This window comes from Chlorocebus sabaeus, chromosome 13, assembly GCF_047675955.1.
Source record: "Chlorocebus sabaeus isolate Y175 chromosome 13, mChlSab1.0.hap1, whole genome shotgun sequence".
Classification (NCBI taxonomy): Eukaryota; Metazoa; Chordata; class Mammalia; order Primates; family Cercopithecidae; genus Chlorocebus; species Chlorocebus sabaeus.
Window position 1 is genome coordinate 32,375,546 of NC_132916.1, and position 71,762 is coordinate 32,447,307.

General features: G+C 45.5%; 1 protein-coding gene across 1 annotated transcript; it reads left to right on the forward strand.

The window, feature by feature from the left end:
* The first annotated feature begins 34,586 nt into the window (after window positions 1-34,586).
* NR2E1 (nuclear receptor subfamily 2 group E member 1) lies at window positions 34,587-57,674 on the forward strand. The gene is made up of 9 exons (XM_008007413.3): window positions 34,587-35,355; window positions 40,031-40,176; window positions 43,393-43,480; window positions 45,049-45,284; window positions 46,640-46,786; window positions 48,874-48,970; window positions 49,358-49,507; window positions 50,095-50,200; window positions 56,185-57,674. The coding sequence occupies exons 1-9, from the start codon at window positions 35,331-35,333 to the stop codon at window positions 56,345-56,347; spliced, it is 1,158 nt and encodes a 385-aa protein (XP_008005604.1). The 5' UTR covers window positions 34,587-35,330; the 3' UTR covers window positions 56,348-57,674.
* Window positions 57,675-71,762: the final 14,088 nt, after the last annotated feature.

Genomic DNA, 71,762 nt, shown 5'->3' on the forward strand with positions numbered 1-71,762 from the left:
GGGCGGGTGGTGCACACCTATAGTCCCAGCTACTCAGGAGGCTGAGGCAAGAGAATTGCTTGAACCTGGGAGGCAGAGGTTGCAGTGAGCTGAGATCGTGCCACTGCACTCCAGCCTGGGCAACAGAGCAAGACTCTATCTCAAAAAATAAATAAATAAAGTCCATATTTCTATCAACAACCCCTCCTCAGCAATCTAGACATTTTCTAGCATGCACCTCAAAACTTCTTTAGCCTTGGCAGGGCACAGTGGCTCATACCCAGTAATCCCAGCATTTTGGGAGGTAAGGTGGCAGATCAGTTGAGGGCAGGAGTTGGAGACCAGCCTAGCCAACATGGTGAAACCCTGTCTCTACTAAAAATACAAAAATTAGCTGGGCGCGGTGGTGTGTGCCTGGAGTCCCAGCTACTCAGGAGGCTGAGATGGGAGGATGGCTTGAACCTGGGAGGCAGAAGTTGCAGTGAGCTGAGATCCTCCAGCCTGGGTGATGGAGTGAGACCCTCTCTAAAAAATAAAAAGAAATTAACTAGCACAGTTCTCAACTTCATAAATCTCAACTACACAAATCACCTTAGATTTAGATTTATAAGTGCACATTGGAATCCCCCGAGGAAGCTTTAATAAACATACTATACTCTAGTTTCCCCCACCAGAAATTACTATGTAATTGGTCTGATGTGCAGCTCAGGTCTTGGGAGTTTTTTAAAGCCCATCAGGTAATTCTAATATGCTGTTTAGGGGGCAGACATGGTACATCAGCAAGCAAAGTTAGAGGGGCAGAGGAGCTAGATGGGGCCACTTTATGTAGCTCAGCCCCAGAGCTACACCAATTGACTACTAACAGTCTCTTAGTTCAATTGGTTGAGGGCTTTTATACTCTTCTAGCTGTACCTGCAAAGGAATATCAAGCAATTTAACAACATAGGTGTGCTAAGTACACGTGCAATAAAACTAAAATCAAAGGCACAGAGCTTTCCGGGGAAATAGAGATTCTTTGAATATGGGAATGGTGGGGTTTTGTTTAAACTATGGTGTTGGTGACAAATAGAGCTCCAGCTTATGTTTCATAATGTATGTAGTTGATTCCATGCACTTATCATCATTTAGCTGATTTTTTGTTTGTTTGTTTGTTTTTTGTTTTGGGGATGGAGTTTCACTTTTGTTGCCCAGGCTGTAGTGCAATGGCTCGATCTCAGCTTACTGCAACCTCCGCCTCCCAGGTTCAAGTGATTCTCCTGCTCAGCCTCCCAAGTAGCTGGGATTACAGGCATGTGCCACCACACCTGGCTAATTTTTGTATTTCTAGTAGAGATGGGGTTTCACCATGTTGGCCAGGCTGGTCTCGAACTCCTGACTTCAGGTGATCCACTCATCTCCGCCTTCCGAAGTGCTAGGATTACAGGCATGAGCCACCGTGCCCTCACCCAGCCCATTTGGCTGATTTTTGACAATTACTACTTTTTCTTCCAGGAAGTTGGGAGCACACCACCCTCCCTCATTTTCCCCACTTTTCCCAGCTCGCAGCCAGGAAAGGAGGGATGGTCCCACTAAAGGGGCAACTGGGTCTGGCCACAGAGTTTGGCCTCCTGCAGGGTGGGGAGGAGATGGGGCTGGAAGACGACAGGGAGAGAAGCTCCTCTCCATCCTAGCTGAGGAAGCCACTGGGCCTGGGTGTAGGTGGTGCCACCAGATATGACTTTGTCGGCCGTTCTTTCCTCTGTGCTGCTAGGAGCGGACAGTGACACTTCCCTCTTTGCTGAGGGGCAGCGTCTCTTATCCACTCTGCCATGAGGGAAATAAGGCAAAGCAAAATGGCAATTTACTGTCCAGGCGAGGTTTTGTACAATATTCATTCAATATCAATCTGGTGAGAGGCCAAAAGTACATTGACATTTTTTGCGTGGTAAACAAGGGCCATGTGACATTGTTCCAGCTTTTGCCATAGAGAACTATGCAAAAACTCCAATCCATTAAAAGATACTAATTCCTTAAAGAGAATCCATTGATGATAACTTGAAAAACATGGAACCAACCCTGCCATGTAGTTACAAAAATAAGTTCCACCGTGCACATAGAGTTGCCATTCGGGAAGATGAAAAAGTTCTGGAGAGGATTGTGGTGATGGTCGCACAACCATATAAACGTACTTAGTGCCACTAAACTGTACACTTTCAAATGGTTAACGTAATAAGAAGGAAAAAAATCCACATTGAAAACTAAAGGCATCCCATACGCAGAGTTAACACCATCTTTAAATACATGATATTCAAACTGAAAGCCTTTAAATACACGATATTCAAACTGAAAGGTACAGTCTTGTATGTGCAGGAGAGGAGGCGAGCGAGGGCATGGCAGGCAGGGCGTGTCTGTGCCACCACCAACAAACACCAGACTTTCCATTCGCAAACAGCTTGTCAGACTGGAGCTCTTCCTTCGTTCAGCTGGTGTTTCGGTGCCAGACAATCAAAGCAAAAGGAGAGACAACCCAGGGAAGCCCTAGAGAGACGGGGAGAAAGCCTCAAAGCAACTGAGACAGAGCCGGGCCCCACCGCACGGCCGGAGGGCCGCCCCCACACGGAGCTGTCCCAGCCCGGGGCCTGCGGGGCCGAGTCGCCTCCCGGCAACTGAGTGGCAGCCTCGGCTGCGGACCCGGGCGCAGCTTCCCCCAGAGGCCGGCGCTATTAACTCCCCGGGCCTCCTGCGGCGGCGAGGCGGTGGCACGGCTCCTCCCGCTCCCTCGGCCTCCAGGTTCAATAAGGATTACATCATGGAGCAAGTATGCGGGGCAGCCTGAGAATCAAAGCCGTCAGCACCGGCGGCTGGTTAACTGTACTGTTGCTGAAACACATCCTTCCCACCCCCTCCCTGCGCGCCTCTCCCCGCCCCGGCCCTCTGCTTTTCGTACCATTAAGGATAGCATTATTGGGGAGAGGAAAATCTGATCAAAACTGTCGACCGCCAACGACAGATTTTCTATGGATTCTATAAAGGCCACCTTAACGATTTCCCTAATTAATGGATGACATCTTTGGCTGAAGGAGAGGCGATGGATTCGACTCTGTCTTCGTCTTTGTTAACCTTCTAATTAACTTTCGTAGGTCACCCAGGTCTCCCAAACCTGAAAAGTGAAGAGGCCCATTGTGCGAGGAGCAGTAAACTTACTTTTTCTGCTGGGGTACTTAAAAGGGAGAGCGGCTATGGGCCGAGAAAAATAACTCCATTTAAAAGCTTTGTGGCTGCAGAGAATACATAGGTCCCTCCCTTAGAAAATAATTGAAACACCTTTTATACCAATATTTCTATGCATAATAAAAACAAATTAGCAAAATGCATCTAAATTCAGCAGCACTTTCAAATTACCTTTTTTGGAATGTAAGCCTCTGCAAGTCAACAAAAGGAGTTAGGTTTAGAGAGAAAATTGCAACTGCAACAGCTATCAGCCTTTATGCTGAGAGAGCAAGAAACTCGGATCCCTCGGAGTCAGGGCCAGGAACTCGTATACCTCAGAGTCACCTCCCTGAGGAAATGCTCCAGAATATCCTGCCCTTGCAGAAGCTGAGCTATAAACTGCCTGAGGGACCTAAAGACTACTCACAAATGAGCAGGACTTTTTCTGGATAGAGTGATCTTTTGGGGTTCAGAAATATTTTAATGGTGTCAGTGAAAAGCAAACTGCAGTGGAAAAGCCAGAAAACAAGATAAAGCTCCACTGTGATCATAACATTGATAGAGCAGAGCAATTTGTTTTAAAAAGTTAAAAAAAAAAATGGAGTTTTACTTTTGGTAGATTTGCCAAACTATGCAGATGAGTGGTAGACACTGCTCTAGTTCCTTGGCATCTTTGAGGGCAATGTGAAGGAGATACTGAGGGAACAAACAGCAGGTGCCCAGCCTAAAGTGGAACTAAATGGAGAATCCTTTAAAAGAATTTTGCTAAAGGAGCACTCCTCTGAGGTAACTTTCAAGGGAGTGAGATTCCTAGCCCAAGGACAACAGCAGCTATTTGATCATTGCTTTCTGGTTGTAAACAAAATCAGAGCTAATTATTGAAAAGCACAAACCTTTAAATACTGTCATTATTGTAATTTTATAAATTAAATTATAATTTGATAAATTTAATTGCTATTAATATTTAATATTTTAATGCAATATTTTAATTGTGTCGATTCCTTTTTCTATGTCCCCCCAAATTTTTACATAGTTCAGATTATATTCTTCTTTTTGTTACTTTAATACCTTAATACCATATCATTAGCATCTTTCTTTCTTTCTTTTTTTTTGTATTTTTAGTAGAGATGGTGTTTTACCATGGTGGCCAGGCTGATCTCAAACTCCTGTCCTTAAATGATCCACTCACCTCAGCCTCCCAAAGTGCTGGGATTACAGCCATGAGCCACCGCGCCCAGACCGTTTTTCTTTTTCATTTTTTAACATTAAAAAATTGTTTTTCAATTTAGAGATAGGATCTGCCTGGTTATGTTGAGCAGTCTGGTCTCAAACTCCTGGCCTCAAGCAATCCTTCAGTTGCAATCCTGCTGCCTCAGCCTTCCAAATCCCTAGGATTACAGGTGTGGGCCACCATGCTTGTCCATCATTAGCATCTTCTGTTCCCTTTTTTCTTAAAAATGGGAACAAGATCCCTTTTGGGTCCACATACGCAGATTAAAGGTGGGGGCAACTTGATATCATCTCTTTCTGGAAAGCTCTCTGTCACTTATTGGGAAACAAGTGATCTCATGCACTGCTGTGGGCATTTAAATTGCTATAACCGCTCTGGGCAATTTGACATTATCTATCTTGGTGATTTTTGTAAATTTTGTAATCTTGCTTTGATGTAGCAATTCCTTTCTAGGAATTTTCCCTAGAAGTATATACTTGCACATGTAGAAAATAATATATGTAGAAGGTTATTCTTTGCAGCATTGTTCATAATAGTGAAAGATTGAAAATAATCTAACTGTTCGACAGTAGGGAACTCGTTAAAGAAATACACTACATCCTAGACAGGACTATTATGCTGTCATAAAAAATAGATGAAGGTGCTCACTATGTACCAATTTGGAATAGTCTCCAAAATAGCCTGTTAGGTAACAAAACGAGCACACAAACAACAGCAACAAGGAGCAGAACATTGTGTAAAGTATGTCACTATTGGTAGGGAAAGGTGGGATTTGACGTAGAAATTTCCTAGTAGTAGTTGTTTTCAAGAAGAGAATGGAGTGGCTGAGGAATAGCTGTGGGAGGGACATTTCACTATAACTTTCGTATCTTTTGAATTTCGTACTGTGTTAATACTGGTTAAGCATCCCTAATCCAAAAATCTTAAATCTGAAATGTTCCAATGGGCATTTTTTTTGAGGATCATGTCAGTGCTCGGAAAGTTTTGGATTTTGGAGTATTTCAGATTTTGGATTTTCAGATCAGAAATATTTAATGTGTATATTATCTATTCAAAAAATAAGTTAACTCTTGAGCCCAGGAGTTTGAGACCAGCCTGGGCAACATAGCAAGACCCCATCTCTAGAAAACAAACAAACAAAAAAATAAGTTAAAACATACATCTTCATTTTTAAAAGAGAATGGGTTGCTATTTTCCAATGTACTGTCTGCATAGCTCTGTACAATTCAAGGGTGGCCCAGTCTTAGAAGTGTCTTGTTCATTTTCATATACTAAATAGCTCATTTTGGACTTCTCAAAGTCTACCTGGATTAAAAGACCCCTAAAATGGAAGGTACACAGTCACTCTCTCTTTGAAATTTTTAAATGTTTTATAACAAAAACAGAATAATGCATTCTGTGATTTAATTGTTCAAAATTAAAATTCAACAAACTGTTAATTCTGTATAAATAAAACATTCACAGGCTTCATCAGCACGTGCATCGGGACAAATGCTTTGGGCCTTGGAATTGTGAAAATATTTCCTAACATTTGAGATGTGCCAAGAAAGAGATAAAGAAATCAAATAAGATCTTGTATTATGCAAATTCTTCTTGCTCACAGGAGTCTGATTTACTTGTATCAATCAATGTAAGTGATTCACACTTCATGAGCTATATTAAGTGATTGAACTAAAACCTAGGGCCAATATTATTCTCTCCCCACCCCTCAACCCAGGCTGTCTGTATAAATAGGATTGGAAATTACTAGGTTGAAGATATGAAATTAGTGTTGTGTCAGTGGTTCAATACCCGCACTTTTTTTTTCTTAGAGAGAGGGTCTTGCTTCGTCAGCCTGGAATGCAGTGGTGTGATTACAGGTCCCTGTAACCTCAAACTCCCAGGCTCAAAAATCTTCCCCTCTTAGCCTCCCTAGTAGCTAGGACTACAGGCACATGCCCCCATGCCTGGCTAATTGTTTTACTTTTCTTTTCTTTTCTTTTTTTTTTTTTTTTTTTTTTGAGATGGAGTCTCGTTCTGTCGCCAGGCTGGAGTGCAGTGGCGTGATCTTGGCTCACTGCAACCTCCGCCTCCTGGATTCAAGTGATTCTCATGCCTCAGCCTCCCGACTAGCTGGGATTACAGGCATGCGCCACTATACCCAGCTAATTTTTGTATTTTTAGTAGAGATGGGGTTTCACTGTGTTGGCCAGGATAGTCTCGATCTCCTGACCTCGTGATTCACCCACTTTAGCCTCCCAAAGTGCTGAGATTACAGGCGTGAGGCACTGGCCTGGTCTACTTTTTTTAAAAGATGGAGTATTGATATGTTGCCCAGGCTGGTCTCAAATTCCTGGCCTCAAGTGAGTCTTTCCCTTCAGCTCCCAAACAGATGGGATTACAGGTGTGAGCCACTAGCCCCAGTCCCAATAGCAGCAATTTTAAGATTCAACCTAATATTTCATATCATCATGATGTTGTAGCCTGTAGCAGAGACACTGTTAGTTGCCTGTCCAACATCTATTTGTCCCTTTTTCCCTGTTCGTACTCCCATTTAGTTCCCATTTAGGAAGGCAGTAAACCTCACTTCAGCTAAATCATAGAAATGGAATTCCGACTTCTTTTGCCTGTGATGGGTTTAGATTTGGATATGTAATAAAGTTCTAGGCCCTTGAGGTGTCATAAAAGACAGCCAGAGGTTTCTGGGAAAGGTTTTCTTCCACTGGATATTTTCAGGTCTAGATAGACCGCCCAGGATTCCAGCAGCCACCTTACCACTACAAAGGCAGTAAGCATACAGACAAAATGAGTATGCTAAGGAGACACAGAAGAAAGGAAGGAAGTTGGGTCGCGATGATAGTATTTTTTTACAAAAAAATTTTTTTACAAAAAATTTTTAAAAAGTTAGCCAGGCATAGTGGTATGCACCTGTAGTCCCAGCTACTCAGGAGGCTGAGGTGGGAGGATTGCTGAAGCCTGGGAGGTGGAGGTTGTAGTGAACCAAGATGGCACCACTGCACTCCAGCTTGGGAGACAGAGTGAGACCCTGTCACAAAATAAACAAATAAATAAAATAAAACAAAAAAGGAAGTAACAAAAAAACAAACAAGGCCATTATATTAAACAACTCTGTAATCCCCCACACTTGCACTTTTGCTGTGTGAAATAATAATTTTCCTTATGATTTAAGCCATTTCGAGTTGGTGTTCTATTACACATTTTCACCACATAAAGTAGTGTGAGGCTCAGGTAGTATTTTGTAAAAGCTCTTCAGATGATTCTATTGTGCTCCTCTGGTTGAGATTATTGTATTATTTTATTTTATTTTGAGACAGAGTCTTGCTCTGTCACCCAGGCTAGAGTGTAGCAGTGCCATCATGGCTCACTGCAGGCTCAATCTCCCTGGCTCAAGCCATCCTCCCACCTCAACCTACTGAAGAGCTGAGACCACAGGGCTGCATCACCACACACAGCTAATTTTTTTTGTTTTTTGTTTTTGTAGAGACAGGGCTTCTCTATGTTGTCCAGGCTGGTTGCTGGGATTATAGGTGTGAGCCAACACCCCCAGCCAAAATTATTTTAAATCATAAAAATAAATGCCTCCTCAACATCATTAGTCACTAGGAAAATGCAAATTAAAACCCCAATGAGATACCACTTTACACCCACTAGGATAGCTATAATAAAAAAAAAAATGGACAATAGCAAATGTTGTCAATAATATAGAGAAATTAGAACCTTCATACGTTGTTGGTGAGAATGGAAAATGGTGCAGCCACATTGGAAAATAGTTTGGCAGTTCCTCAAGAAGTTAAACATAGAGTTACTGTATGATCCAGTGGTTCTACTCCTAGCTATATACCCTAGAGAACTGAAGACATACATCCATATGAAAACTTACACACAAATGTCGTATTAGCATTACCCATAATAGCCAAAGAGTAGAAACAACTCAAATATCTATCAACTTATGAAGAGATCAATAAAATGTGGCATATTCACACAATGGAATATTATTTGACAAAAAAAAAAAAGAAATGAAGTTCTGACACATGATACAAGATGAACTTTGAAACATTATCCTAAGTGAAACAAGCCAGATGCAAAAGGCTATATAGTGTATAGTTTTATTTATATGAAATGTCCAAAATAGGCGAATCCATAGAGATAGGAAGTAAATTAGGCAGGGTGCAGTGGCTCATACCTGCAATCCCAGCACTTTGAGAGACCAAGGTGAGTGGATTGCTAGAGCTCTGGAGTTTGAGACCAGTCTGGGCAACATGGTAAAAGCCTATCTCTACAAAAAAGTTTTTAAAAATTAGCCAGGCATAGTGGTATGCACATATAGTCACAGCTACTCATGAGGCTGAGGTGGGAGGATTGCTGAAGCCTGGGAGGTGGAGGTTGCAGTGAACCAAGATGGCACCACTGCACTCCAGCTTGAGAGACAGAGTGAGACCCTGTCGCAAAATAAATAAATAAATAAAATAAAACAGAAAAGGAAGTAAATTAGTAGTAGTTGCCAGGGGCTGGTATGGGGAAATGGGAAGTGACTGCTAATGAGTATGGGGTTTCTGTTTTGAGTGATAAAAATTCTGGAATTTGAGAGTAGTGATGGATATGCAACCTTGAATGCATGAAAAACTACAGAATTTATACTTTATAAGGATGAACTTTATAGTATGTGAATTATATCTCAATAAAACTGTTATAAGCCGGGCGTGGTGGCTTGCCTGTAATCACTGCACTTTGGGAGGCCGAGGCAGGCAGATCACGAGGTCAGGAGTTCAAGACCAGCCTGGCCAACATGGCAAAACCCCGTCTCTATTAAAAATACAAAAATTAGCCAGGCATAGTGATGCATTCCTGTAATCCCAACTACCCGGGAGGCTGAGGCAGGAGAGTTGCTTGAATCCGGGAGGCGGAGTCTGCAGTGAACCAAGATCGTGCCACTGCATTTTAGCCTGGGTGACAGAGCAAGACTCTGTCTCAAATAACAACAACAACAACGACAACAAACTGTTATAAAGAATTAAGAAAATAAATGCCTCTTATAATGATTTAAAAGATCCCAAAATTACCATACAACTAAGAGCCAACTTTCAAAATTAAATATAACCAGTTTAATAGAAAGATTACTTTTTCTCTAATTAGATTTGGATTTTTGTAGTCATTTAAGCAAAATGAGTGAAGATTCTATCTCCCAGCAGACTATAAGCTTCACGAAGACAGGATCCACCTATGTGTCTTTGTGCCAGCATGTCCAAATGGATTACACATACAAATGAGTGGATCTTCTTGTATCTTCTTTTTTTTTTTTTTTTTTTTTTTTTTTGAGAAGGAGTCTCACTCTGTCGCCCAGGCTGGAGTGCGGTGGCCGGATCTCGGCTCACTGCAAGCTCCGCCTCCCGGGTTTATGCCATTCTTCTGCCTCAGCCTCCCGAGTAACTGGGACTACAGGCGCCCACCGCCTCGCCCGGCTAGTTTTTTTGTATTTTTTAGTAGAGACGGGGTTTCACCGTGTTAGCCAGGATGGTCTCGATCTCCTGACCTCGTGGTCCGCCCGCCTCGGCCTCCCAAAGTGCTGGGATTACAGGCTTGAGCCACCGCACCCGGCCTCTTGTATCTTCTTAATGAACACTTGTGGGCTTAGCCTCTAAAATTTAGGCCTCTATTTAGTTATCTGTAAAATGGAGTTAAAGCAGTAACCACCTTACAGGATGGATGTGAGAATTAAATAAGATAATGGAGCTAAAGCTTACATAGTTCCTGGCATAGTAAGAGTCAGTAAGAGGTAGTTATTGCGGTTTATTATATAGTTATTATGATGATTGTATTTTGGGATTTTGTGTCAACTCATCACAAGAGATAAGAAATTTCCTATTTATTTATTATTCCTAAAAATAATCTTGAGTGATTATTTTTAGAATATATAGTCATTATTATTACAAAATGGAAGAAAAAGGAATTAGCAATTTTCAGATTTTGAAACAAAATCATGGAAATTGGACTTCAACAATCATAAGATTTTACAAGTCTATGAGTATGTGAAAAAAATCTAAAATATAGATTTGAATTCCCATAAATGATTTAGTCTGAAACAGCTTTCTAAATTTCTACTGTTTTTTTCAGTTACTTCATGAAGTTTAAATACCAAAGGCCTTTCTGTTAAATGGTGAGCTTTCGGCCTGTGCTGCTTACAAGTGTTTGAGGGATGTCCTTCCTTCTCCCCAATCCTTGTATCCCTCATTCATCAGGCTATAAGATGTGCCTTATTTGAGTGCAATGCTTTTCACTTTGCATGAAGTTTAACACATACTGATAGGACACAAATTGAGTTGACAACTGTTTGGGGTAGGTAGGGGTGTGCTAGAGGCCAGACTTTGGTCCTTCCATCTCATACAGAGAAAAGCAAGCATAGGTAAGTGATTTACCCAAAATCATATAACTTAGTAAAGGGACTTTGAAAGGAAAACTCAGGACAAGCCACTTTTTTTTTCCTGCTACTACAACACGTAAACCTCCTCTATCACACGGACAAACAAGGGACAACAAGCACCCCCCGCAAACCATCTCCCAGCAGCCATGACGGCAAGTATTAGGAGAAGGGACAAGCACAATGGGGAAAAGCACAAGATTTTCAAGGAAATTCTTCCAAGTTTCAATGCAGGTTTTGATCATTTATCTGGTCACAAGTTTTCATTAGATCAATATGCTTCAATTAGCCTTCTTGTTTGCTTTTGTGAGGAAAATACAACTGCTAGGGAAAAGCAGGGGAATGATGAGCAAGGAAGTGTTTTGCTGGAGAGATTAGATATCTCTGTGAGAATCAATTCCATGTATTCACACCATAGCCATCCCACCTACCCGACAAAAATAGAGAGAGCAGAGGGCAGGACAGAAAGAAGAGTCTTCCTACCTGAGGTCAGGAGTTAGAGACCAGCCTGGCTAATATGGTGAAATCCTGTCTCTACTGAAAAAATATATGTGTGTGTGTGTGTGTGTGTGTGTGTGTGTGTGTGTGTATAGAAGAGTCTTCTAATCCCAGGCATGAACGGGGTAAGATATCACCAAACTGGGCCAAAAATAATGGATGGCAACCCCACCATTGCACAGCATCCCTGGTATCAGTTCCTTTTTCTTTGTTCTCAGTATCAGTAAGACCCACTGACAAGGGGCAAGATTTCCTCCCAGTGTGAAGAAACTTCCTAACAACTGAGAAAGTTGGATGTTTTTTCTGCTGAAAGGTTACATCTTGTTTATGGGTTGGAGTCTCTATTTTAAAAGTTCATGGGAAGAAGGACCCTGTGGAGAAGTATTATTCTCCATTCCCCCCAATTTAATCCTTTCATTCAATTCACATTTTTTCTTCCTCCTTTACCCTTTCTGGTTTCTCTCTTCTTTTCTCCCCTCCTTCCTCCTATTTTGCACCTCTATTTTTATTTCTCTTATCCATTCTTCCCTTCTCTTTTATCACATCAATCTTTAGTCGTATATTTAATGTTTCTCACCAAAGTGAGGAAGTCCTGCTTCTGAAACCCTAACTGCTCTGCTGGACATAAGATGGGTTTAACATTAAGAACTGCAAGTGGTCCAACATTCCTTCTCATATCCACCAAACAAGGAAGCCGTCTATCTAGAGCTATTTTGTGGAGCTTAATTCAGAATACATGTAATTTACGTACACATACATATTAAAAAATTTTCTGGATGTGGTAGAAACCTTTGAAGTCTTTTCTGCATGTTAATTTCTCTGCTAATCCAGATGCCGCTGCTCTTTGTGACATTAGAGAGGTCACTGAGCACCATCCCGATAACCCTCCAGAAAACAATGGCATGCCAGTGCAGAACCTTTTTTTTTTTTTTTTTTTTTTTTTTTTTAACTACTAACCATTTAGTATTCTTTTTTCTTTTCAAGAAAAGCCAGTCAAGTCCTAGGAGGTCTTATCACTAATACTAATTTCTCCCAGCTCGGTCAATAGTTACCCTCTGCAGAGAAACTTACAAGTGTATCTGGGTTCACAGATTTACAAATTTCCTAACTATGTAATTACTCTCCAGAAGGAACTACCTTGAGCTTCTGTGCCCCTAAACTGATCTTCCTGGTCTTTCCGTAATTATGTAGTTCAAAGAATCACAGCTTTTACAGATGAATTTGCCTCCTGATGTGGAATTCTAAGAGCTCTAACTACGGCTAAACTGTGTATAGATGATAGGGGTTTGAAAGAAGACTGCAGCCTTTTAAGCTACATCGTCGACAAGCAAAATACCAGCTTGAATTGGAAGCTGGGTGTGTGTGTGTGTGTGTGTGTGTGTGTGTGTGTGTGAAAGAGAGAGTCTGTTGCCCAGGCTGGAGTGCAGTGGTGTGATCCTGGCTCACTGCAGCGTTGACCTCCCAGGCTCAAGCAACCCACCAACCTCAGCCTCCCAAGTAGCTGGGATCACAGGTGCGTGCCATCATATCCAGCTAATTTTTTTTTTTTTTTTTGGTAGAGACTGGGTCTTGCTCTGTTGCCCAGGCTGGTCTCAAACTCCTGGGCTCAAGCAGTCCTCCTGCCCCAGCCTCCCAAAATGCTGGGATTACAGGCATGAACCATCATGGCCAGCTGGAAAAAATATTTTTGTTTTAGCAAAAATATAAATGTAAAATTAATAAATTCTAGAGAAGAGCTAAAATATTAAAACTTTCCACAAGTTTATAAAATTATGTTAATTTGTTACTATTTGGTAAGTTTTAATTTTGCTGGCATGAAAATAAGTTTTTTGAAACTAAAATATCTTATTTGTATATGATTTTATAGCAAACAAAAGCTCAGTTTCATATACTGTGCATGTGGCCAGGTATGGTGGTTCACTCTTGTAATCCCAACACTTTGGAAGGCCAAAGTGGGAGGATCGAGTGAGGCCAGGAGTTCAACTTAGTGAGACCCCTGTCTCTACAAAAAAAATTTTAAATTAAATTAGCCGGGCCTTGTGCCAATGCACTCAGCCTGGGCGACACAGCAAGACGCTGTGTCTCAAAAAAAATAAAAATAAAAATAAATTTTACTGTGCATGAGAAAAACCCTTTTTGTTTTGTTTTATTTTTTTGAGATGGAGTCTTCCTCTGTTTCCCCAGCTGGATTTCAGTAACATGATCTCAGCTCACTACAACCTCCATCTCCCAGGATCAAGCGATTCTTCTGCCTCAGCCTCCCAAGTAGCTGGGATTATAGGCATGTGCCACCAGGCCCAACTAATTTTTGTATTTTTAGTAGAGATAGGGTTTTTCCATGCCACCCAGGCTGGTCTCAAACTCCTGACCTCAGGTGAGCCTCCCGCCTCAGCCTGGAATTTTCATTTTAAACACAAATGGGGCTGGGCACAGTGGCTCACAACTGTAATCCCAGCACTCTGGGAGGCCTGGATGGGTGGATCACGAGGTCAGGAAGTTCCAGACCAGCCTGGCCAAGATGGTGAAACCCTGTCCGTACTAAAAATACAAAAATTAGCCAGGCATGATGGCAGATGTGGCGGCAGGTGCCTGTAATACCAGCTACTTGGGAGGCTGAGGCAGAGAATTGCTTGAACCCGGGAGGTGGAGGTTGCAGTGAGCTGAGATCATGCCACTATACTCCAGCCTGGGCGGCAGGGCAAGACTCTGTCTCAGAAAAAACAAAAAACAAAAAACAAAAGAAGAAGAACATCATGGATAATTCTACCATCCAGATAACTACTGCTCATATTTTCTCCCAGTCCCTGGGCTATGCAGACATTTTGAAATTTCTTTTAAAGATTTTCACTGGCCGGGCGCGGTGGCTCAAGCCTGTAATCCCAGCACTTTGGGAGGCCGAGACGGGCGGATCACGAGGTCAGGAGATCGAGACCATCCTGGCTAACCCGGTGAAACCCCGTCTCTACTAAAAAAATACAAAAAACTAGCCGGGCGAGGTGGCGGGCGCCTGTAGTCCCAGCTACTCGGGAGGCTGAGGCAGGAGAATGGCGTGAACCCGGGAGGCGGAGCTTGCAGTGAGCCGAGATCCGGCCACTGCACTCCAGCCTGGGCAACAGAGCAAGACTCCGTCTCAAAAAAAAAAAAAAAAAAAAAAAAAAAAAAAAAAAAAAAAAAAAAAATTTTCACTGTCCTGTTTTAAAGCAACCAATAATGTTTCATGCTGAGCCATGGCTCAATTTTCATAATAAGGAGGAGACAGAGAGAGAGAGAGAGAGAGAGAGATCAAGAACGAGGAAGATTCAGATGTCTTGGAGGACTGGTAAAAGAAAGAAACAAGAAGAGGCACGCAGCCAGATCCTCTCGCCTCCTTTCCCTTTGACTGCTGGCACTGACCCCTACACCTTCTTCCCCTGGAGGCATTCCCCAAACCTTCAAATACAACAAAAAAGCTGTTCCAGACCCAAAAAGCATCACAAGCCAGTCTCCTGTTATTCCTTGTGAGGAAAATATCAGTGTATATGATGGCTAGGTAATTTCCAGATGTTTGCATTTCTATCACCATGTGTTTTTAGGCTTCTAAGAAATCATGAATTTTTTTTTTCCCCAAAGGATTTTTTTCAATCCCCTGAAATCATATTTTACATTCTAACACAAAGATGACCATTATTCTGACCTCCCGGCCATCCAGTCATCACTCTGCAGTTAAGCCTTCTTCATATTTTTAGGATTTTTGCAAGTTTGAGTAAATAACACAGTTTCCAGAGTAGCTTGCATCACTATGGCCTAGAACATGAGACAATTACATGTATCCTCCTTTTCCTGTAATTCCGCAGAGGAAGAACACATGCCCTATAGTGCCTATAGTGAGCATCAGGCTACGCAAACAGAACAGTCTGTCAGCCTCCTAAGAGGATGCTCAGTATCTCCTTGGGCCTCTTTTCATTGAAGTCTCTAAGCATGACATTACCAGGCTTCTTGATCATACTAACACTTTATGAGATAATTGTAGCTCTGCCTTCTGTTTCCAGCACTCTGGTGGATTAGGTACTATTATGGTTAATTTTATGTGTCAATTTGGCCAGTTTATGGTGCCCAGTTGTTTGGCCAAACACCAGTCTGGATACTACTCTGAAGATATTTTTTAGAAGTGGTTAACATTTATTTTTATTTTTAGACTCATGATCTCAGTCTGTCACCCAGGCTGGAGTGCAGTGGTGCGATCATGACTTACTGCAGCCTAAACTCCTAGGCTCAAGTGATCCTCCCACCTCAGCCTCCCAAGTATCTGAAACCACAAGCTCACACCACCATCCTGGCTTATTTTGTTTATGTATGTATGTATTTTACAGACAGGGTCTCAATATGTTGTCCAGACTGATCTCAAACACCAGGGTTCAAGTGATCCTCTCACCTCAGCCTCCCGAGTCATTGGGATTACATGCATGAGCCACTGTGCTTGGCTGCATATGGTTAAAATTTAAAGTAGACTTTGAATAGAGCAGATTGCTCTCCACAATGTGGATGGGCCTCATCCACTCACTTGAAGGCCTTAAAAGACTGAGGTCCCTAGAAGAGGATGGAATTCTGCCTCCAGACTCAAACTGGAATATCAGCTTCATGTGAAATTTCCATCCTTCCAGCCTGCTCTGTAAATTTTGGACTTGCCAGCCCCCACAGTTTCATGGGTCAATTCCTTAAAATAAACATCTCTGTCTTTCTGTCTCTCTCTATGTGTGTTTATATGTATGTATACACACACACACATACATACACAGACACACATACATATATGTGATAAACAGAAGATATACATGTATCTTACATATGTATCTATCCTCTTTATCCTATATATTCTATAGGTTGTTTCTTTGGAGAACCCTAACTAATACAGACATACTGAATGGCAGTCTCAACAGACATAACTAAAATGCTGGGTAAAATACTTTTAAGGTATCTTTTAAAATGCATCACTGAGCTGGCACAAAAGGGAGGGATTTTCATATCCCCAAAAATAAATGAAAGCAGGAACCATAGTAGGTAAGTATTTTCCAAAAAGCACTTCCAGCTTTCACCCTGAAAGTTTCTGTCAGATTCTGGAGACCCTGAATCTCAACTCTGAGATGATGTTTAGGTATTGCCCGAGGTGGGGAACCTGTCAGGAGAATCCTTGCCTAAAGCTGAAACCACAAACGGTTATATCCTCAGTATAAAGATAAATAAGCTGGGCACGGTGGCTCACGCCTGTAATCCCAGCACTTTGGGAGGCCAAGGCAGCCGGATCACCTGAGGTCAGGAGTTTGAGACCAGCCTGATCAACATGATGAAACCCCATCTCTACTAAAAATACAAAAAAAAAAAAAAAAAAAAAAAATTAGCTGGGTGTGGTGGCATGTGCCTATAATCCCACCTACTCGGGAGGCTGATATAGGAGAATCACTTGAACCCAGGAAGCGGAGGTTGCGGTGAGCCGAGGTTGCACCATTGCACTCCAGCCTGTGCAACAAGAGTAAAACTCCATCTCAATAAATAAATAAATAAACCCTGTCCCAAAGAGGAGTGCCATTAGCCAGGACATTTGTCTATCTTGATGTTGACAGGAAAGGAAGGACAGGAAAAAAGATCTCCTCTAAGAATTTGAAACTATTAATACAACAAGGTCTCACACAGATTTTATATCTAGATCCACCATTTATGTGGTCCAAAAAAACTGAACCCTAATAATACAGTATTTCAATATAAAAGGACTCCACATTAGTAGTGCAACCAGGTGACTTGACTATAAAGAGCAAATGCAAATCTTCACACAAGTTCATCTTTAACCTCAACCTCCAAGAATCCCCAGATAAAGTGCCAAGGCAAAACCTAGGAGAAAACACAGCACCAGGAAGTGAATTAGAAGAGGCAAGCAGTAGACAACAAAAGTAGTCCCTCTAAGACATCAAATATTGGCATTTTTAGTTACCAAATACAAATATTACATGTTAATTAAATAACAGAGGAGCTTAAAATATTAGCAAGGAACTGAGACTATAAAGAAAATCCAAACAGATCTGAAACAGAAACAAACAATACTTTAGAAAATGAAAAATACAATGATTCAGTTTTGTTTTGTTTTTTTGGGACAGTCTCACTCTGTCACTCAGGCTGGAGTGCATTGGTACAATCTCTGCTCACTGCAGCCTCAACTTCCCAGGCTCCAGCAATCCTCCTACCTCACCCTTCCGAGTAGCTGGGACCGCAGGCGTATGCCACCATGCCCAGCTAATTTTTGTATTTTTAGTAGAGATAGGGTTTTGCCATGTTGACCAAGCTGGTATCAAACTCCTGGGCTCAAGTGATGTGCCTGCCTCGCCCTCCCAAAGTGCTGAGATTACAGGTGTGAGCCACCGTGCCCAGCCAATGATCCATTTTTTAAATTAGGGAGGAGGGCCTTAAACAGCTGGTTAGACCCAGCAGAAGAGAGAATTAGTGAACTGGAAAACTGGCATAGACATTTCCCAGAATACATCCAGAATCAAAGAGATGGAAAATATAAAAGAGATGAGAGTTATAATTCATAATCAGGGTTTGTGAAGGAAATAATAGAGTAGGGAATAGAAAATTTCCAAAGAAATAATAACTGAGAATTTTCCAAAATTATAAACAACACCACCCTTCAGATTCAAGAAGCCAAGTGCATCTCCAGCAAAATAAATAAAAAGAAATCCACATGTAGAACTATTATTGTAAAAATGCAGCACTCCAAGCCGGGAACGGTGGCGCATGCCTGTGGTCACAGCTATTTGGGAAGCTGAGGCAGGAGGATCACTTGAGCCACAGAGTTCCAGGCTGCAGTGAGCTGTGATCATATCACTACACTCCAGCCTGGGCAACAGAGCAAGACTGTGTCTCTTACAAAAATTAAAAATTAAAAAGGCAGAACCCCAAAGGGGAGATAAAACCATAAAGGTAGACAGAGCGGAAAAAGTCACTTTTTTTTTTCTTGAGACAGGATCTTGAGCTCTGTGGCCCAGGTTGTAGTGCAGTGGTGTGATCATGGCTCATTACAGCAACCTCCTGGGCTCAAGTGGTCCTCCTGCCTCAGCCTCCTGTGTAGCTGGGACTACAGGTGCATGCCACCATGCCCAGCTGATTTTAAAAAAATTTTTTTTGTAGAGACGGGGTCCTACTGTGTTGCCCAGGCTGGTCTCAAACTTCTGAGCTCAAGTGATCCTTCTGCCTCAGCCTCCCAGGGTGCTGGATTACAGGTATCACACTGTCTGACAGGTTACTTTTGAAGATGCAGCCTTAGACTGAATACTGACTTTCCAACAGCAACAATAACGATAAAACGAAAAGATAGTGAAATCACATCATCAATGTGCTGAAAGAAAATAACCATGAATCTAAAATAATGTCCCATCTGTAGTCCCAGCTACTCAGGAGGCTGAGGCAGGGGGATCACTTAAGCCCAGGAGTCGAAGGCTGCAGTGAGTTATGATCAAACCACTGCACTCCAGCCTGGGTGAGAGAGTGAGATCCGGTCTCTAAAAATAATAAATAATAAGATAATATTCCCAGTGAAATATCTTTCCAGAATGAAGGTAAAATATTTTTCCTTAAGGTAAAATATTCTCACTTAACCACAAATTTTTTTATTTTTATTTATTTATTTATTTTTTTTTTTTGAGACGGAGTCTTGCTCTGTCGCCCAGGCTGGAGTGCAGTCGCCGAATCTCAGCTTACTGCAAGCTCCGCCTCCCGGGTTCACGCCATTCTCCTGCCTCAGCCTCCCGAGTAGCTGGGACTACAGGTGCCCGCCACCTCGCCCGGCTAGTTTTTTATATTTTTTAGTAGAGACGGGGTTTCACCGTGTTAGCCAGGATGGTCTCGATCTCCTGACCTCGTGATCCGCCCGTCTCGGCCTCCCAAAGTGCTGGGATTACAGGCTTGAGCCACCGCGCCCGGCCTCACTTAACCAAAAATCGAGAGACTTTCCCACTGGCAGACTCTCACTAAAGAAAATTATAAAGGATATGCTTCATAAAGAAGCAAAGGGCTGGGCACAGTGGCCCACACCTGTAATCCCAGCACTTTGGAAGGCTAAGGTGGGCAGATCACCTGAGAACAGGAGTTCAAGACCTGCCTAGCCAACATAGCGAAACCTCTCCTCTACTAAAAATACAAAAATTAGCTGGGCGTGGTGGCATGCACCTGCAATCCCAGCTACTCAGGAGGCTGAAGTAGGAGAATTGCTTGAACCCCGCTGGCAGAGGTTGCAGTAAGCTGAGATCACATCACTGCACTCCAGCCTGGGTGACAGAGCAAAACTCTGTCTAAAAAAAAAAAAAAAAAAAAAAAAAAAAAAAGAAACTTTTCCAGATGGAAGGTTTGAGAAGAAGAAATAATCAGCAAAGATATAGGTAAATATGTAGGCAACCCTATATAAAGCTATGTGATTGTATGAACAATAATAATATCTAATTTGTGGGGGGAAGATTAAGCTAGAACTGGATCCCAGTACTAGAAACAGATGATAATATATAAAGACTTCTGAGGTTTTCATATTGTTCAAGAGGCAGAAAGATGTTAACTTTGTTAACTGAAAATATTAAAATAGGTAACCACTAAAAGAATAGATGCACAAAGAATATAACTTCCAAACAAGAACTGGAAAAACTGGACTGAGAGGGGAAAAAAATTCTCAGTCAATGCAAAAGAAGGCAAAAAGGAAGAGCAAAACATAGAAATATAAAGCACTAAAAAGATGGTATTAACAAATCGAATATATTGGTACTCACAATAATATAAATGTAATAAAGACTCCACTTAAATGATGAAGATTGTCAGACTAGGTTTCTGAAAGTCAGCAATATACTGTTTACATGAGATTTTTAAAACATAAAGTCATAGAAATGTTGAAATTCAAAGGACAAGAAAACAAATATTAATAGAAGAAATATGATGGGGCTATCTACATTAATATAAAAAAGAGACTATGGCCAAAGCATTACTAGAAATGAAAAGGATTGGCCGGGTGCTGTGGCTCAAGCCTGTAACCCCAGCACTTTGGGAGGCCGAGACGGGCGGATCACAAGGTCAGGAGATCGAGACCATCCTGGTGAACATGGTGAAACCCCGTCTCTACTAAAAAAGTACAAAAAAACTACCCGGGCGAGGTGGCGGGCGCCTGCAGTCCCAGCTACTCGGGAGGCTGAGGCAGGAGAATGGCGTAAACCCGGGAGGCGGAGCTTGCAGTGAGCTGAGATTCGGCCACTGCACTCCCGCCTGGGCGACAGAGCGAGACTCCATCTCAAAAACAAAAAAAAGAAAAAAGAAATGAAAAGGATTGCTACCTAATTCACAAAGAACATAGACCAATTAATTCTACGCTCATATGTACCAAAAATCATGTACTCTTTTTTTTTTTTTGAAACAGTCTTGCTCTTTCATCTAGGATAGAGCGCAGTGGCAGAATCATAGCTCACTGCATCCTCAGCCTCCTGAGCTCAAGTAATCCTCCCACCTCAGCATCCTAAGTAGGGGACTACAGCTACAAACCACCACACCCAGCTAATCTGTCTTGTTTTTTGTAGAGATGGGGTCTCCCTATGTAGCCCAGGCTGGTTTCAACTCCTGGGCTCTAGCAATCCTCCCACCTTGGCCTCCCAAAGTGCTGGGAATATAGGCGTGAGCCACCGTACCAGGCTGAAAAGACATTTTTAAAATACTTAAATAAATGGAAAAATAGCAAGTTGTTAGTAGAAAGCTTTATCAATAGCGTGAAGATGTTAATTCTCCCCAAACTGATTAAATCCAATTCTAGTGAAAATATCAATAATATTTTTCACCAAACTTGACAAGCTAATTCAAAAATTTAAATGGAACAGTAAAAGGTCAAAAATAGCTAAGTGTCCCTAGGAGAAAGAATAAGGTAAGCAGACTTGCCCTCCCAGATATCAATACTTACTAAGTAAATAAGACATTGTGATACTAGCAGAGGTATCCCACAAAGGGGCCAATGGAAGATGATAGGGAACCTGGAAACAAACCAATGCATATATGGAGACTTGATTTTATAATAGAGTGGGCTCCAGAGATGAGTAAAGAGTCAATCAATGGGCCAGGCAGGGTGGCTCACGCCTGTAATCCCATCACTTTGGGAGGCTGAGGAGTGTGGATCACGAGGTCAGGAGATCAAGACCATCCTGGCTAACACGGTGAAACCCCATCTCTACTAAAAATACCAAAAATTAGCTGGGCGTGATGGCAGGCGCCTGTAGTTCCAGTTACTCGGAAGGCTGAGGCAGGAGAATCACTTAAACCCTGGAGGCGGAGGTTGCAGTGAGCCGAGATCGCGCCACTGCACTCCTGCACTCCAGCCTGGGCGACAGAGAGAGACTCTCATCTCAAAAAAAGAAAAGAAAAAGAAAAAGAAAAAAAGAAAGGCAATCAATGGTACTAGGAAGTTTGATTTTTTTTTTTTTTAATTTTTTGAGATAGGGTTTCACTCTGTCACCCAGGCTGGAGTGCAGTGGCACGATCTCAGCTCACTGCAACCTGCACCTCCTGGGTTCAAGAGGTTCTCCTGCCTCAGCCTCCTGAGTAGCTGGGGAGCAATAATAACTCTTACTACCTTCTGGTGGGAGTGTAAATTAATACAACCATTTAGAGAAACAGATTGATAGTAAAATTCAGTAGGAAAGTCAGTTCTGCTCCTGGGTTTATATACTAGAAAAATTTTTGCATATGTACACCAGGAAGCGTGCATTACAGATTCTCATAGCAGCATTGATCAGAATTACTAAAAAGAGAGAGACAGAGAAAGGGAGAACCCAAATGTGCATTCATAGTAGCAAGGAGTAGTCATTTGTGGCATATTCCTACAGTGGAATACTATACAACAATGAGAATGAAGAAACCCCACTGTGCAAATGTAACACAATTAACTTAATACCAACATTAAACAGAGTGTTGGGGAAAAACCCAGATCACTGAAGCTATATAATGTATGCTTCTGTTTATGTAACATTCAAAAAGGAAAAGCAAAACTTCACATGATTTTAGGGATGTATATATAGAAGTTGTAAAATTATAAAGAAAGCAAGCAAATGAATAAAACACAACTCAGAGTGGTGATTATCTCTGGTGTGTGTTGGTGGGTAGGGGAGACACCACCTAAGGGGGCATGAAGAGGTCCCCTATGGATACTAAGATTCTATTTTTTTAATGTAGCTGCTAGGATATAAAGATTCATTTTATTTCATTCTTTTAATTGCTCAAAAACATTCATACTATATTTTATATGTATGGTACATTTCACAATCAAATGGTCAATGTGGCTAGGCATGGTGGCTCACACCTGTAATCCCAGCACTTTGGGAGGCCAAGGCCGGTGGATCGCTTGAGGTCAGGAGTTGGAGACCAGCCTGGCCATCATGGTGAAACCCCGTCTCTACTAAAAATACAAAAATTAGCCAGATGTGGTGGCCTGTGCCTGTAATCCCAGCTACTCAGAAGGCTGAGACAGGAGAATTGCTTGAACCTGGGAGGTGGAGGTTGCAGTGAACCAAGATTGTGCCACTGCACTCCAGCCTGGGCAACAACAGAGCAAGACTGTCTCAAAAACCAACCAAACAAAAAACAAGTGGCCACTGTGTGTTATTTCTGGGATCTTGACTAAAAGCATTGAAGCTGGGCTATGTCTCCTCTGTCTCCCTCTCCAAAATGAGTTAGAAAATTCCATTCTGGCCAGGCACGGTGGCTCACGCCTGTAATCCCAGAACTTTGGGAGGCCGAGGAAGGTGGATCACCTAAAGTCAGGAGTTCAAGACCAGGCTGGCCATCATGGTGAAACCCAGTCTCTACTAAAAATACAAAAATTAGTTGGGCATGGTGGTGCATGTCTGTAATCTCAGCTACTTGGGAGGCTGAGACAGGAGAAACACTTGAACCTGGAAGGCACAGGTTGCAGTGAGCAGAGATGGCACCACTGCACTCAGGCCTGGGCAACAGAACAAGACTCCATCTCAAAAAATAATAAATAAATAAATAAATAATAAATTTTAAAAATGAAAACTCCAATCTCTTATTGATTGAAATCTAGTCGACCTCTGGATAAGCCCTTCCCTTTGGCTTATTACTACTGTATTCCAAATCGAGTGTTGTACTTGTCCCTGCTCCACCATTATCAGCAGTCAGATTCTTCTACTTTTCTGGCAACCTAAGCTTAGGGGGTACCAAGATCATCCTCTTGCCTTTCCAACAGTGTTTGCTCAGCCTGCAAGTACAAGAGGAAAAAAAAAAGAAGTTTAATTATAATCACTTCTCCAGGAACTGCTTTCCTCTAATGATGTCCACATCAAGTGACTCCAAAATCATTATTCATTCTAAAAGAGAGTAATTCTGGCCGGGCATGGTGGCTAACACCTGTAATCCTAGCACTTTGGGAGGCCAAGGCGGGTGGATTGCCTGAGCTCAGGAGTTCGAGACCAGCCTGGGCAACACGGAGAAACTCTGTCTCCACTAAAATTACAAAAAATTAGCCAAACGTGGTGGTGTGTGCCTGTAATCCCAGCTACTTGGGAGGCTGAAGCATGAGAATACCTTGAACCCTGGAGGCAGAGGTTGCAGTGAGCTGAGATCGTTTCACTTCACTCCAGCCTGGGTGACAGAGCAAGACTCTGTCTCAAAAATACATACATACATACATACATACATACATACATACATACATACATACATAAAAGAGAGTAATTCAAGGCCTTGAATATCAACCAGAGTGAGTGATGGAAAGGCTTGATACCAGTATGTCACTCATGGCTTTCATGGGTGGACCTTTTCAGAATCACCCAGTGTCCCCCTCTCTGAAAACCTTCATCTGTACAACAGAAATAGTAAACAACTGTGCTGAATGTTCTTAGAAGGCGTGGTCATAAACTTTCTATTAATAGACAGTAGAGCCTGTTGTCAACTCTGTCTAAATCTATACATTAACTTGGAAGTTTCATCAGTCTGACTCATATTTTCTTTTTTCTTTCTAATAATTCAGTAGCCCAGCCTTTATACCCTCACTCAACTTCTTCTGGCACGGACATGCTCAGCATTTGCCACACTTGCTAATACAGGTAAAATCTATACTATTTTTTGGCAGGCTTTAATAACTTTCATAATGAGCTACCATGCCTGTCATTTATTTGATTTGAACTTGCAAAGGCATCAATAAATTAAAAGAAAACATACTGAGATGTGGTGGAGGAAAAAAATGTCGATTCCCAAATTCATCTTTTAGAAATTCAAAATACACAATAGAGCAACAGCTGTTCTAGATTTCCATCAGAGATTAGCAGATAAGTTATCATTGAAATTCAAAGTTGTGACATCTTTAGATAAATATTTGCCCTTGATTTTCACAGCCTCTGATTCAACAGAAATCTGGAAGGGTTCACAGCTTGGCCCAGAGAAGATTGTTTTAAATCTACAGCTTTAAAATGTGGTTGAAAAGGAGCCCAGGTTGGATCCTGCCAGCAGGTCCGCTGGCCGCTGTTACCTCCCCACTGTCAATGCCTAGGTCTCTTCCTCCAGCCCTGTTTCAGCCAGCCTTCACCTCATTTACTGAGCCTGCTACAGATTCATTACCTGGCATCAGAGCTCCCCTCTCACTGCGCCTGCCCAGAGGGGCGCCAGTATACTAGCCAGATGCCGCTGGAGGGACTCCACAATAAAGCCTGGCTATTGAAGACTTCAACACTCTCATAAAGTCACTTTGCCAGCTGTAGAGCACACAAGTGCCAGAAGATCCAAGCCTCCTACCTTCCCCAAAGAAACACCTTGGATAAAGCCTTGGGATATCGTCCACATGGCTCCAGCCAACACATGAATTCCTTTACACCAGCACATGGTCTCTCTTTCCTGTCCATTCACTTTGGAAGACAGTCCTTGAACTGACAAGGCCTGGAGTGTCTTGTACAACTACCGTCAATCCGGTTTCCAGCAGAGGCTTGTGGGCTAGGGAGTGTATCGATTTGTATTGTTAAAGAAATTTCCTGCTCCTCTCAGTGTCAGCTGAAGGGCCCTCTGCAGTCATTCTCCTATTTTGAGAGAAGTGAAACAAGAGGAGACCAACTCCTGGTTCCTACCTACGGGGTGTTTAGACCAGTGACAATGTTAGTCCTACAATTTGGAATTATTTGTTTATTTATTTTTTAATCACCGCCATTTCTCCAAGTACAAAGTCTGTGTCTATAAAGCAATTAGATATCTGTCATATGTTACACCGGCAAGTCCATCTCATCATTTTACAGCGGGATGGTGACTTCCTTTAGTCCCCCATACTGACCGCGGTCCCTCACCTACTGACTGATTGACTTGTAAATCTGCCCCCACCCACTTGTCTGTCCATTGAAGGCAAATTCGCCATCGGGAACACAGTAGTTTCTCAATAACTATCTGATGAATGACCACCCTTCCTGGGGTTTAGAATATCAAAGGGGCGTGTCCTTTCCTCCGAAATCACCTGCCTGGGCTTCCCGCAGCCAGGTGTCCCCAGCCTTCACCTCGGTCCGGCCACCACCTCATCCCGTTTCTCCGCGGCTTCCAGGCTTCGGGCTGGGATCTCCGCTCCTGCCTGTAGGTGCGGCCCAGCGGGTGCGACACGCGTCGGAGCCGGGCAGCGGAGGCGGGGACAGGGACGCGGCAGCCACACCCGCGTCTCTTTCCCCTCCCGGGCATCCCCGAGGGCCCTTCTGCTTCCAGTTCCTTGAGCCCCCAAGCCCCCCGTGCAGCAAGAGCGAGTCGCAGGAACAAGTGGAGAATCTTGGCCGCGGCCCCCTCCCCCGCCTTATAAAAAAGAAATTGACTTTTGTTTGGAGTTTGTGAAAAGTGGGGCTCGGGGCCCAGTCAATGGGGCGCCCCGCGGCGCGGGCTGAGTGGAGCTAGCGCGAACCGCTCAGCCGCGGCCCCAATTAATCCGCCCTTTGTGCTGCCCGCCCGGCCGCCCCCGCCGCAGCCGCACCAGCGGCCCATTGTTCGGCCTCGCCGGGCCGCGGGATTTACCCTTTTCAAACAGCCGGTTTTGTCCAGGGCAGTTCGAGCGGAAGTTTCTCACTGACAATTTGCCCCAAATAGATAGATTTGTCAGAAGCGACCTTCGGGAAGGAAGCAAAAAGCCACCGGCCCAAAGGTTGGGCCCGAAACAGGGACTCTGCGTCCCACCCGCGGCCGCGCCGCCCCCGCCCCGCGCCCCGCGCCCCCTTCCCCGCGCCCCCTACCCTGGGGCCCCGAAGCCCCGCGGGGGTCCCGACCACCGCACCTGCTGAGCCAGACACTCCGCGGACCTGACCTCCGTTTTACCCATCTGTAAAATGGAGCAGCTGGGCGCTGGCAAGCCGTAAGTCCAAGAGCTTTGGCTCCACCAGCGTATATGACGCTCGTTTCCTTTCTCTCTCCCCACACCCTTTCCAAAAACTGTGAGCCAGAAAACCTGGCCAGGCCTCCGTGAAGGCGAGAAACGGTCTTGAAGGTGGGTCACGGTAACGCGCTCCGGATCGTGCATGTGCTGTTTCGCCGCTGCCCTCTGACTCCTCCTTAACAAAGATGTCAACCGTGCGAAATCACAGGTGGTGCCTTTGTAAGACCAGCTATTGTCCCCTCATAAGTCAAGATATAAAACGCTTTGTACTGAATGGCCCATGATCTGGAGCTCTCAACTTGGGAGTCGAGCTGTTAGATTTTTTTTTCCCCACCCACCAGAGCCACTCTTCTCCCAAATGACCTCACTTAATAAGCAAAATTTAAATGGGGGTGGGGGAAACTCAACACGCTGTGGATGAAAAGAATAGTTACTGATTTCTTCACACTTAATGGCACGTAGGAGTCTTTTAAAATACAGTCTCTACCAAACAGATCTGTGAATTTTAAGCAGAACTGAATTGTATTAATCAGTTGGTGGGTTTGTTCATCTTCTATCACTAGATGAGAAATACAAAGGTTGGGACTCCACAGCGTCTAATTCTACTGTACTTAAGCAATCTGCCTTTAGTCCAGAAAATTTCCTGCTAGCTGCACATGAGAGAAAAATTGAAGCAAAAAAAAAAAAATCTGTTTTTTGTTTATCCATCAGGTGAATACACACTTCAGCATCATACAGAGGAAACCCTAGGTGGTCTTTAGCAAGATTTCAGTGGTTAAGAGCTACAATTTAGAAAAGATGACAATACATACACAGTGTCAATAGTATTTAAACAAACATCCCAGACAACAGAATAATGGTTATTAACTATGATGCTTTGGGCTTCTGACTAATTTCCCATGTCTGTCTGCAGCCAAACAGCTGCAGGATTTTTCCCCCTTTAAAAACTGTTTGTGCATCATTTTAAAAATTGCATTTAACAGCCATATTCTCCAGAACAGTCCCTCTGTGTGGAACTGAAGTGAATGGTTTAGCAATAGCGATGAAGCCAGTAAGTAGTAAGAAGGTCTTTCATGCCAAAAGAACTCTAACCACTCTGCTAGAAATGGGCTACTTTAAAAGATTTTACTCTCTGAAATGTAGACAGTTGTCTGCTCCCGTATGACCTTCAGTATGGTTTACATGTCTAAATAAATGGAATTATTTAACCCTGCTCACACGTGCACTAGTGTTTTCAAAATTGATTAAGTTGTGCAACTGTACTAAAGTGTACCTTTCTTGGGGTTTGAAAATATTAAAGAAATCAAAAGAGAGGGTAAGATTATTTTGCAAAATTGTTTTCTCACTCTTCCAGACAAATATTACATTTTTAAAATTACTTGGTGATCCAAAGATTAAAATGAATGCATTTCTATACACCCCAAATATGCAATTCTGGTGATTATTTAGCTACTGCAACTGGAAATACATATATTTAGGGACACAGATATGTACAATTATGAATACTTGGGTAATTACACATTGTAACTAACCATTAATGCATGGACTAAAGTCAAATTGCCTCCACTGTTTTCATTGTTATTTAGTACTTAATGAGTATCCACTTGGCACTAAAAGATGGTCAAAATATATCAAACAACGTCAGCCTTCCAAAAAGGCATCAAAATACTTACATCCTAGAAAGATACACATATGTTGTATGTAGTGCATGTTGGTGTTTCAAATATCTCATTATTTAATGTCCTGATCTGATAGAAATGTTAGATTTCAAATCACTGTTTCATCTACCCCAAATTCATGTCAGTTACACCTGAAATTTTAGAGGCTGAGGAGAAATGTCTGCAACCTACCTCCTCAGTTGTGAACTCCTATACCTGAAAGGCCAAATCCTCCTCCTCCCAGCAGGCAATCATCTTATGCCCTGAAGCATGAGATCTGATTACCCCTATCATCATCTTAGCTTGCATAGATACAGATGTTATTAACGGCTGTAGTTTATCCAACCCTTTTTTAAAACGCAGCTGCAGCATTTGACTTGGGGACCTCCTGTGAATCCCACTGGTTGACTCCGTCTTGCACAAAGCACGTGGGGTTTGGGGGAGGGAGAAGAGAGAGGGAGGTTTGTTTTGTTTTGGAGGGGTTTTTTTTGTTTTTTTTTGTTTTTTTTTTTTTTTTTTTGAATCAGAGTTCCCTAAATAGCCACTGGGCATCTTTGTAAGTGATGTGAATTCTGAAATTACTTACTAGAATAGGACAACAGAGTACTGTGTGAACTAGATCTGTTGGAAACAAAGCATAGGAGAACATATGATGCTTTTCACTTCATTGGCAGAGATCAAATATGTGGTCCTGATATACTTATCCACATAATAAAGAATTGTAGCTTATTCTCAAATATATTGGCCACATTCAAACTGGAGTACCTGATTTTACATAACAATTGTTTCTACAAATGTTGAAACAGTAACCTGGATAAAGTAGGTCCTAAACCTGCTGTGAAGAAAAGACCGCGATGTTTTTCAAATCTGAAAGGCCCAGATTGGCAATCCAGGCAGATCAAATTCAGTGACTAATTGCTTAATCTAATCATTGACTTTTTCTCAGCATCTATGATTTGTGTCTCTAAGTATTGCTCCTGTAGGTCACATCATCCCTTCTATAAAACAGAGAGGACACCTCACAGGTTTTCTATACCTTAGAACACAGCAAATTTTAAGTACTGGCAGAAAGGGAATTTAGAAAATAACCCTGTGAAGAAAAGGAGGCTGACATTGCACAAATACTGAACTATAGTTTCAAGATGCACAAAACACTGTTCTTAATTCTGATTACTTCACTAGTAAGTAAGTGAAATTGCTTTAATTGGAGCTTCTAGAAGCCCTTCTGGGAAATGAGAGGTAGCTCGATGCAGTGGAATGCAGTGGAATGAGTATTTCAAAGAGCACTGGACTCAGCATCAGGAGCTCTGGGTTCTGGGGATGGTCTCTGTCTCTCAGTGAGCAAGCAAGGACAAGTTGTCTCTAAGGTTCTCACTTTCCTCATCCATAAAACGACTACATTAGAGGAGTGCCTTGTGACTTATGTGTTCTGTGATTCCAGGCTAAATGGAAGCCAAGTCAGACTGTGTAATTCACAGGAAATTAGGAGACTGAAGAAAGCTTGGCAGCCAGTATCTCCCTGGATGTAGTCTGCGCTCTGCTTTCTTTAGTCATTCTTTTGTTTTCAGAAAGCCAAAAATGACCTGCACTGCTTCCAAAGGTTTGGAGATCCAGAGGACCTGTCCCTGTCCCTTCCTACCCCATTGCTGAGGCTGAGCAAAAATAAGCCCCTCACCTCAAGCTTCAGCAGCTTTCGTCGAGTATCATCAGGCAGGTTCACTCATACATTCCACATTTACAAAGCACCACTATGTGCCAGGGTGCAAGGGACTAGAAAGATGTTTCTACTTGATTATTCTCGGAGCCAGAGAATGTCAAGATGCAGCAGGACTCTAGAAGCCTCGGAGTCTCAGCCTGACCTTAGAACTGAATTTTTGCCCAACCAAGGGTGTGAATAAATGGAGAGACATGATTTGTTATTTGTTAAGGTTGTGTGTGTGTGTGTATGTGTGTGTGTGTGTGTGTGTGTGTGTGTGTATGCGTGGGGGGTCACACAGAGCACTGTCTTCTTGTTGCTGTTAGCAAGTGTTCATCTTCCTACTTGTGGGGAGTAACAGACTACTTTTGGCAACACAGTGCTCAAAAGTGTCAAGAAAAAACCCTGCAACTCAGGATCCACTGGATTCTAGAGAACAAGGGTCCCTTTTCTGGATTGTTCTTGTTTATCTGGGGGATACATTTGGATGGGAATCAAACAACTTGTAGAGAGATCCACAGCAAAATCAAGAGCAAGCCTGCAAACACTGTTTCTTTCATTCTGGCACTTAGCAAGCACCTACTATGTGCCAGACACTGCTCCATGACCCACTTCCTCTCTCATCATCCATTGGGCAAACAACAGCCATAGGTTGAATTATGATGTGGAAGCAAATGCAAATCAACTTCCTACTTCATATAAACAAACAAACAAACAAAAACTTGTGTCAGAGTGTCTTTTGGATACTAAACATCAAAACTCAGCCAAGCTCAGCTGGTAGGTTTTCCCAGCCATTTCCTGGGTCTGAGCATCTCTTTACTCTGCATGTCGGTAAGGGGAATGGTATTTTAAAGGAGTGACTCTCTAGAGGCTGAATGGCCTCTGTGAGGGGGTTGGTCCCTGGTTGGGGAAGGGGTCTCTTTAACACCAATTCCATCAGCTCTGCTTGCTGATGGGAAAACTTGTCCTTTCACCTTTAGTATTTTAATTTAGAAGAATGTATGTGTTTGGAGGGGGTGTTAATGGAAAAAAAGTCACCATTTTTAGAGAAGCTAGTGAATGGCGGAGTTAGCAGTCAACCTCAGATATTCTGAAACTTAGAGGGCTGCTCTGTACCCCTGCCTCTCTCATACAACCTAGTTAGTAGGATTCTCTTTAACAGGGCATTAGCAGAGGAATGAGCTATAATACAATACAGTCCTGAGAGGGCTGTAGAATCAGTAGATTCTCCTAACACAAGGCCAGCTTTCCAGGGCAATTCTGGACAGCCTATCCCACTGCACACTGGTTTAGGGCTCCTTGCCATATATTCCCAGTGTCCTGTGTTTCATCCCAATCTAAAACATTTATCCCCTTTTATGTGTCTGCTCCCCGCTACATTGAGAAAGGAGTCATGTCATTAATCTCCTATATTCCCAGGGTCTGGCGTACAGTATTTGATGAGCAGGTAGATTGATGGATGGGCAGAAATATCTCTTGATCCATGGTCTTCTCATGGTCTTTTTTCCTATCTCTTGGACCAAAATGTAAACATCCTTCAATAAAAGATACCTTCCCTGCGTTTTAGGCTTTGGTTTTGGTTGAGAGCTCCATACTCACAAGCGCCTACAGAGGAAACTAGGGGCTATGTTTGAACCTGTTTAGAACGGTTTCAGAACCTCTGAGGGTGTGGCTATCCCCACCACCCTCCAAAGCTATAAACTTATCCTTGTAACTTAAGGTCTTGTCTCTGTTAAAAGATAATTCTGAAGACAGATGGCATTTGCCCCTTATCAATCATTTCCTTTAATGGAACACAGGAAAAATCTTTGAAAGTTAAGACTGAACAGGGTGAGAATCCTTTTACAAATAACAATCTGGAACCCAGAGAGGTCTAGTCACTTGCCTAAGGTCACACAGCTTGTTGGCACAGCCCTGAATCCCTATCTTGTGGTTTCCAGCATTTAGCCTGGCTGTGCCTCCCGTGGCCCCTCAGGGCATCTGCAGGTGACTTCCCTTATTCATTTGCCCAACATTTATGCAGCACCTACTATGAATCAGGCAGCATGCTGGGGCCTGTGGATAGAAAGATGAAGAGCCACAGTCTTTGTCCTGCAGAGGCTTTCTTCTCTGAGCTGTACCCATGGTAGCCCCAAGTTTCTACGCCTTAAATTCGAGGTCCCCCGTGGCCTGCAGGAGCTTTGCCTGAGTAGAAGGCAGTCGGCACTAAGGCTCCAAGCTTCTTTGGGACCTGGTGGGCGACGGGGCCTCAGCCCCTCCTGCCTACCCTGGAGCTTGTTGCCGCCGTTACCACTGAACCAATCATGCCAGAAAGTCATCACGATGATTTCAGAACTGTATTGTGATTTATGCAAAGCGCGCCGATAATTACAGCTGGGCGCACAGAACACAGGATGCATATGCTGCGGGTGTGTGCGCGCAGTGTTGTGCCTTTTGCCAGGGCTGAATGGGATGTATGTGTATTCCCTAGGCATCTTCTTGACACCCTGCTTGATTAAGGACTGGTGACAGGAAAAAGAGGGAAGATACCCATTTTGATTTTGAGATAATTTGATGAGCCTTGGGAGTATTTTCCAGAAGTTTTGGTGCCTACAAATGAGCCAGCCTGGCGGGAGTGTTCGAGAGTAGGGGAAGAGGTGGTTTGGAGCCCAGGAAAGCCATCGTTCAGTCCCCGCACAGGCAAAGCAATTCGTAGTTCTCTTTCTCGAAACAGACCCCTAAATGCTTCCCCTGGAGACAGGCCTGGGTCTAGTCACCACCCCCGAAACTGCCCTCATCTTCGCCCGAGATAAATTAGTTCCACCCTTGAAGTTCTTTGTCCTTAACCAAGCACCGTCTTTCGCGTCCGCGTTATGGGGGTGGTGGTGGTGGTGGCTGAAGTAAGTGGATTTCTGGCGTGAACCAGAACCTGAGGATTCCAAACGAAGCCTGGTATCTTATTGTGTTTCTCAAATCCTGCCTGAAATTCCTCCCCTCTCTGTGCGCCGAGTTCGAGAGAGTGCCACGCCGCCGGTCGGGCTAGCTCCACAAGCAGCTGCACAAGTTGGCTGTAAAAAACGCTGATTTTTCATCCTGTCACCTAATAAAACCCTACGCGCCTATGGCCTTGTCCCACAATTCCCCAATCTCGTCCCAATTCGGAAAACGGAGGAGGAGGGAATAACTTGAGAGATAAAGGTCCCCCATCTTGCTCTTTCCAGCGGACCCCAGCTTTCGTGGCGGCGCTCCACTCGGGAGGACACAGGCTCTGTGTGTGTGGTGTGAGCGACCCCGAGCTCGAGGCCAAGCCAAGGCTGGGCAGAAAGTTGCAATCACGTGCTATCGCAGCCCACGGGAGCGCACAGCCCGCTCCCCCTGGGACGCCCGGGTGGAGGACCTGCTGCGCCCTCCCAGGGCTCGGGGGACTCCAGCATTCACTTGCACGCACAGGCAAACTCTGATTGAAAGCCCGGGATGACACTGAGTCTGGAGAAAGAGGGACCGGGGGTGGGCTGGCGGAATTGCAGAGCGCGGGCCACAGCTCCCCTCCCAGCGAACGTCGAGCGGAGGGCGGGAGGTGTAACCTCTGACCTCTGGCCGGGTCCACGCCCTGAGCAGAGACTGGGAAGCTCTTGTTCGACAAGTTCAAGCTGCCGAGAGAGCTTAAATAGAATTAATCTCTTAGAGATCGGGGATCATCGCTCCCTCGGCATGCGCTCTCCCAGCACTGCGCACACAGCAAGGCGCGAGAGAGCTCAGGAACCGCGGGAAGGCAAACGGAATGGGGCCAGGGTAAGGGATGAGACCCGCTCTTCATGATCCCTCCGCCCGGAGAGCGGGAACCCGCGACGCCTGCAGAGGACAAGCAGCGGGAGGGAACGCTCTGCCCTCCTGCCGCCCCGGTGCAGATAATGGAGCCGACAAGAGATTCGTTCAGCGTCGGATGGGCCAGCTCTGCTTGGGGAAGCTGGCGGCACCCTCCCCTCAGCTGGAGACCAAACCCACCTCGCGAAGGCCGAAGGAACGCGCAACCTCCGGAAGACCCCATCCTCAGCCCTGACTTTCCGCAGATATGTGCAAAATGAGTAAATTACTCACCTCGGGCCAGATCCAAGTTTTACCCAACAGAAGGGGCACGGGACCAAGAATGAACCAACTCACATGGCCGTGTCCGGCGCGCACAATCACACGCCAGCACACAGCCACCCAATTTCTTCCGCGAATCTATCTGGCACTCTGGAGAGAGGGGGAAAAGCGTTTTGAGAAAGCCCCGTCACCCCTCCCCTTCCTTCTTGCCGTGAAATATACGAATTCATTTTTATTACGAGCTGCACCGTCCTCACCATCACGCACGCACAGAGCCACACTCCCGTATTCACACTTTCTAACTCGTAAGCTCCGAGAGCGCCTGCATTTTCTTTGGGAGCCGCTTGGAGGTTCATTAATATCATTAGCATTTAACCCCCTCCCTCTTCCCATCCCCTCCCCGCACATGGCTGACGTCAGACCCCGCCAGGAGTTGGGGGAAAAGCTAAGTGGGCCAGGGACGCCCTATTCCCCTCCCCGCGGCTGCCTGTCAGAGCGCTTCTGGAGATATTACAGGGGACCCAGCCCGCAGCGACAGGCACAAAGTCACGGGGTAATGAACTTCGGGGACCCTTCGCCGCTGCGTGCGCGGCTCTCCCCGGAAACCCGGACCTGGCCGCCTCTTCCCTCGGAAGATTTCCCAGCAATCTAGTTACCCCACTCTGCGCTCGGGTTCCGGCAGCGCGGAGCCTGTCTGCCTCTGAGACTGCGGTTGTGTTTTCCTTCTTTCCTTGGGAGACCAGCGGTCGGCAGAGATTGCCCACACTCTGCATACCTATGTAGAGGGAGAGATTGAAGACTGAGTGACAGGAATGGGGAAAAAGAGGGATTTCGCTCCGTAGGAAGGCCATTTTCCTGTCTCCATCTCTGTCCTTCAACATCCCTCTCTTGCTGTTCTCCCTTCTTCCTCAGTCTTCCTGTCCATCTCTTCATCTGTCGGTCCATGTGTGTGTCCATATCAAGCAGCATTCCCAGCAGCTGCGGTTTTGCAAGAGCCGGGAAGAAACTTAAGGATGCTTAAATTTCCACTGTGGAACGAATTCTGAGCACCCAGGGAGCAGCGCAGCGCGCGACTGACACCCACCTGTCCTGCCCAGGAGCCTTGCAGGCTGGAGGGCGGCTGGAGAGCGGCGGCGCCGGGCGGCGAGGCGGGCGCTGCCAGCCGGGACTCGGGCAGCGCCCACCAACCGCTCCGCCCCGGGACAGCCAGCATGAGCAAGCCGGCCGGATCAACAAGTGGGTACCTCTCCGGCCGCCGTGGGGCCTAGACGCGCAGCCTGGGGCGGGCGAGCAGGGAGGCTGGGGAGGTCCTGCCTGGAGCGCTGCGACTCCGAGCCCCGGGACTCCAACGGGCGTGTGCGTTCGGCCCAGCCCTGTAGACCGTGAGTTGGAGCATTTCGTGGTGAGGGGAGAGCTGTTTCGTTGCCTCTGGATTGCTTGATGCCCCCTGTCTGGTGCGGTGAGAAGGTTACGACCCGCGCAGCCCACCAGTCGGATGAGTTGCCTACATTTAGCCGCCAGGTGCTGGGTGGGGGGAGCCATGGGGGCGGGAACTGGGCCGCAGTTTCAGGCGATAGCACAATAACACACTCGCTCAAAACTCCGAGCTCCAGCGCGCAAAAGCAACTCTGTGCAAAGCGGATTTTGAATGGAATGCTTTGCACCCCGTTTCTAGCTATTTCAAATAATCCTGCAAACTGGGAAGCAGAAACAATTTAAAAGTCACATTTTCCTTAATCCTAAATCCGCGTAGGTCATAACTGGGGAATTTAAACTATGGCGAACCACTCTAGCAAAGAGAGGACCAAATCCCTAATCCCAAGGACTTTTCGAGCCGGAGCCCAGCAGAGGCAGGAGTGCTCGGCCTGCTCCCTCCGTGCGCTTCTCTCCTTCCTCGAACTTCCTTAGTTGCCGGCTCTCCGAACGCCAGGCCGCAGCTGACCTCTCACCACCCCGAGACTCAGGAGCGCCGGGCTAAGTGTGTGTGCGAGGGCATTTGCTTGCACCGTGCCTGCGGAACCCAAGAATGTGCAGGCCCGAGCCAGCGTTGAGCAGGCGCAACCACGGTGCTCAGATCTCCCGGGGGCATTTCAGTTCCCGCCATCCCGTGGCCCACGGCTGAGGGCTCCAGGGTCTGAGGCTGGGGACGACCGTTGCCGCCGCAGTCCCCATATCCCGAAGTTGCCTTGCTGCCGGTGTTGTTTTCGCGGATAGCATTTTTGGCGCTCTATGCGTTCCTTCCCGCCCCCTCCCCCTTTCACTCGCCCTCATTGTCCTGAGTCTTTGAAAGTTGGGAGAATCGGAGATACTTCTGAGGACTGGTAATGAAGTCTCACTTAAGTGGGATGCAATTCCCGCCCTCCTACCCCCCTCCAAGAAGGAGGTTGTGTTTTCACTTTGTCCGTTGGTTTTGCTTTGGGTGCTGATCTTTTAAAAATTAGAGTAAAATGAACGTGAACAAAAAGAAAAGGAGAAATGTTTCGAGCTGGGGCAGAGGGAGCAGAGAAGGAGCCCTAACCGCGGCCTGAATGCAGAGCGGACCCTGGCGCAGGACTGAGTTTCCCGTTAGGATCGGGCCTACTCTGGCCCTCGCTGTTGGAATTTCCAGGAGGCAAAGCGACCTCGATTTTTGTTGCCCGCATTCCCGGGCGTGAGTGTCCTTCCCAGGAGGTGCAGGAGGCCGTTTCTGTTGCATTCTGAGCCTCCATTGCAAAAACTGAAGCCCGCGGGTCTCGGCAGGCCTCCTAGCTCGCTCGCCCCGGGACAGGCCCTCGCCTACACCCCTGGAAGTAAGGAGCACCGGGCTCTTTCGTCCATTTCATGGTGCGGAGCCGCTGGGGCCCTTGAAAGGTGAGGCCTCAGAGGCGAGGGAGGGGTGAGCGGGGAGCTCTGCCCGCCTGCGGCTGCGCCCCTGCTGTGGACTAGGAGGCAGGCCAACCCTCCAGACTTTGGGGGAAAAACCACAGTCGGCTCATTGCGGAAACTTTGGCCGTTCCAACTTCCCAAGAGCCTGAGTGAGGCCTTGGAAGCCTCCAGCCCCGGCTCAGGTCGGGACGCGGCTGCTGAGCTTTCTCAGGCCAGCAGGACAGAGGCCCCCGCCCATGGCGCCGCTGCATCTAGGCCCTTTCCAAACCGGTGGCGGCAGCCAACCCGAGACCTGCGTCCCTCGGGCCCGGGGCGGCGAGGAGGTCGGCGCGCAGCGGGCCGGGTCAGGACTGGGTCGAGCAGCCAGAGCTGCAGCCCCCGCCTTGCCCGGCTTCTCGCGGCTGGAGAGCAGAGCGATGTCACCCGGAGCCCCGCCTGGGTGGTAACGAGACCCTGGCCAGTCACCCCTGCAGCCCAGACTAACTTCTTTCAACAGCCTCTGATGGTAATTACAGTAATCGAAGCTGCCATATATCTTTAGGCAATTATGACACACAAAAAGCCCCGAGGGGACCCCCTGGCGAGGGAAGTTAAGAACGGTTTTCCAGCTTCAGGAAACTCCGGCTCGCCTCACGTCGGAGCTCACTCGGCTTGCTAAATGAGAGGAGCTTTGCAACGGGGTCAACCAGCTTGTCTCGTGACCCCAAGTCACCTTAACGTGGCTGGGTGGCGGAGTCTGAGGCACAGACCCGCTATGCCCCGGAATTTTCGCGTCCCTCCCTCCTGGGCCCCGCCCCAGCCCGGTTGCCTGTCTCTAATCTGCCCCGGAGCCGCGGCTCGGAGGTCTGCGCAGAGGCAGGACTCGCACTGGTGGTGGCCTAGGGGGCAACAGTCCGGAAGCTCGGGCAGGGGAGTCCGAGGAGGGGCCCCCACCCTGCACTGGTCTTCCCTCCACCCTTGTCGGGTTCTCCAGCGATGCTGTCGTGGGCTTCCTGTCCGGATGGGAAGTGGGGAAAAAGAGACCCCATCACTGCTCCTCCCACTCACTCATCTTGGCATCTTCAACAGTGCCACGGGGAAGAGGACAGCTGGGGTGACAGTACTGCTGGGCCCCAAACGTGGACCCTGGAGCGGTCAGAGGGCGCATGTTATGCAGAGGATGGTTGTAAAATATGGAAACCAAGTTTACTGCTTCCAGAGTGAGTGCCGTGCAGCGGAGCTCCAGACTCGGTTCCTGAGCGACCAGGAACTCCCTTGGGCGCAGTGACAGGCCCAAAGGAGTGGAGGACAAGACCTGCTGTGCCCTCGCCTGGCTCTCTCCAGCCCCTCCCTCCCACAGCACAATCTCCCCTCCCGCCTTGTGGGAGAGGGGGCGCCGAGCCGGTGGCCGCCGCGCCGCGCGCCTCCCCTGCCCGCCTTTGTCGCCGTCCGAATTCCCATGCTACTCTTTTTGACGGGTCACTGGTGGCTCTATAGGCAGGTGCTGCCGCGGGGTTGTAATTACCCGGCCGAGCCTGGTCGTTACCGAACACCCCCCACCCCCAAGCACGGTCCCCCGCGCGCTCTCTCCTCTCACCCCCTCCACCTGAGACTAGGCTGGGACCCAGGGTGCAAGCTCGCCCGGACGCCTCGGGTTCCGGGAGCAAGTTTACACCTCCGGTGCCTCGAGGCCCTCCCTGCGCCACGCCCTCACCTCCCCTGCTCCCCTAGCCCGGACGTTTCACTGCCGCTCCTCCCCACCCCAATCTAATCGTAGTCCCCAACCCAAGCGCTTTCCGCAGAAGCTGTCGAATTTCAGGGAGGCCTGAGGCTGCTGGGGCCCAAACTGGAGGTCTTCGGATGGGTAGAAGAAGAGAAAAGCAAGTGTTAATAAGTCAATTGTTATCAACTATTGTTATTTTTAAAATTAAAGTGTTAATTAAGTTAACAGTTTAATACTCCCTTTGTTTTGCGGGAGGAAGCATTTCTAAGTCCCTATAAACCGCTTCAGGCACTTGTTGGACTCTTGAACCTTAGAGGAAAAGAATTCCTCCCTTTCTAAACGGTCAAATATTACCCTCTCCCTGACACTCCTCCAGGGTCTGTGGCCACCCCAGGCTTGAGGGGATTCCAGGGAAAGTGCTCTTGAGGTGGGGTCCATGGGGGGTGGGGGGATTCAGCCTAGAAAAATCGGTCAGATTCTTAATTTTTAAAAAATCAGGCTCACACAGCACTGGAAAAACCGGGAGGAAGAGACCCATACAGGACCAAGTGTGTGGAGGCCAGTCGTCTAGGGAGAAAGGGCTTAGGAAATGGAGGGAGAAGGACGCCTGTCCCAAGCTAACCCGGCAGGGAACGAACAACTTGCGTCGCTCCCCTCTCCCTTGCCTAGCCCCGAACCACTTTGCGGAGAAAATAATTTTTTCCTAAAAGAAATAATTTCTCCAAAGCGACTCACCAAGCATTTTTTAAATAGGTAAAGCGAAAGTTGGCCAATTACCACTACCCTTATTATCATTAATAATCCAAGTATTAGCATTACAATAATAATCCTAATAATAACACCGCCCGGCGGAGCTCAGAGAAAACTCGATTGCCTTCCAGCTGCCACCACTGGTTCCAGCCGTGTTTGTTTTTCTTCTTTTCCCTTTTACATTTCAAGTTTGTCTCCTCGCGCGCTCACTAACAACTTTCTCTGTTAAATGCAAAAGCGAAGGAGGGAGGCGGCCAAACTTTCCGCGGAGCAGAAAGGCAGTGGAGGGCCGCGCTGCCGCCCGGGCCTGCTGTCATCTTTTATTCCAAAATGGGTCTCGGCGATTAGAGGAGACCCAAATACATGTAGCGGTGCATGAATAATGCTCATTGTAGGAAACTGACACTTGCTCAAGGAAAAAAAGTTTGGCTATAAAATCACTTCATTATTTGCTTTTACCGCAGCTTCGGTGCTAATCCCTTCAGAGGTCAGATTGCTTAGCATCTCTCTCTCCCTCTCCCCTTTTCTCCCTCTTCTCCGCCCTCCTTTCCCTCTCGCCCCTTCCCCCCTTCCCCGTCTTTCCTGCGATTTCAGGCCGCATTTTAGATATCCCCTGCAAAGTGTGTGGCGACCGCAGCTCGGGGAAACACTACGGGGTCTACGCCTGCGACGGCTGCTCGGGTTTTTTCAAACGGAGCATCCGAAGGAATAGGACGTATGTCTGCAAATCTGGAAACCAGGTACCTTAGCCAGGGCTGCACTGCTCGGCTCCCCTCTGCTGCCTCCTCACTCTTTTGTTTGTGCCAAGGCCTCCTCTGAGTTTCCACGCTGTTGAGGAGAGACCCAGCCCTGACCTCTCCCTTCCTCTCCCCTCCTTCTTGCCTCAACTCTTGGAGGCCCTTTGGCTAGGGAAAGGCGGGAAGAGGTAAGGAAGATATGAGTTTATAGAAGGAAGTCTGAAGTCCTAGAGCCTCCCTACACTTTTTTTTTTTTTTTTTTTTTTAATTCTGACAGATTTTGACACTGGTTAAGGCCCACACCCAGTGGCTCTAAAGCTGGTCCAAGGGACCTAAAGAATTTAGCATCTAAACCGCAAGTAGCCAGCAGGAGAAAGAGCTTTGTTATTGTGCCTGCCCACCCCACCCTCACTCCTAGCAGCATCAAGCTCAGTCCCCTTATCACTTGCCTGGGATGCAGAAGTAAGTGGCACACAGACATCTGAGTCAAGGTCACCACCACCTTTAGCTGAGACCACCAAGTGAGTGCTGGCCACTTGGAAGAGAGGCAGTGCTTTCTGAGGAGTTGTGCCTTTTCCACTCCAGAGATTCAGGGCTGCTCTGGAAGTGGGCAGTGGGAATTCAGCACCCATGTGACCTTAACTGTGCCTTGTCAGAAAAGGGCAGGGTGAGGAAGAAGAGAAGATTCAAAAGGAAGGTGCAACTGGGATCCTCCTCAAGCTTCCATATCCCTGTTCTCCTTCTCTGCTTAGAATATGGACCCAGTTGGTCGTTTTGGTCTTGAGTAGGCAAAACTGTCTCAAAGAGACAGAGGAATTGGCATGGGCTCAGTATGAGCCAAAGCTTCTAGAAAGAGTGAGCAGAACCCCTTGACTCAGTTTCCAGCTCAGTAATAGGCTGATTTTAACTAAGGAGATCAACCTTCTGGTCCCACACTTTGCCTTCTCCTTACCAGCCACTCAGACCCTCAGCACAGAGGCCTCCATTTCACTCCTGGAAAGATCCCTGAGGGTGCATTAGTCAGGAGTCATCCTTTGGTAACAAAATAGTAAAACACTTTTCACTAATTAGTAAATATAGGGTACATGTATACACATGCACACATTGTTGCTAGTGAATTGTTCTGATGTCTTTTTCTGAAGTCATGTCTGCTCATATCATTTTCTAATAGTTTTGGATTAACCACAAAAACAGAAGATATTTACATTGAGATAAATTTTGAGCTCTCTAGCCCTGTTACCTGTTTAATTGGATACTGTATCAGTTTCTAGCTTCACCATATGGACACATCACATTTTACATGCATAGGACTGTATCCCAATAACTCCACAGGATTGTGCGATTACTGGGGGTTGTCAGATTTGAACTAACTTCTACTTAGATTGTCTTTTGCTTTTATGCAGTGAACAGAATTGGAAAATCAAGATCTCTGATGTTGTGCTTGATCTTTTAAAAGGGGATGGCTATCAATTCAAGCATATTGATATCAGTCCAAGTGCTTGTAAAGGACTGATAATAGACTCATCAGGCCTGGTGTTCTTCTTGCAAGGAGAGTAAATGATCATAGCTGAGACATTCATCCTTCTCTCTAGCACTAGATATTTATATACATTTGATCTGATTTGAAGACACACTTAAGAACTAATGAAGGTTTCCATTTTGCATTTGCATGTTTATAAGAATACTGGAAAGATACCATCTGAGGTAGATATATGATTACATTTAATAATAAGTTTAAAAACTTATTTACCATGAACTATTACATTGGCCAGCAAAGATGCCCTAAATGATTCACTTTGGATCCCAAAATTATTTCCTTTCTCTCTTATTCTAAGATTAAATTATATTCCAATGTATTATTAACAGTAATGGGGACATTTAGAAATGGATGTGAACATCTGTCCCACCTTTATTTTAAATAAATCATCATATTTTAAATTGGAGAAGCATGAACTCATAAAACTGCATTCTGATGTGTAATTTTCCCCTAAAGGGCTTCAGGGGAAAAAACATACTCCAACTCCAGAGTATATGAATTTTTGAGATTATGAAGCAAAATAAAAATACATTTATTATCTTTCCTCGCTACAAATGTAACAGTAGCAACTTCTATAAATATAGGAGCGCACATAATGTCTTAAACATTTTCTGTGTATAAAACTCATGAACATGACTCTTTATGTCTCCATGCACATGTCCCCTCAGTAATGACACCTAACACTGAGTAAATTCCAAAGGAAACTTTATCTGTAGATTTCCTCTTTCAATGGCTAATGTTTTTCTCAGAAAATTGCATTAGGTAAAACATCTATTTTCTCATGCATCTCAGATAAATATTTCTAAAGAAGTGACTACCTTTATTTTTTCAGTTACCATGCTAACATTCTTAGTCCATATTATCATTTAGACTGACAGTCCGTCACATTACCTTCCTGGTCCTGTTTACATGGTGGGCATTTCTATATTTTGCTCAAGCCTTGAGCTCTTCCTTTTTCACCCTCATCTTCTCTAGGCCTTGCCCTCCTAACCCCTCACCTTCCAGGAAGGGCTGTGTTTCTATGCACCTGGGCCAAGGCTAGTCTTTAAGGCAACTCTCAATTGGCTGATAATAAGGTTGGCTTCATACAAAAGCAGAAGTGAGGTAACAGGAGAGTGAAGAATAAATGGGAGAGATTTATCTGATAGATAAACGGGCTTGCCCAGAAAGTGGCAGAAAAAGTAGACTCAAGTACTGAAAGCAGAAAGGATCGTTGGCGGGAGGGCGGTATGGCGTGAATCCTGACCCAAAAGCCAGCTCTTAACGGAACTCAGAGGCCTCCTTCTCTGGGGCCAAGTCGCTGTCTTCGGTCCTGAAGTCTCATCCCTGTTCCACCACTCCGCGACTGGCGGAAATTCCCCTACCGAGAGCCCCGCAGGGCTGCGGGGTCTGCTAACCCGGCTCTCTATCCTTCACCTGCTTGGAGAAGGACGTTTTCCCCTTGTCCGCTTTCTTGGGGTCCGGGACTGGCCCTCTTGAAGTAGCCTGGGACGTCCCAGCCCCTTCTTGATCTGGCCCTGCTCATGCCCAAGGCTCTCGCGTTTTGCAGGCCCAGGCTCGGGGCTCCAGGGCCTGCGGTCGGGCAAGGTCGCGCCTCCACGCCGTTTCCCCGCCCAGGTGCCGGCTCCGGGTCTCCAGCCTAAAGGCCAGGGGGACCGCTGACTCGCTGCGCTCTCTTCCAGGGAGGCTGCCCGGTGGACAAGACGCACAGAAACCAGTGCAGGGCGTGTCGGCTGAAGAAGTGTTTGGAAGTCAACATGAACAAAGACGGTAATCAGTGCTTCCCTTTATTCCACTGTTGATTGAGTAGTAAGGAAATTATATGTACAGAAAATACTCGGCACTCCTACGCATGTAAATCAACTTCGGAGCACTTCTTTCCAGATGCTGGGAATTGGCCTCGGGCTTTCAGTCGTATCCTTCCCGTCTGTCAGCAGGAGCCGCTGGCGACCCCTAGAATTCCCCAGGGCAAGACCCATGCCCACATCAGGAACTTGCGCCACACAGTCATCTCCACAAAGGCAGCCCTTAGGGGGACCCCACTCTCTAGGGGACCGCGGCGCATTTTCTACCTCCGGTCCTAATCCCTCTTTGCAGCCCTTCGTGGCCACTCTTAAGCCTGCTAGCCTCCCCCAAGATCGTAAAGTCTGGATAGTCTCACGGAGAGGAGATCATACGGACTGGAAGATCGCGGTATGTTGGAAAAGGGAGGGCAGAGACGCGAAAACGCGCAATTTCCAGCCCATTTGCAAATTCAAGATCAGTACGGCCATTGGGCCGATGTGAGCTTTTCCAGGGCCTTCTCTCTGTTCTACAGAAAAGAGGGAAAGGGGGCTGGAGAGGCAGGGTGACGCCCGTGGGTGCCTCGGACACCCAGCTCTCCCAAGGCTCTTAAACGCAGAGCAGCAAGAACCAGGACGTCAGAGTGCTTCCTGGGCCTGGAGTACGGTCCGAGCTGCGTCCCCCGCTGCAGCCTGTCGAGGGCGCCCCAGGCTCAGGCAGGGGGCGAGGGTAATGGGCTGGAGGACACCGTGGGGCCTGGGAACAGGGTGCGAGTGGGTTTTGCTGTGAGGCGGCTCGGGCCGGGTGGCAGCTCCAGGAGGAGAGAGCCCCTTCCTCCGCGGCGCAGGAAGCCGGAGGGAGCGTCCAACCTGTTGAACTTGTGTATTGACAAGTTGTCAAGCTCGGCGGGCGGAAGATTGCCCTGAATTAATTTGTTTATTTAAACTGTTGGTGGTAATTGTCACATCTCCCCTGCCTTTCTCCAGCATACTAGGAGACGGGTTCTCCCTCTTTCCATCCCCTAGCAATCCCGGGACTCGGTTCCTTTTCTCCTGCGGCCCTCAGAGGCCAAAAGTCATTTCGCTGAAGGCGGGGCCTGGGGGTAGGGAGGGTTGTTCTTGGGCGGAGTTGGAAAAGTCTCTGCAGAGACGTGGTGTCTGGCGTGCACGACGCTCCCTCTCTTTTGGATGGGGGCGAGTATACCTGCCTACTCCGGCCCAGAGGGTCTCTGGTTTCCCTGCGAATCCCCTTCCCTGGTCGGGAGGAGCCCTGGACCGACCGAGAACACACTTAGTCTTGCTTGAGGCTCTGCCATTATCATGGCACTTTGAGCACGGGCCCCTCTTCTAAGTCTCAGCTTCCGAATCTATTCAGAGTAGTGGTTAGACGATCTCAGAATCCCTTCCTCCCTCAGATTCCTTCTCTCTTCTTCTTTTCACCTCTTGGGCGGTTTTGCCTGCCCAGACTTGACATTGGGGCGGGGCTGGGGGGAGCGCCGCAGCAGCTGTGTCGCGACGTCTCTGATGGCCCGCATACGTTTCTGTTTGCCTCTGCAGCTGTGCAGCACGAGCGGGGGCCCCGGACGTCCACCATCCGCAAGCAAGTGGCCCTCTACTTCCGTGGACACAAGGAGGAGAACGGGGCGGCCGCTCACTTTCCCTCCGCGGCGCTCCCTGCGCCGGCCTTCTTCACTGCGGTCACGCAGCTGGAGCCGCACGGCCTGGAGCTGGCCGCGGTGTCCACCACCCCTGAGCGGCAGACCCTCGTGAGCCTGGCTCAGCCCACGCCCAAGGTCAGCGGCCTTGCTGGACCCAAAGAGACTCGTGCCAGCGAATGGAGGAGAGGGACGCACCCAGTTCTTCTGAACTGTGATGCGGCTCAGTCATACTGGGGAGAGAACTCCAGGGTGCTTGGCTGGTCTCTGCATGGAGCTCCAGCCTCCCTGCTCTGCCTTGTTCAGCCAGGGGCGCTCAAACTTGAGTGTACAGTAGAGTCAACCTCCGAGTGGCTACAAGTGTGCAGTCCCGATCTTATCCCCCCAGAAATTTCGTTTCTGCAAGTTTGGGGTGGAGTCCAGGAACCTGCACCTTTAGGAAACACCCACTGGTGATCGGTGGTAGGTGGAGCCCTCGTCTAAACCCAGAGGGCAGCCTCAGGTGTTCCTAAAGGCCAGAAGAACCAACGTTCATTTTTAGAGGAGAGGAGTTGGCTACAGCTGGAGGAAGTGCCACAGAATTCCAGATCTTGGCCTGTATGCTCTTGGGTAAAGCCATGAGTTTCTAACACAAGAGAGAAATGTGGAGATCACACTGTTAGAACAGTTTGAGGAATCTGAGTTCATTTCCCATGCTTCCTCACCTGCTTCTGAGGCAGGTGGATTGACAGCAGGGTTGATTCCATAGGAGCAGGGCCCAGCCTGAACCACCTGGAAAGGCTGCCACCTAAGGCCTACCCTCCAGGCCTCCAGCTGATACCTACTAAGACCCCCACTCCAGGTCGATGAGGGCCTAGGATGTCCCCCAGAGGAGGGCCAGCTGCAGCCGCACACTGCAGGGAAGTCAGACACCTGGGCATATGCACACGCACAATATTTAATATTGCTTTCTTACCCTTGATGTGTATAATAAGCTCGGGGAAGTAGTGTTATGAATATGTTGTCAGTTATGAATGGGAATGCTCTGTGAATGATTAAGATGTCTAATTGAAATATTTCCATAATATACTAATCCTTTCTAAAAATACTCATATGCATATTTGTGTTTGGGATGCCTATTAATTTATACTTTTTCACATCTATTTTTATTTACACAAATGCAAGCAGCTCTTGTCTAAATTGGGAGCCAGGCTTGGCACTTGGCTCAGCCCAAGGAAAATTTGCTGCAGGGGATAGAAAAGCCAGAGGACCCTCTGGAAGGGAGAGGCTCCCAAAGAATGGAAATGGACCTCCCCCAACTAGTATTACTTTTCAGACTCTATAGATAGAGATGTTTGATTTTTTTGCCCACGGATGGCAACTGCATGTTTAAGCAAAACATCCAAATTCCTTTTTATCCCCTTCCTTGCTTTAATTAGAAAGTAAAAGTTTGTCTCTTCTTGCAAAGCTGTGGTTTCCTCACTTCTAGGTGTCTTTCTTTCTTCCCCACCCAGTATCCCCATGAAGTGAATGGGACCCCAATGTATCTCTATGAAGTGGCCACAGAGTCAGTGTGTGAATCAGCTGCCAGACTTCTCTTCATGAGCATCAAGTGGGCTAAGAGTGTGCCAGCCTTCTCCACGCTGTCTTTGCAGGACCAGGTATGACCACCAGAGCACTGAGGCCTTGGGAAAAAGAGAGCTGGGAAAGAAGCAGTAGCACTCAGTCTTATAAAACTCCCTCCATCCCCGGGTAAACCACCCAAGGCAGGCATCCATTCTTAACAGCAATGTGGAAACTACTTGTTTTTACTTGTTTCTTCCCATGGGCTCAAAATATCTACCTATATGATCCTTAGTAAGAAACATAATTACATTATTTCAGAAAAGCTGGGTCCAGTCTATGAGAAACACACATACAAGAACATTACCTCTTTTTGTTTGATTGAAAGAGCAAATATAATACCAATTTTAAAATTGTAATGATTTTCTAAAACTGTCAATGAAACAATGTTTTACTAAGAGCATTGGAACTGAGAGAAGTAGAAGGTGGTAAGAGTAGTAGATTTTCGGAACTGATGTTATTATTTATATTCTCAGCTTTATGTTCTCCATTGTGATGCCCCCAGTTTTGGTCATTAATTGATCAGCTTGTAAGACCAAGAGGCACAGTGCACACCTCCTGCAGGCTAGGATCTTCCTCGATTCTTCATGTTCTTCATGTGCTTTTAGACATTTTGTAAACAAATAGGCATTTTGCATAATTCTGTGGTTGTAAATGACATTCAGAGGAACAAAAAGTGTGTGCAGTGAAACATTGTATTGTACTGAGACCCAAAAATTTTGTTGTTAGGAATATTAGAAATGCTAACATTTTTCTAACCTTAAAGGAAAGAAAGAAAACAAGGTGTTCCCAACCGTTGGCTATTACCAGTGCATTCACAGGAATTAATGACAAATTTTCCAAAAGGCTAATATGTAGTTCTAAAAGCAAAGGATTTATTTCTTCAATTCATTTCATACCTAATTAAAGCATAATAGTGGCCCTTTATATGAAGTATGTTTCCCGCGGAAAGATCAGGCAATGTGCTAAAAGCATTTCATCTTCTAGCATGAGATGTTCTTTTTTTCATGGCCTGCCCTTTCAAATATGACCAGAATTAGATATTGTTTATCTTGCGTTTTACAATTATTTCCTGTACTTAATGCAAAAAAACTAAAAATAAAACATATAAAAATTAAACCCTTTGGTCTAATTGTGATTTTGGTTACAAGCCTTCATGATTCAGCTCTTAGCTCCCAAAAGAAATCCTTTTACATAAATCATTTAGAATTGGCTGGTTTTTAGTTTTGAGATTTTTTAAGGTAGTTAGGTCCTATCTTTGAACAGGTTTACTGCTTAACTCTAACCATTTGCTGTGTGTGTGTGTGTGTGTGTGTGTGTGTGTGTGTAGATTGGGTTTTTTTTTTTTTTTTTCCAAAACAAGTATTTATATACTCTCACCCAAACAAAATTTACTTACTGTCTGCCACTTAGCCCTTTGGTAGAAATCCTTCGACAAAGAGCAAACTGCAGTGAAATGGAATTTGGTATATTAATTTGGAAAAAGAGACAGATTTTCATTTTAAATATTCAGTAGCACATTTTGTTAGAATAAAAATGACAAGCACCTTGATGCTGTCCATTTATGGGTCTCAGAAAAATCAAGCAGTGAGACGAGGAAAACTCAGCAAAACCCGATTAACATAATTACACCCTGATTTCCCCCAATGCCTCTTGGGAATTAGTGATCTCTGTCTCTCTCCCAGCCCAGCCCCCTCAACCCTCCAGGAAGATGGGGACCCAGCTCCGCAAGTGTCTGAGGAATCCTCAACCCTGCTAATAGCAGCATTCTCTGTGAGGGGAATCCACCTGCTGGGCTGCTGGCATTTCATAAGGCCTCGGTCTCTAGAGGAGCTTGTAGGTGGTCAGGAATGGGTGGATACAAGGACAAGAAGGGCAAATCCTTTTCTGAGAGAAGGAAACTTTGGAGAATTGGAATGGCTGACTCTCAAATCCATGTGCATATCTATAGGCACCTTTTCAAAAGGAAAATATGGGAAAATAAGGGAAAGCTAGAATATTCAGAAAAAATTACCAAGACAGGCATTTAAAACACTTTTTAAAATAATGGAAATTTACATAGTGAAATTGTTTATAAATTTATAAATTACACACTATATTATATTATACATCTATTGTATGACAGCTGATGCTTTTGGAAGATGCTTGGAGAGAACTGTTTGTTCTAGGAATAGCACAATGGGCCATTCCGGTTGATGCTAACACTCTACTGGCTGTATCTGGTAAGAATTGCACAATTTAATGACTTTGTTGTAGAAATTACCATAAAAATACATTACTGAAAAAAGAACAACATGTAAAGAATAACAAATTCCTGCTGAACAATAGAGTATACCTGTCATTTATAAATCTATATTTAAATGCAAATAATGTTGTTTTGTTGTATTCATGACTGCTTGCATTGTTATTTAAATGCAAATTACTGTGTTTGTTATCATCCAAGAGAAGATTTTATATTAACTTTCATACAATATAGCCAGTTTACATGGAATCAGATATCTTAGAGTGACAATTGAATAGATATTGATATGCAGGATTTTGTCAAAAATCAATATTAAATCATGAAAATGCCTTCATATTAGAGTATTTATCCCATATTTTTATTCTAGGCATGAACGGTGACAACACAGATTCCCAGAAGCTGAACAAGATCATATCTGAAATACAGGCTTTACAAGAGGTGGTGGCTCGATTTAGACAACTCCGGTTAGATGCTACTGAATTTGCCTGTCTAAAATGCATTGTCACTTTCAAAGCCGGTAAGCAGACACAGACCCCTGTTTCTTCTCCTTCCCCAGTTTTGCCACCTCACTAATTCAGCCATCTCGAAGTTTGAACTGACCTTTGCAAAAAGAGGTGATGGTTTTCAAGGGAGCTGATACTCTTAATCTGGCCCCATTTTTGATTGCTATGGGAACCTGCATGTTCTGCTGGGCATCCACTTCCACAGAGGTGCATTCCCAGACCAAATTTCTTCTTTTTCTATTTTTAATTTTTTTAATTTTTTTTTGAGATGGTCTCTTGCTCTTGTCACCCAGCCTGGAGTCCAATGGCACCATCTCGGCTCACTGGAACCTCTGCCTCCTGGGTTTAAGCAGTTCTCCTGCCTCAGCCTCCTGAGTAGCTGGGATTACAGACACGTGCCACCACGCCCAGCTAATTTTTGTATTTTTAGTAGAGACAGGGTTTCACCATGTTGGCCAGGTTGGTCTCGAACTGCTGACCTCAAGTGATCCGCCTGCCTCGGCCTCCCAAAGTGCTGGGATTACAGGCATGAGCCACCATGCCTGGCTCCCAGATGCAATTTCTATGCTGTCTATCACAGTTTCCTGGTCTTCATTTCTAGTTCCTACACATAGTGGTTCTGAACTGAGAAGCTTCCGGAATGCTGCTGCCATTGCGGCCCTTCAAGATGAGGCTCAGCTAACGCTCAACAGCTACATCCATACCAGGTGACCCTTGTTTGCCTTGAACATGTACTTAAGAAAATTGCCTCCATTGTGAATGTCTGAGCAGGCGGTAATAAGCCAGTTCAAACATTGTGACTAATTATCTTGTTGCCAGCCAGTTAATTTAGGGAGAATCCATGTCGTTACCTATCTCTCAGGGTGGGTGAGAGGAGCAAATCTAATTAGATGATCAAACTGAAAGCACTGTCAGACATATTACAGTTGTCCTGGTGGAACAAACTAATCCATCAAAATAATGGAACAACATTTGTGTGAAAGGGTATGGAGGGGTCAAAAATGAAGCCCAGGCCAGGCACGGTGGCTAACGCCTGTAATCCCAGCACTTTGGGAGGCCGAGACAGGTGGATCACGAGGTCAGGAGATCAAGACCATCCTGGCTAACATGGTGAAACCTCGTCTCTACTGAAAAACACAAAACAATTAGCCAGGCTACTAGGGAGGCTGAGGCAGGAGAATGTTGTGAACCTGGGAGGCGGAGCTTGCAGTGAGCCAATATTGTACCACTGCACTCCAGCCTGGGTGACAGAGTGAGACTCCATCTCAAAAAAAAAAAAAAAAAAAAAAAAAAAATGAAGCCCAGAGTGTCATGGTTGGTATGTGAGAGAGTGGCCACATCATCCTTGAGAAAACACAGGTGCCTTTCTTCAGATGCCAATCTCAAATGAAAGGATGAGAGAACTTTCCAGAGAGGTTTTTTTTTGAGACAGGGTCTTGCTCTGTTGCCCAGGCTGGAAGGCTGAAGGGCAGTGGCATGTGAGCATGGCTCACTGCAGCCATGAACTCATGGGCTTATACAATCCTCCCACCTCAGCCTATTGAGTAGCTGAGACTACAGGTGCATGCCACCACACCCAGCTAATTTATTTATTTATTTGTTTGTTTATTTTTGAGATAGAGTTTCACTCTTTTACCCAGGCTGGAGTGCAGTGGTGCAATCTCTGCTCACTGCAACCTCCGCCTGCAAGCGATTCTCCTGCCTCAGCCTCCCAAGTAGCTGGGATTACAGGTGCCTGCCACCACACCTGGCTAATTTTTGTATTTTCGGTAGAGGTGGGGTTTCACCATGTTGGCCACGCAGGTCTTGAACTCCTGACCCTGTGATCTGCCTGCCTCAGCCTCCCAAAGTGCTGGGATTACAGGTGTGAGCCACCACGCCTGACACAACCAGTTAATTTTTAAAGTTTTTGTAGAGACAAGGTCTTGCTATGTTGCCCAGGCTGGTCTCGAACTCCTGGCCTCAAGTGTTCCTCCCACCTAAGTCTCCCAAAGTGCTGGGATTACAGGCCTGGGCTACTATGTCCAGCCTAGAGAAGTCATCTTTTCACCTATCATAACTGTTGTTTGGCCTTGGTGACTGGTATCTGTTATTTTGAGTCATAACATCTACCAAGTTACTTTTGGCCATGCAGGGCCCACATGCAGAGGCTGTTCTTGACTGTTTGTAGGAACTCTCAGAGACTGGGGCTCCAACAAAGCTCCTCCTGGCCCAGCACTGGGCAAGCCCATCAAGAAGTATAGACTAGGGGCTGAGGCAGCTCACACCTGTAATCCCAGCACTTTGGGAGGCCAAGGCAGGCAGTTCACTTGAGCTCAGGAGTTCGAGACTAGCCTGGGCACAACATGGCATGACTCTGTCTCCATCAAAAATTAAAAAAAAAAAAGAAGTATAAATTTTATTATGCCATTAAGGAAAAAAAAAAAAAAGCCTGGCTTTTAAAGAGAAATGGAACCTTTCTAGTTTCCTAAGTTAGGACTGTGGTAGATTTGAGGTTGGAATAGAGTTGCTATTCTCTAGGCTGATTTGAAAGGAACCTGCAAAAGCCCATCTCCATAATCTCAACATCAGCTATAGACACTATGGTGGGAATAGATAGATCAAATGGGTAGAGGCTGTTAATGCCTCCCTCAACTAATGGGTCAGAGAAATCCCAAGTCAACTCTGTCCATTTGGGGTGATACCACTTCTGCTAAGGTCTCCCTATTTCTATCATAAACCCTCTTTCGAATACTAAATGAATAAAACTGTTCCCTGTCCATGGAATATCACTGAAACTATGTTGATAGTGCACCTGTATATGTTTTTCCAAATTAAAATGCCAGGATTTGAAATTTTTAATGCATATCAAATTATAGAATATATATAGTAGGCAGTTAATATTTGTTCAAAATTATTAAATGGAGCAGTACATAATCTGGGTACTTCCACTAACTTGTAGGCCAGGCAGAGTGGCTCACGCCTGTAATCCCAAGCACTTTGGGAGTTCAAGGAGGGTGGATCACCTGAGGTCAGGAGTTCAACACCAGTCTGGCCAACATGATGAAACTCGTCTCTACTAAAAATACAAAAGTTATCTGGGTGTCATGGCATGCACCTGTAGTCCCAGCTACTCGGGAGGCTGAGGCAGGAGAATCGCTTGAAGCTGGGAAGTGGAGGTTGCAGTGAGCCGAGATTGTGCCACTGTACTCCAGCCCCAGGTAACAGAGTGAGTGAGACTCTGTCTAAAAAACAAACAAAAAATTAAAAAACAAAAAAAACAAAAACTAACTTGTATGTCCTAACTGACCTTTGACATTTAGAACCATTATGGTATTAAGAACTTAAAAATGAGGCCAGGCGCGGTGGCTCACGCCTGTAATCTTAGCACTTTGGGAGGCCGAGGTGGGCAGATCACGAGGTCAAGAAATCAAGACCATCCTGGCTAACACGGTGAAATCCCGTCTCTACTAAAAATACAAAAAATTAGCCCGGCGAGGTGGCGGGCGCCTGTAGTCCCAGCTACTCGGGAGGCTGAGGCAGGAGAATGGCGTGAACCCGGGAGGCGGAGCTTGCAGTGAGCCGAGATCGCGCCACTGCACTATAGTCTGGGCGACAGAGCGAGACTCCGTCTCAAAAAAAAAAAAAAAAAAAAAAAAAAAAAAGAACTTAAAAATGAGAAGAACTGGATACTTAAATGGTATCCAGTTATTGATCCAGTCAAGCCTTTGCCGAGTACTGGCCACATGCGGGGCTGCAGGTGAGCATTATGGGATACCAGAAGGAGCAAGACACTGCCCCTTATCATCGCAAGCAGTGGGCAGCAGTGTCACTCCAATCCAAATAGAGAAGAGAGGAAAGCAATGTGGGGAGTGTGAGAGATGAATCCTAGACAGAGGGAGTGAGGGACAATTGGAAAGGTTGAAAGTCTGATTGGTAGAGGAAGGAACATGAGAGTTGGTCCTTCAATAGGAGGAGGATTTCAGCAGGAGAGAAGTTGTGTCTGGAGAGTGGTGGAGGAGCTGGTAGGCGTCCTGTGGGAAGTGCCAGGGAGGTGAGTGAGGAGGGGAGCCTGGTGTGCCAGGAGCTGCTAATAGGGTGGCCCAAGAGAATTCAACAACAACAGCCTATTTTAGAGAAATGGGTTAACAACAGCCTATTTTAGAGAAATGGCAAGGAAACTACATCTCCCCAACACCCCAAAAGAAGAAAATCATGTGTGGAAAAAACACATCTGCTTTGCCATGGAATTCGTATTATTTCTATTAAATATTAGAATAATAAATATTAAATAAGTATCTTATTTCTTATTAAATAATGGAATTATGGAATTTCGTATTTTATGGAATTCTTATTTCATTCTGATATCAGCTACAGCTGTAATTTAATATTTATATCTAGGGTCATACATGTGACAAAAATGACTATGCCTTATTTCTTAGCCCTTCAAATCAGTGAACACTTTTGCCTCCAGCACTTTCCTGTCTAGAAAAATAAAATCTGAAATTGAAATGAAAAGTTAACAGGCAAACTGAAACTGAGCCTAATTGTATATTACAGCTCTCTAAGCTATTTCTCTAATTATCCAGGATGTAAGGAGGAGCCTAGGAATTGACATTCCACACGAACTATATGCTATACTGAAGATCAAATGTGCAAATCTGTAATAGACCTGAAACAAACCTGAAAGAAAATCCAATTATTGATGCTAATAGATGAAGACAAGGGCATAGATATTCTAAAAAATAATTTTGATTAGTCAGACTCCCTCTCTCTCTCTCTCTGTCTCTGTCTCTCTCTCTCTCTCTCTCACACACACACACACACACACACACACACACACACACACACAGTTTTTGTTTTGAATGCCCAGGCTGTGTTGCAGTGGTGCAATCGTGGCTCACTGCAACCTCTGCCTCCTAGGCGTAAGCAATTCTCCCACCTCTGCCTTCTGAGTATCTGGGACTACAGGTGCCCAGCGAGTTTTTATAGAGATGAGCCTTGCTTTGTTGCCCACGCTCATCTTGAACTCCTGGGCTCAAGCGATGCTCTTGCCTCAGCCTCCCAAAGTGCTGGGATTACAGGTATGAACCCACCACACCTGACCTCATACATTGCTATTTCTGGTAGTACTGTATGCTACATATAATAGACAATTAATTTTTGTTGACTGACTAACCAACCCTTTCCCAACTAGAGAATAAAATAAGTGGGAGAGTAGATGAGTGGGTAATCTGTTTGCAGAAAATCAGGAGTTGTCTATGGATTCCCCCAAATTCATCCTTTCTGAAGGTGATGATTTCTCGCAGTGGTTTATCACCATGGGAAACGTTCAGCATGTTGGGTGGATGCGCAGATGGCAGAGGTCGTCCAGGCAGCCACTGCCTCCAGCTTGCTGCAGAATTATCTCTACTATGCCTGGTCCTGGGAAGGGAAATAGAGCTGTTGAAGAAAAAACTGGCCAAGGTGAAAGGGAGATATGGATTTGGGGATTACTTTCCAAGAAACATTAGAAATACATTCAACAAGGAGAACAAGTGGTAGGATTTAAGTTTTTTGTTTTTTTTTAAATGTAGATAAGCTTCGCCATTTCCACACCACACTGCTAGATGTGGTCTGGTGGCCCCTGTCCCCAGGTGGTCATGAAGCTGGGCAGTGAAAGAGTCAGCTGAGGTCCTGAGAGGCCCAGAATGAACTATAAGCCTTGTATTCTGTGAAAGAGAAGGACTCTTATGTGCCCAAAGCTAAATAGACAAGCATGAAAGTTGCTCCCCTGAACTTTATTTACAGGGTGGAGTTATCCAGTAGTTAAACACAGCCACCTGACTCCTTCGAAGGAATTTTGATATCCCTTAGCTTCTAGCACCTAGTGGCCTGGGTTGAACCCAGCTTAGTCACAGATGTGTATCCCGGAAGGTCAGTTTTTTGGGTGTTTCATTTCAGTGGAGGGAGCCTTCCTTATGTATATTGATATCTAATTCTAACTATTGGCTGAAGAAGTATCAGGGCTGCAGTGAGGAGGTGGATGCAGGCATCTAAAGGCAGCAGAAGATTGAACTTGCACATCTGAGCACAGATATATGTTGGACATCAAGAGAGGAAATTGTTAAGCAATTTCTCACATCTTTAATTACATGCCAATTTCATTGACATGAGAGTTGGGTGGCACTGCCCCAACAGAACTTAGTCTTTAATTTGCAGTGTAATAAGGATGGAATTATTCCTGAGAGAGACTAAGTATAATGCCTGAATAATAATTTGGAGAATTGCTTAGAAAAAGAAGCCATTTTATGTGAGGGAAATAGCCTTGTGAAGGAGTCCTGAGAATTAGAAAATGTGTATTCTGTTGCTAGCTTTATCCTCAACGTCCTGGTCATTTTCTATAACGGAAATCTTAAGTTTATTATTTGGCTTAAAATTAGTACTATGTTTCTTAAAATTCTTTTTTTCCCCAAACAAAATGCAATCCTTTTGTTAATGTAGAGAGAGTGTCTGTGTGATTCTGGCAGCGTCATTTATGGTCTCCCTGCCCCAAGCAGTCTACCTGCGGAACAGGGACAACAGTGTCTGTCCAGAACTCTGCTACAGGGAGACTGTGTTATTCAGGACACCTAGATCAGGAGTGCAGGAGATGATGCATGTTCAAGTATAAGACGTTAGTTTCCATGAGTAATGGACTCTGACCTTGTTTTCATGGCTTCTCATATTCCAGATATCCCACTCAACCCTGTCGCTTTGGAAAACTCCTGTTGCTTTTGCCAGCTTTACGTTCTATTAGCCCATCAACTATAGAAGAAGTGTTTTTCAAAAAAACCATTGGCAACGTGCCAATTACAAGACTGCTTTCAGATATGTACAAATCCAGTGATATCTAAGCTCACAAGGTACCCACTTTTCAGGATGGGACAGTATCAGATGAACTTCGACCCGTGGAGAACAAGCCTCAACTAACAAACCCTTCAGGAAGCATACACCGGGGAATGTGTAGCCTTCAGGAAAAAATGCCAGTTGACACGAAACATTCCAGTAGCTATGACCTGCCGCCCTGACCAGGGTAGGGAGGCTGGGAAGGAGAGGGGTACAACAGGACCGCCTGCGCTGAAAACTCACTGCTGCCATGCCCTGGGAGGGGGCAAACTGGGGGTTGCCACAGGCCATGCCATTCTGCCTCTTACCTGGAAGATCAGGCTGAACGATCAAAAGCTGAAACATAAGTAGTGCTTTCTTTTCCTTTTTAGCATATAAAGTTTGGTAACCAAATATAGCTCTGTGTATAACATCATACTGCGGCCTTCAGAACTACGTTATGTTGAAGCATTTATTTTAAAAATAATGGTAGGTTTTAAATTAAAAGTGTTATCAAAAGTTTCCCCTCTATTGTAATACATTATTAAATGGCCTTCAGAACTGAGTTAATAAGTGAAAAGTAGCTTATGCTATGTGATTTGCTTTTTCGCTATCTTCTTTTTTCTTTTCTTTCTCTTTCTTTTGTTCTTTCTTCTTCTTCTTTTTTAATACCATAGGCCAGGCAACCTTGTCAAAGGAATTGGTGGACAAAATGAGATTCTCACCAGGACTTCAGGTTGGATAACATCTCAAAAAGAGAAGAGCTTTACTAAAAGAACATAAGTCAAGGGAGGATGAATCAAAACAGCAAAACCAAATAAAGTGGAGATGAGTGATTGAGTGAGGTAGATTGCTGTCCCGTTAACATAGTGCTGAAACCAAAGGCAGTGGGGGTCCAAACTCGTGGTGCAGCAAGTCACACCAGACAGGAAACGAGTATGGACGTAATTGCAGAAGGAACTTCAAGGAGATGAATGCTAAGAGGGTTCTTGATTGATCCATTGCTAACAGCCTGAGACTCTTCAATGCCTTTCCGAAAACTGGTTTCTAGTAAAGCCTTGAATGAACACACACACACACACACACACACACACACACACACACCGTCCTACACTTTAAGCTGCTCCTTTGGTATGACTCTATACTTATGGAAATGTAGAAACAAACATTTTTAAATAGCTGCTGTACTTTTCACATTTTGATTTATTAGGTACTAGCACTGAGGGAAAACATTCAGCACTTGGACTATCATAGGAGGAGTAAAACTTTCCTTGTACAAAGTGAATTAACTGATTTGTGAAGTTAAAAGGTTGTACTCATTGTATTTACAAAGAATAAAAATATATTGAATTTAAATGAACTCTGCCTGATTTCTTACCCTCCCTCTCTGGCTGGTTCTCACCCACCAGAAACAAGGTAGGGGCAACAGCTGGTGTTAAAACTGAAGCTCGGAGCACTCCAGCACAGAGCCTGCAGAACCGAACTACAAAGGCAATTTCCTTCTTACAGTGAATACCATTTGGAAAATGATGAATAAAGAAATAAAACATAAGATTCTGTTCTCTACAGCTCTCAAATGTAATTGCATCTGTTAGAAAAATTGCTGTGTGAGAAAGAAAGAGGCCGATTAACAGAGTCTTCGTTCCTTCCTCTGTTTCTAACTCTCTTGCCAACATTTCAATCCTGACCAGACCCTTGAAACCATTTAATGATCAAAAATATGAAGTATGATAAAGTTCATATGGTGAGTAAGATGTGGAAGGAGCAGTAGAAAGGTCATCCAGATGTTCCCAGCAAGCCTTAAGGCACTGGTCCCACAAGCAAAGGCCAGAGATAGAAATCAGAGGTGCCCAAGACCACAGGCACTGTGGACTCCTTTTGGGGTGGCAGCTCCAGCAAGAGATGCTCGTGCCTCTGCTCTTGCTAAAATGGCCTTACAGACTGCATATGTGAAATTTCAATCAGCCGTGCACTTCTTGTCTACTTATTCTACAAAGAATGAGAATTGGTCTTAAAGAAAAGCACAGTACTCAAAGATTGTGCAAAATGTCCCTTGCCACACTGTTTGTATTTAACAACTTTAATATCCATTGACAGAGAATAGGTACATTGTAGTGAATACAGACAATGTCGCCATAGGCAAAGTGAATGGCTAGAGCTAATGTATCAACATGGGTAAATCTGAAATACAGTGTGTTTGTGTGTTATGGGGAAAGTAAATTGCAGAGGACACATACAGCTTAGTATCATTTATATAAAGTTTTACAACCTACAGAACAATACTAGACAATGTTTATGGGTATATAAATGTATAGGAAACATTTAAAATAGGCATGAGTATTATAAATACTAACTGCTTGATAGTGGCTACTTCCAAGAGATGGGATGGGTGAAGGGTACTTAGAGGACCCTCAAATGTTTCTGTAATGGTTAATTTCATAAGAAAAAAAACTCAAACAAATATGAGCTCAATGACAAGATTTAGTAAAGCTGAGTGATGGGTCCAAGGCTGTTCATCTGTATCAGTCAAGTTTCATTCAATAATACTGAAAAACAAACATCCCTCAAAGCTTACAGCAACAAACTCTTGTAACTTGCTCACAGGACTGCCAGTCTCGTGTGGGTGTGCAGGGCTTGGCTGGGATCAGCTGGAGCTGACTCCAGGCTATAGTTTGGGTTTAAATATGCTCCAGGGAGTCTGGGGGAAGTGACTCACACCTGTAATCCCAGCACTTTGGGAGACTGAGAAGACAGATCACAAGCCCAGGAGTTCGAGACCAGCCTGTGCAACAAGGTGGAACCCAGTCTCTACTAAAAATACAAAAAATTAGCCAGATGTGGTCATGTGCACCTGTGGTCCTAGTTATTTGGGAGGCTAAGGTGGGAGGATCACTTGAGCCCAGGAAGTCAAGGCTGCAGTGAGCTATGATCATGCTACTGCACTCCAGCCTGGTGACAAAGTGAGACCCTGTCTCAATAATAAATAAATAAATAAGCTTCAGGGTTTCCTCATCCTGGACTAGCAACTTTCCTAAGATAACTTCTTTTCATGGCAACATGCAGAAGTGCAAGAGGCTGATGCAAAGACATTTACAGCTGCTACTCACTTCACATTGCTTACTTTCCCCCGGCCACAGCTAGATCGATGGCCAACCTTCCCAACCTTAAGTGGGCAGAGAAGTGTACTCCTCCCATGGAGGTAGAGTGAGGGGATAAGACTCACTGAACTATAACAAAACCTAGTACAATCACAATCTACTTTAGTCTATTATAAATATTCTCAGGAAAATTAAAAGAGAGTAAGATTCTTGGAACAAGCCACAGAATACTGATTCCTACTGGGATGACTTTTGTTTTAGGCATCTCTGCCATTATTTAAAAAAAAAAAAAAAAAAGCAAGCCCGGCCTTCACCGTTTGAAAAAGCCCAGAATTTAAAGCATTTAAAACTCAGTAACAGTCTCTTCTGGGATTTTGGGGTTTCTGCTGGATGTAGCCTGAGGATGGGCTCCTTTGGGTTCTTGAAGAACATTACTATGTGCACGGACTTAAGGCAGATATTCTCTATGGTCTCTGTGGTCGGTGTTGTGGGGGAGGCTCAACAGTGGTCTGTGAATACACAAGTTCAACATATACAATCCAAATAAGAGATGCATTCAGCCAAGTGATTATTGCAGAAAACAAAACAAAACAAAACAAAACAAAACAAAAAAAGTCTTCAGTGCTTCTCCATTTTTTTTTTTTTTTTTTTTTTTGACAGAGTCTCACTCTGTCTCCCAGGCTGGAGTGCAATGGCCCGATCTCGGCTCACTGCAACCTCTGCCTCCCGGATTCTAAGTGATTCTCGTCCCTCAGCCTCCGGAGTAGCTGGGATTACAGTCACAGGTCCACGCCCGGCTAATTCTGTGTTTTTAGTGGAGACGGGTTTTCACCATGTTGGCCAGGCTGGTCTCAAACTCCTGACCTCAGGTGATCCACCCGCCTCAGCCTCCCAAAGTGCTGAGATTACAGGTGTGAGCCAGTGCGCCCAGCCTAGAGCTTCTCCTTTGATAAATGTTTTTTCTAAATCTGGGAGGGTCACTTTTCAAAAGTGTTATTTATATATCATGGCAATTAGGAATGATGTCTTACATTTGTGTTTAACTTACTTTTAGTTATCCTTTGATACAAGAGAAGAGAGAGAACAGGGCACTGAATTCAGGCACTGAATTGAGACTCCTGTTATTTTACATATAGATTAGATTTTCATTCCAATGTAGGAGCCCAAGCACTGAATCCAATGGCCAGAGATTGCTCATGGCTGCCTTCCTTACACATTTTTATAAAAATGGTAACACTACTTTTCTGTAAGTTTCTTTTTTCACCTAAGGCTATCTCTCCTGATGAATACATATGGCTCTACCTCATTCAATTTAACATCTTTCTAGTATTCCATTTTAAGGATGGACCACCATGTACCCAACTAATTCCTTGTTCAGGAACTTGGTTTGCTTGCAGTGTTTCACTATAATAAATTAAACTGCAAAGAACTCACCTTCCATGTACAGTTTTGTGGGTTTGGGGGGTGTTTCTGCAGGATAAATTCTTAGAAGTGGCATTTCTGGGTCAAAGATTATATGCATTTTTAATTTTGACAGATACAGCCAAATGGCTCTCCAAAGAGTTATATCAATTTGCACTCCTGCCAAGAGGGTATGAGAGGGCCCATTTCATTGCTCAGAATTTAAAAGTGCTTAATCAGACACAGGCTTGATGAACACTTCAGAAGCTGTTAGAAAAATACAGAGAATGCATATGTTTCTATTGTGAATATGCCTCTGCTACAATGCTTACTGAACTCATTAAGTAGGTCTCACCCTGTACTGATAGTCAGAGTTTAGTTCCACCAAATTTTTAGTGCAGGCCACTTCTAAGAACTTTTGGGAGTGCCCATGCTACAGTGAAGTTTGAGAGAAAGGGTAAACGAAAATGTGAAAATGTAGAACCAGGTTGGCTGACGCTTTTTATTTTATTTTAAAAATTTGATTAAAAAAATTTTTTTGAGATAGTATCTCACTCTGTCACCCAGGCTGGAGTGTGATGGCACCATCTAGGCTTACTGCAACCTCCGCCTCCTGGACTTAAGTGATCTTCGCACCTCAGCTCCCAAGTAACTGATACTACCATCCTCGGCTAATTTTTTTGTAGAGATGGGGGTCTTGCCATGTTGCCCATGATGGTCTCGAACTCCTGGACTCAAGTGATCTGCCCATCTCAGCCTCTCAAAGTTCTGTGATTACAGGCGTGATTTTTTTTTTTTTTTTTTTTTTTTTTTTGAGACAGAGTCTTGCTTTGTCACTCAGGCTGGAGTGCAGTGATACAATCACAGTTCACTGCAGCCTCCAACTCCTGGGCTCAAGGGATCCTCCCACCTCCGCCTACTGAGTAGGCTAGGAGTAAATGTGCATGCCATCATGCTCAGCTAAATTTTTTACTAAATTCTTTTTCTTTGCAGAGACACGGTCTAAGCTATGTTGGCAAGGCTGGTCTCAGATCCTGGCCTTGAGTGATCCTCCTACCTCAGCCTCCCAAAGCACTGGAATTACAGGTGTGAGTCACTGCACTTGGCTGGCTTATGCTTTCTACTACTAAGATGCTGCTCTAAGGATCTTTTACTACGCATTTTACAATACCTTTTTGAAAACAATCAGTTCTAGAAATTGAAGAACAACAACTCTCTTTAACTGAATAACCCCAGTACCTTTACCACAAATTACAAATGGTTTCTTTTCAGTGTAGTCTTCATTTTAAATAATGTTTTTAGATTTTTGAAACTCATTTTGTAACATTGCTGAATATTGAATATTGCTGACCTCAATATAGACCATCAGGGAGTTTCATCAGATCTTTTACCGCACACTGTGAGGCAGGCTTGTCAGCAATGTGGCAGACGGCAGACTCTCAGATGAAGAAACCAGGATGTTGCCACATATCCTGGGCATCTTCATGATGTGCCAAGATGTTGCAATGCTCTGCTGGGAAACCATGGGTGGAGTCAATGTATTGAGGAGACTAAGGTCATAGTTTGCATTTTCAGGTGAACCAGGTGGCCTTATTCTGTCCATGGAACTGATATCTCTACTATCTGTCAATCACTATGTCCCAGGAAACTGAGCAAGAGTCAGGAGAGACCTGGACTCTTCTACCATTCAGGCTAGAAAACAGCTCACAGCTCTCGACCCCTGACGGTCAGAACAGAGCATCCTGTTTGACACAGCAGTGGGCCTAGTAGAAGGAGCATTGGCCAGGGGGAAGAGACTGAGGTTCCAGTTGTGACCAGTGTGATCTCTGGCAGGCCAGCTAACCTGTTTGCACCTCTGGGTTTTTCATCTGTGAAAGGAGTATTAGGCTCAGTGATGCCTAATTTCCTCCTTCTGTTCTAAAAATCTCATCATCATCTTTAACTGGTGTGGTGCTAGGAGACCCCAGAAGAAATTCTCTTTTGTGGGAAGAATTAATCAGAGTGAGCAGATGCAGTGGCTCACACCTGTAATCCCAGCACTTTGGGAGGCCAAAGCGGGAGGATTGCTTAAGGCCAGGAGTTTGAGACCAGCTTGGACAACATGCTGAGAAAAAGAAAGAAAAGAAAGAAGGGAAGGGAAAGGGAAAGAAAGGAAAGGAAAAGAAAGAAAGGAAGAAAGAAAAGAGAGAAGAAGGAAAGGAAAGGAAAGAAAAAGAAAGGAAAGGAAGGAAAGGAAAGGGAAAGGGAAAGGAAAGAATAAAAGAACCAATCAGATTAAGCACATTAGCAAATGTGTTCAACCTTGGCCACTTGCTTCTTTTAGACTGGTCCTTCTCAATCTTTGTTGCACATGGAATCACCTGGGGAGTGTTAAAAATGCTCAGTGTCCAAGCTGTACCCCAGATAGATTACACTAGCATTTCTGGGCCAGGGCCCAGGCATCTGTGTTGTTTTGTTTGCTTGTTTGTTTGTTTTTTGAGACGGAGTCTCGCTCTGTCACCCAGGCTGGAGTGCAGTGGCACAATCTCAGCTCACTGCAAGCTCTGCCTCCCGGGTTCACGCCATTCTCCTGCCTCAGCCTCCCGAGTAGCTGGGACTACAGGCACCTGCTACCACATCTGGCTAATTTTTTTTTTTTTTTTTTTTTTGTAGTTTTAGTAAAGACAGGATTTCACCATGTTAACCAGGATGGTCTCGATCTCCTGACCTCATGATCCATGCACCTCGGACTCCCAAAGTGCTGGGATTACAGGCTTGAGCCACTGCGCCCAGCTGGCATCAGTGTTTTTAAGGCAATTCCAGTGTGCAACTAAAGATGAGAAGCCCTGATGCTGGCCTTTGGTCAAGAACCCTGGAAAAGGGGCTCATCTTCAGGCTCCAGAGTCATCTGTGCCCTCATCCGTCATGCCTGGTTGGTCTCCCCCTACTTTCTGGTGACCTTTTAAAAAGTTAATTCTTTCCCCTCTTTTTTGCTCTGGCTTGTCATTGAACTCACCCAGCTGATTATGGCGCTTATGATTGAGAACCTCTTCTGACCGCTTCCCTTTCCCCAGAAATTAACATGATCATTAAGGCTTATAATTTTACTCACCAGTGCTATCAATCAAGGGGCTGCAAAAAGGAGTTAAGAGTCCTTTTGTAATTGGCAGCAGCCTGTGATTTGGAGCAGAGCATCCAGGGTCTGTGGGAGGCAGGAGGTGGGGAGGGCCTGGGGTGCAGGGAGGGGCTCTGCCCCCCTTGAGCTGACTCCTAAAGCTTCCCCCAGGGGCTAGCGAGTTTCAGTCTTCCTCTTCCCTGAATATCAAAATAAGGAAGCCAGTTCTTGCCAACGGGACTCCAGGCTCACCCCAAGCTCTGCCATAGGAAGGACGGTCTCTCAAGGCATCCCTGGGATAAGGAAGATCAGGGAATTTTACATACACTAGGCAACCCAGGTCTGGCTGGGGAGGGGCAGTGGGCCTAGATTTCTGTAGTTCAGAAGTGGGATTGAGACTGTCAGACCCAAGAAGGTGATCCATCCTTCCCTAGTCCCCTTGGAACCTTGTTTAGGGCAACAAAAACAACAGCTGAGCCTGATGCAATGCACCCTCCGCCGCTCCCCACAGCCCAGGCAACTCCATGCTCCTTCCACATGCAGCGAGCTGCAGAATCGCAGTGCCCTGGGACAAGGGCTGACCTTCCCTTCTGGGAGGGCTGGGCTGTCTGAAGACATCTCTGACCCAAGCAGTGCCTTGTGGTATATTTTACAGATACATGGTAAGTGGCATGTATGCCAGAGGTGATAGGGTAGTTATTCTCTCTTTCTCTCTCACTTTTTCTTTCTTTTTTTGAGAAAGTGTCTCACTCTGTCACCTAGGCTGGAGTGCAGTGGTGCAATCTCCACTCACTGCAAGCTCCGCCTCCTGGGTTCAAGCGATTCTCCTGCCTCAGCCTCCCAAATAACTGGAATTACAGGCACGCACCACCATGCCTGGCTAATTTTTGTATTTTTTAGTAGAGATGGGGTTTCACCATATTGGCCAGGCTGGTCTCGAACTCCTGGCCTCAAGTGATCTGCCCACCTCAGTCTCCCAAAGGGCTGGGATTACAGTCATGAGCCACCATGTCCAGCCCTATTTTATTTCAATTACAATATTGTAACCACATGAAAGTGATTTATTTTTATCTTTTATTTATTTATTTATTTAAGATGGAGTATCACTCTGTTGCCCAGGCTGGAGTGCAGTGGTACAATCATAGCTTACTGCAACCTCCATCTCCTTGGTTCCAGCAATTCTCCTGCCTCAGCCTCCTGAGTAGCTGGGATTACAGGTGTCCACCACTGCACCCAGCTAATTTTTGTGTTTTAATTTTGTAGTTTAGTTTCACGATGTTTGGCCAGGCTGGTCTCGAACTCCTGACCTCAGGTGATCCGCCTGCCTCAGCCTCCCAAAGTGCTGGGATTACAGGCATGAGCCACTGTACCTGGCCTTTTTTTTTTTTTTTTTTTTTTTTGATAACACTATAGGAAAATCTGGAGACGGATAAATCACCTATGATTCTACTTCTCTAATACAACTATTTTATTTTCGCCTTTTTTTTCTATTTCCTACACGTGTACCTATGTATTTTAACATAATTGTAATCAAAGTAAACATGTTTTGCATTCTGATAGCCCTCTTAACATTCGATCTCTGACATTGTTACTAGTGGTTATGAAGTCTACAATTCCTTTTGGTGTTTGCATAATAATTCTGTTAGTTGGTATGTGCCATCATTTTACCTGCCACTCACTGTTTTGGCTAATTAGGCCCAACAAAAATGTTTAAGAAAATCAGTTCGCAATATATGAAACAGCATGAATATGACTTACCCGTGGAGATTAGATTCCCAGTTCTCACCTCCTGAGAGTGGGACTCAGCAAGTGCGAGGTGGAGCCCTGGCACCTGCGTTTCACAACCCTGATGCCATTGGTCCTCACTCCATACTTCCTGAAACACTGCCCTGAGGCTTACTGAGTTTCTTCAGGGACCATCAATGATAGGGGCTTGGTTATAGCCACCACAGAAACACCAAGAGCAATTGCTTTCATCTTCCCTTCCACTTAATGCCAAGGTTGGGCAGGAGATTGGAGTTAACATCTCTTCAAACATCATGTGTAGGGGCTGGGCGCAGTGGCTCATGCCTGTAACCCAGCACTTTGGGAGGCCAAGGCAGCTGGATCACTTGAAGCCAGGAGTTCAAGACCAGCCTGGGCAACATGGTGAAACCCCGTCTCTACTAAAAATACAAAAAATATAAATAGCTGGGCGTGTTGGTGCAAACCTGTAATCCCAGCTACTAGGGAGGCTGAGGCAGGAGAATCAGTTGAACTCGGGAGGAGGAGATTGCAGAGAGTGGAGATCATGCCACTGCACTCCAGCCTGTGTGACAGAGTGAGACTCTGTCTCAAAATATATATATATAAATGAGAAATACATATACACGCACACATATATATGCGTGTGTGTGTGTGTGTGTGTGTGTGTGTCTCACATGTGGGTGGACCAGGTGCAGTGGCTTATTCCTGTAATCCTAGCTGCTTGGGAGGCTGAGGCAGAAGGATGGCTAGAGCCCAGGAATTCAAGGCTGCAGTAAGTTTTGTTTGTGCCATTGCACTCCAGCCTAGGCAAAAGAGTGAGATCCTGACCCTGGGGAAAAAAAAAAGAAAGAAAAAAAAAAAAAAGAAAAACAACTGTGGGTTACACTGGAGCTTCTTCTCCATGGGGCTGTTCTTCCCCACCTGGGCACTTGCTCTCCTGGAAGGTGGTGCCACAGGACATGTCAGCACCTTGTGGCCCTAGGTCACATCTGCCCCAGGTGCCTTTGTTCCAGTAACTCAATACTCAGATGATGGGGGAGTGGGGGGGACCCACATTTTCCAGCTGGTGGAGATCTGGGCAGTCAGCACAAGGAAGGGGACAGTGAGGGATTGCTTGGCTCATGCTGGGCTCGCCTTACTCCCAGCAGCCGGGGCCTCTCTCTCTGCACACACAGGCTGCACTTGCCAGCATCTCTTCTCTCCCAAGCCGAAGCCCTCTGGCAGTCTCTTCAACCTGCTCTCTTTCCTCCTTTCTGGTGTCTTGGTGGTCAGAATTATCTGCAAAAAGGAAAATGCCTGCCTTACCTTCCTTTATTTGCCTTAAATCTCCCAAATCTGGGTCTAGCCCAGCTATAAGCAGAGGCTGAGCAAGCAGGCCCCGGGAGTGAGACTGGGCCCAGAAAATGGCTCCAGAAACCACCAGATGACCACGAGTAGACTGTGGTGAGCACCTGGAGTAACTGCCATGTGATTCCACCCCAAATCTGGCTGCGGCTCAACTTCTTTCAGAAAGGGAGGGGGAGCTGCCACCTCTGAAAAATCAAGTCAGTGACCAGCCCAGCCACCTGCCATGTCCTAGCCTGAGTTTCGTTTCAGGGCCACAGTTGTGAGCTTATTCTTCGCTTTGTTATGGGATCTCTGGGGTGTCGATTTTTCTGGCTAGAAACCTCTGTGGCCTGAGTTCCTGTTCTGTGTCCAGGAAGAATGAGGCACACAGACAAGTGAAGGGTGGAGAAGATGAAGAGTTTTATTTAGTGTTAAAACAGCTCAGAGGAGACCCACAGTGGGTAGCTCCTCTTTCCAGGCAGATCATCCTGTGGAGTGTTGAGCTCTCAGCAGAGATGCGGCCCTGGAGAGGCTGGCTCCTCTCTGCAGGCAGGTCATTTGGATGTCTCTGCAGGTCTCTGAAGCTCTCAGCAGAGAAAGGAGCTCATCTCTGCAGGTCTCTGAAGCTCTCAGCAGAGAGGGGTGTCTTGTCTTCCCATTGTCTCTCTACCCTCTTCTCTTATGGCCATCCTCTGCCCTGCTCTGGCTGAGCCCAGTTTTCATGGACCTCAGAGGGGAGGAAGTGGGTGCCAATTGGTCCATGGGCGGCCATGGGTGCTGGGAAGAGGCGCCACCAGTCCCCACTTCAGTCTGTGGGACTGGCAGTCCGGCCTTCAAGCCCTCTGTGGCCTGAAAGTGGAGCCTTGCTAAGGACCTGCCCCCTTCAGGCCAGGACTCTGTCTCCCGCTGCCATTCAAGGCCTGGGGGCTCAGCCCCAACCCCACTCCAAGATCAGAACAGGCGCCAGAAGTGGAGAGAGGCCAGGCGGTGGAACAGACACCCTCGAGCCTGTAGGGATGTGGAGGGGTGGGGAGTGTCCTTCCTGGGGCCCCTGAAGGTGCAGGCTGCATCGACGCAGAGGTCCTGCACCTAGGAGGGCCAGGCAGTGGGAGCAGACACCCCCGAGCCTGCAGGGATGGGGGTGGGGAATTTCCCTCCTGGGGTCTTCGAGGGTACAGGCTGCAGAGACGACGGGTCCTGTGCCTAGGAGGGTGGCTGCAGTCTCAGCAGATCCTGCCTGCACCCAGCCCTCCTCCAAGAGCATAAGGAGGTTCAAATCCACAGCTGCAGTTTGGGTGGCTATAGCCCTGCCCAGGAGTCGGGGGACTCCTGCCTGCCCCATAGAGCAGGAGGCCTGGGTCTGCAGCTGTGGTTTGGGAGGCTGCGGCAGCTCCAGGAGTTCCCATCCCAACTAAGAAAGGGCAGAGCTCCCGGTGGGGCTCCCACTGGCTCCATGGAGTGTGCAGCCCCAGCGGCGCCTCCCTGCTGCAGCCGGCGAGATGGCGGCAGCCACAGCCATCAACTTTGCCTTCATTTAAGTACAGGCCATAAGAATCGTTATAAATGAGTAATAAAATAACTGGGATGATACTTTAAATATATATATTGCCTGGTTTCTGAGGGGATAAAAACCGACTTACATTTTCTCATCATCTTCATATACCTCATATTATCTTAATTTTAGTTTTCTTTCTTAGTTACCTTATTTTATTTTATTTTACTGTTTTTTGAGACCCGGCTTGCTTCGTTGCCCAGGATGGAGTGAAGTGGCATGATCTCATCTCACTATAGCCTGCATCTCCTGGGCTCAAGCGATCCTCCCACCTCGGCCTCCTGAGTAGCTAGGACTACAGGTGGGCACCACCATGCCCAGCTAATTTTTGTATTTTTTGTAGAGACAGGGTCTTCCTATGTTGCCCAGGCTGGTCTCGAACTCCTGGGCCCAAGCAATTCACACGCCTCAGCCTCTCAGAGTGCTGGGATTACAGGCACGGGCCACCGAGACTGGCCTTAATTGCCTTATTAATGCAGATTCACGGCATGAAAGGAAGGGCGCAACGGTAAAACCTACCCAAAAAATTGAAACTAGATACATCAGCTCTGAAAAATCAACAAATTATTCTCTAGGACGGTAGTCCTTTATTTCAAAAAAGATTCTCAAATGCATGTTTTAGTGGGATTGACAAATTTACTAAAATTTCCCTTTGCTTTGAATTTTTATGTGGTGCACACATTCACTCTAGGAGGTGCTGCCCATCTCTGGAGAGAGAATCAGAGAGAAGAGGAAGCTTTATGACCTGACGCCCAGGGCCCAGGAGGCTGGATCTCACACAGTCAGTGCCTTCTTCCTCCAGAGAGGTGCAGTCATGGAGGTCAGCAGGCCTGCAAGACAAGGTCTGGACAGTTTGAAGTTTTTTGGCAGTTGGCGGGGGTGGGGCGGAGTCCCGCTCTTGTCACCCAGGCGGGAGTGCAGTGGTATGATCTTGGCTCACCGCAACCTCCGCCTCCCAGGTTCAAGCGATTCTCCTGCCTGGAGACAGGGTAGAATCCCAGACTGGTCTCAAACTCTTGGCCTCAAGGGATCTTCCCATGTAGGCCTTTAAGTTCTTTTCATCTACATTTTCCAAAAAAATCTATCATGTGGTTTTAAATTTGCATTATTTTATTTGTTTATTTAGAGACATGGTTTCGCTCTATCACCCAGGCTGGATGGAGTGCAGTGGTGCACAGTTCACTGCAGCCTTGACCTCCTGGGCTCAAGCCACCCTCCCACCTCAGCCTCTTGAGTAGCTGGGACCATAGGTGCACGTCACCACACCTAGCTAATTTCCCCTGCTTCTTTCTTAATATGGAGGTACTGACTCAGTGTTTACATTTGAGGCTTTCTTCTGATTCCCCCTGCCTGAGGGCTTTGTCTCACAGTGCTCTTAACCATTGCTTCCCTGCAGGCCCTCCCCAGCAACAGTGCCTGGGCTGAGGACAAAGTGCACCAAGCAAGCTTCTGTTTGGTGCTGAAATGTGCGGGAATGTCTATGGGAAGGTTGGAGAGTGATCAGTGGTGTCGCATTTCTGCACAAGTACAGATCCAGGATACAGAAACATACTTCTTTTTCTCCGAAAATTCTTAGAAATCAGGAATACTTCTTCAAGGAATTGTTTTTAATTTTTTTGGTCTTTTAAGGAAATTATTAATATGTGTGCAACATACATGACTCTTTAAACATTATGTGGAGCGAAAGAAGCCAGTCCAAATAGAAGTGTAGTGACTGGCCCAAGTCTGGGTGACTTCAAAGCCTGTGTTCTTTCAACCACTCTCCAAGGGCCCCTCAGCTCCCTGAATCCCAGGCCCCTCACCTTGGTTTCTAGTCTGAGCCCCAGGTCCGCTGTTAGGAGAGGCCCTTGGACAAGTCCCTTCCCATTATGAGAGGCTTAGACGAGATTGCTTCTAAGATTTGTTACAGTTCTAACATCCTAGCACTTTCCAAGTCTATTTCTTTTTAAAAATTTACTTGTTTTTGGCCAGGTGCGATGGCTTACACCTGTCATCCCAGCACTTTGGAAGACCGAGGCGGGCAGATCACGAGGTCAGGGGTTCGAGACCAGCCTGACCAACATGGTGAAATCCCGTCTCTACTAGAAATACAAAAATTAGCTGGGCATGGTGGCACATGCCTGTAATCTCAGCTACTCAGGCTGAGGCAGGAGAATCACTTGAATCTGGGAGGCAGAGGTTGTAGTGAGCCGAGATGGCACCACTGCACTCTAGCCTAGGTGACAGAGTGAGACTCCACCTCAAAAAAAAAAAAAAAAAAATTAATTAATTAATTAATTTACTTGTTTTTGAATAGTTAATAGTCACATGATACAAAGTTCAAAAGGATATACTTGTCACAGACCAGGAAACTAAAGAGATAGGAGGACTAAGTGAAATACGGTTTCCTGGATTGGCTCCTGGAACAGAAAAAGGATATTCTTTAAAACTAGTGAAAGTGGTCCAGCACTGTGGCTCACACCTGTAATCCCAGCACTTTGGGATGCCAAGGTCAATGGATCACTTGAGCCCAGGAGTTGGAGACCAGCATGGGCAACACAGTGAGTCACGCACCCCCATCGCTAAAAAAATTTAAAAAATAATTAAAATTAAAAAAAACTAGTGAAAGTCAAAGTTTGGAATTTGGTTAGTAACAATGTACCAATACTAGTTTCTTTCTTTCTTTTTTTTTTTTTTTTTGAGACAGAGTCTCACTCTGTTGCCCAGGTTGGAGTCCGGTGGCACAATTTCAGTTCACTACAACCTCTGCCTCCTGGGTTTAAGCGATTCTCCGGCCTCAGCCTCCCCAGTAGCTGGGATTACAGGTGCGTACCACCACACTCGGCTAATTTTTGTGTTTTTGGTAGAGAGGGGGTTTCACTATGTTGACCAAACTGGTCTCGAACTCCCGGTCTCAAGTGATCACCCACCTTGGCCTCCCAAAGTGTTGAGATTACAGGCGTGAGCCACCACTCCTGGTCCCAGTGCTTGGTTCTTAGTTTTGACAAATATGCCATGGTCCTGTAAGATGTCAGCATGAAGGGGTATATAACTCTTTGTACTCTTAAAACGTTTCTGTAAATCTAAAATTATTCCAAAACAGGCCAGGCACAGTGGCTTACGCCTATAATCCCAGTACTTTGGGAGGCCAAGGCGGGTAGATCACCTGAGGTCATGAGTTTGAGACCAGCCTGGTCAAGATGGTGAAACTCCATCTCTACTAAAAATACAAAAATTAACCAGGCGTG

Bases quoted from the DNA above. Each gene is read 5' to 3' on its own strand.
- NR2E1 (XM_008007413.3), top strand. From the start codon at position 35,331: ATGAGCAAGCCGGCCGGATCAACAA. The intron at 35,356-40,030 runs GTGGGTACCTCT...CTGCGATTTCAG, and splicing joins CAAGCCGGCCGGATCAACAA to GCCGCATTTTAGATATCCCC. The intron at 40,177-43,392 runs GTACCTTAGCCA...GCTCTCTTCCAG, and splicing joins TCTGCAAATCTGGAAACCAG to GGAGGCTGCCCGGTGGACAA.